This window comes from Lissotriton helveticus, chromosome 1_2 (genome assembly GCF_964261635.1).
Source record: "Lissotriton helveticus chromosome 1_2, aLisHel1.1, whole genome shotgun sequence".
Taxonomy (NCBI): domain Eukaryota; kingdom Metazoa; phylum Chordata; class Amphibia; order Caudata; family Salamandridae; genus Lissotriton; species Lissotriton helveticus.
In genome coordinates, this window is record NC_136058.1 from 334,361,011 (window position 1) to 334,433,099 (window position 72,089).

At 45.4% G+C, this 72,089-nt stretch overlaps 4 non-coding genes across 4 annotated transcripts; 2 read left to right on the plus strand and 2 right to left on the minus strand.

Annotated features, from left to right (window-relative positions):
* Nucleotides 1-13,733: 13,733 nt before the first annotated feature.
* Nucleotides 13,734-13,805, minus strand: TRNAD-GUC (transfer RNA aspartic acid (anticodon GUC)). The gene has a single exon. It is a non-coding gene; the product is annotated as a tRNA-Asp (tRNA).
* Nucleotides 13,806-14,309: 504 nt separating this feature from the next.
* On the minus strand, nt 14,310-14,395 carry TRNAY-GUA (transfer RNA tyrosine (anticodon GUA)). The gene is given in 2 exon segments: nt 14,310-14,345; nt 14,359-14,395. It is a non-coding gene; the product is annotated as a tRNA-Tyr (tRNA).
* Nucleotides 14,396-15,281: 886 nt separating this feature from the next.
* Nucleotides 15,282-15,353, plus strand: TRNAE-CUC (transfer RNA glutamic acid (anticodon CUC)). Its single transcript has one exon. It is a non-coding gene; the product is annotated as a tRNA-Glu (tRNA).
* A 15,135-nt stretch (nt 15,354-30,488) lies between these two features.
* Nucleotides 30,489-30,561, plus strand: TRNAT-UGU (transfer RNA threonine (anticodon UGU)). The gene has a single exon. It is a non-coding gene; the product is annotated as a tRNA-Thr (tRNA).
* The last annotated feature ends 41,528 nt before the right edge of the window (nt 30,562-72,089 follow it).

Sequence of the window (72,089 nt, forward strand, 5' to 3'; positions counted from 1 at the left end):
TTCCAAACATTCCTCAGTATAAAATGAAAGCAGAAACTATTGAAGGTGTTATACCTGTAATTGACAAATTCATAAAACAGGGTGTTCTAAAAGAAATTGAGAGTAGTCCATGTAATTCACCGATTATGGGTATTAAAAAGCCAAACGTTACTTTCAGGATTGTTCAAGACCTGAGAAAGGTTAATCAGATAGTTGTTCCATGTTGCCCTGTCGTTCCAAACCCAGCAGTAATTTTATATCAGATTCCGCATGATGCAGAATGGTATACGGTCATTGATCTTTGTAACGCATTCTTTACTGTTCCATTGCATCCAGATAGCCAGCAAATTTTTGCGTTCAGGTTCCAGGATCGCATCCTAGCATGGTGTCGTATCCCTCAAGGGTATACAGAAAGTCCATCTATTTTTAATCAGTTGCTAAAGAAATCCTTGGAGAATCTAGATTTACCTGGTAAGTCAACATTAGTCCAATACATAGATGACTTGTTAGTGGCTGCAAAAACACGAGATAACTGTGTGACAGATACCATTACATTGTTAAATCATCCGGCAGATGAGGGACATAACGTGTCCCCTGCAAAATTACTGTTTTGCAAACAAGACGTAAAATACCTTGGTCACAGAATTGCAAAAGGAATCAGGCAGGTAACAATTGAAAGAATCAAAATGATTCAGGGAATGCAACCTCCAAAAACACAGAGACAGGTCAGAATGTTTTTAGGAATGGTTGGTTATTGTCGCCAATGGATTAGTGGATTTTCTGTAATTGCAAAACCACTGCAGAGACTGACAAAATCAGACATAAAAGACCCGATTACTCTAACAGAAACTGAGTTAGAAGCTTTTGAGCAGTTAACAAAGAGTTTGTGTGAAGCACCTGCATTCGGTATGCCAGATTATGAGGAAGAATTTGAGCTGTATTGCAGTTAAAGGGAAGGTTGTGCATTATCAGTTCTAATTCAAAGACATGGCAAACTGAGAAAGCCAATTGCATATTTCTCAGCAGTTCTTGATCCTGTTGCAAAAGCATTACCAGGCTGCTTAAAGGCAGTAGCTGCAACAAGTGTAAGCCTTGAGCAGAGTGAGAGAATCATAATAGGGTTTCCTGTAAAAGTCTATGTACCCCATTCTGTTGAAATTCTTCTTACCAGAAGCAAAACACAGCATTTGACAAGTAACAGGTTAACTAAATATGAAAAGACTATTCTGGGATCAGATAACGTCTCGATAGCAAGGTGTGGGAATCTAAATCCTTCCCCATTGTTGCCTGATGGTACTGTAACAGAAATCAGGAATGAGAATGACATTGATCACGAATGCTTGGATCTTTTAGAATATTGTACCAAACCCAGGCAGGACATTAAGGACGTTCCATTGTCAGAGTCAGATTGTATTTACTTTGTTGATGGATCATGCTTGAGAACGGAAGAGGGTTTTCTGAGAGCAGCATATTCCGTCTGCACAGTTGCAGATGTAGTTGAAGCTTCTTGTCTTGAAGGAATTCGTTCAGCTCAAGTAGCAGAATTAATTGCTTTGATTCGTGCTTGTGAAAGAGCAAAAGGAATAAGAATTACCATAGTGACTGATAGTCAGTATGGATATGGTGTAGTCCATGACTATGGCCAACTCTGGTCTCAAAGAGGTTTTTTAACTTCTGCGGGATCACCAATAAGAAATGCAAAATTGATCAAAAGATTGATCGATGGCATTCAGCTACCAGAGAAAATTGCTGTCGTGAAATGTACAGCACATAAAAAGGACAATGATTACATAACCAAAGGAAATGCTTATGCAGATGAGATTGCTAAACATTGTGCAATAAACAGTTATTCAATCAATCGGGAAAAAGACAATGAGCATGATTTAAATTCACTTATGCTAACATCTGTAGTTGAGACATAGCAAGGAGTTAAGGTATTACAAGATGAGGCAGATGATGAGGAGAAACACTCTTGGTTAAGAGCAGGTTGTAGACAGCGAGAGGAAGATGAGATTTGGATTTATAAAGATGACAGACCAGTTTTGCCAAATAGCATGATTGCTGACATGGCTAGAATGTATCATGGTCCAGGACACATAGGAAGAGATTCTATGATCAGGTTATTTAGGCAGACATGGTTTAACCCACAATTCAGAATAATTGCAGAATCTTTTTGTCAGAGATGCTTAGTCTGTCAACAAATGAACCCAAACAGAAAAACAGTTGGGAGCATGGGAACCATAGGACGGGAGGGTGATCCTTTCACCAGATTGCAAATAGATTTCATTGACATGCCACCCCATAACAAGTTGAGATATGTTCTTGTGATAGTCTGTATGTTTTCAAGATGGGTGGAAGTGTTCCCAACACGTCACAATGATTCAGTTACTGTAGCAAAATTACTTTTAAGGGAGATCATACCTAGGTACGGTTTTCCAGTGACTGTGGAAACTGATCGTGGAACACATTTTGAAAGCAGACTATTACAAATGGTTTGTGAAGCATTAAATATTAAACAAAAGCTGTATTGTGCCTACAGACCAGAAGCATCAGGTGTGGTTGAGCAAGTAAAGGTAGGGAGGACGGTGGCAGTGTCTCCCCGACCCGCTGACGCTTGGTTGGAGAGCAATAGACTTACGCTGCAAATGTGAATTTTACAAGTGATTTTAAAACTGTAAAATTGAATTGTATTTTAAATAGTGTTGTGTTCCTAAAATTGTGTATAGTCATTGCTGATTGCTAGCAGCGCTATACGCAACAATATATAATTGGTATTTACAATCTTACCTAACCTGTGCTCGATCTCTTGTCCTGCCCGCCGACGCGGCAACCAGTGCCGTTTGAGCGGAGGGCGGGTCAGGCAGAGCCAGGTCACTTCCGCGAGCACAGAGCGGTTAGCGCTCTAGTCTGCTGCACATTGGGAGGTATTTAGGCAGCGAGGAGCAGGCGGCATTTGCGGTAGGGAGGACGGTGGCAGTGTCTCCCCGACCCGCTGACGCTTGGTTGGAGAGCAATAGACTTACGCTGCAAATGTGAATTTTACAAGTTATTTTAAAACTGTAAAATTGAATTGTATTTTAAATAGTGTTGTGTTCCTAAAATTGTGTATAGTCATTGCTGATTGCTAGCAGCGCTATACGCAACAATATATAATTGGTATTTACAATCTTACCTAACCTGTGCTCGATCTCTTGTCCTGCCCGCCCCGGTCCGACGCAGCAACCAGTGCCGTTTGAGCGGAGGGCGGGTCAGGCAGAGCCAGGTCACTTCCGCGAGCACAGAGCGGTTAGCGCTCTAGTCTGCTGCACATTGGGAGGTATTTAGGCAGCGAGGAGCAGGCGGCATTTGCGGTAGGGAGGACGGTGGCAGTGTCTCCCCGACCCGCTGACGCTTGGTTGGAGAGCAATAGACTTACGCTGCAAATGTGAATTTTACAAGTGATTTTAAAACTGTAAAATTGAATTGTATTTTAAATAGTGTTGTGTTCCTAAAATTGTGTATAGTCATTGCTGATTGCTAGCAGCGCTATACGCAACAATATATAATTGGTATTTACAATCTTACCTAACCTGTGCTCGATCTCTTGTCCTGCCCGCCCCGGTCCGACGCGGCAACCAGTGCCGTTTGAGCGGAGGGCGGGTCAGGCAGAGCCAGGTCACTTTCCGCGAGCACAGAGCGGTTAGCGCTCTAGTCTGCTGCACATTGGGAGGTATTTAGCCCCCTCGTCACAGCAAGCGCGCAGCGGTCGCGCGCAGCGAAGCGCCTGAGACACGCCAGAGAGAAGCCCGTCTGCGCCCGTCCGCGACAGGACGTGGCTAAGGGCTATGGCACTCCCGACTGGTGATACTATAGGTACCAGGCGGGTATATCTCTCTCACACTTTACGCCACTTACGCCCTAAGTTGTTTTCAACTAATTGTTCCCCATTATCCCATTGTTGCCATGAGGGCCCTTTCTCGTGTAGGTCTTGCCATACACAATTTTTAACGCATTGTGTTTCCTACCAACATGGTTTTGACAACATCACGACTACTCAGAACTACGGGGGTAGCTACCTATTGTGTAATATAAGATCTTTAGTTAAACATTCAGCAGAGGTTTGGGATCTCATTTCTACCTATAAGCCAGATATATGTTTCCTAACCGAAACGTGGCTTAAACCTCACACCACCCCCGCTATTACTCTTGGTATACCAATGGGCTATAAGCTTGTCAGACAGGATAGACCTAAAAAAACTGGTGGCGGGATAGCAATCGTATTCAAAGACGATATCTCTGTCTCTGTCTTAGACCAATGTTGTACCACTGACTTTGAGATGATGATATTCAGGATTGATTCATCCATTAAATGTAGTAGGAAAGGAGCCTTGGTTTACCGTCCACCTGGCCCTCTGAAAAATATGCCCACGCTGCTAGTAGAAGCAATTGCATTACATATTAGCACAGACAAAGACTTCCTACTACTGGGGGATTTTAATATTCACAGTGAGGAAGAAAATAATAAGGAGGTACAAGCTTTTATGACTGATATCTCTCTTCTGGGACTTAAACAATATAATAGTGGACCCACACATCAAGCGGGGCATACTTTGGACATGATTATTGCCAACTTTCCTGGCATCAAATGCAACATACCCAAACAATATCCTTGGACAGATCATTTCTTGCTTGAGTTTTTCATGCCTATAAGTACTCCGCGACCCACTGTACATGCCCATATTCCATCTAAACGAAGGCAGTGGCATAAAATTACTAACATCACCTTTGAGCGGAAATACCGCTCCCCCTCTGTCGTATGTACGGAGGATATTAATAGCGCACTCTTGAAGTGGGACTTAGCTATTGGTGATGTAGTAGAACAACTTGCCCCGATAAAGACCTTTAAAACTAGTCCTACTAAGAAACATGAAGTCTGGTATTCGGAAGATCTACGCAGTTTAAAACGCACAGCTAGGAAATTTGAGAAGACATGGAGAACCTCTCATCTGGAAGGAGACAAGGTTAACTATAGGATGGCTCTTCAAACCTATCACAAAGCCATACGATCTGCTCGCAAGCATTATATCACCGCTCAGTTAGAGGCTGCTGGTAATGACTCAAAGACCTTGTACCAGATTGTCAATACTTTCCTGAAGCCCGTTGCTTGCGAAAGTGCAGACATGGCTTCACAACATCTTTGTGACAGCATATCAAGTTTCTTCTCCGATACAATTGACGCCATTTACAGGAAAATTGAGACTACAAATATTGATGATAGTAGTCAAGATCACTCTACTTTGGTGCATAGGTCAGCCACTAAAGCTATAATGTCTCATTCCTTTAATGAATTCCCAGAAATCTCACTGAGTGAGGTCCTAAGTCTAATTACGGAAATAAAAAGCGGAAGCCCGGCAGACCGGCTCCCAGCCAGACTTATGGGTCCACTAGGGAGCTTACTGGGTCCTGATGTCCAGAGGCTAGTAAACCTCTCATTGACATCTGGAGTAGTCCCACAATGCTGGAAAAAAGCTCTTGTCAGACCGATCAGGAAGAATTCTTCAATTCCATGGACCAATTTGTCTAATCTTAGACCTATTTCCCTTCTACCATTCTTGGGGAAAATCACCGAAAAGCATTCAAATAAACATCTATCCACCTATTTGGAACAATCTGGCTGCCTCGATCCATCTCAGTCAGGTTTAGGCCAAAATACAGCACCGAGACGGCCTTGCTGTCGATAACAGACGATCTTCGGCTGTACCAGGACAAAGGTTATTCTGTGATCCTGGTACTGCTAGATTTATCGGCAGCGTTCGATACTATCTCTCACAACATCCTTATCGAACGCCTGTCTGAGAGTGGAATCGGTGGTATGGCACTGGAATGGATCAGAAGCTTTCTCTCCAACCGCACCCAATCTGTCACCATGGGTGATTTTAGGTCGGAGGAGGTTAACATCACCAAGGGGGTCCCGCAGGGCTCATGTTTGAGCCCTACTTTGTTTAACTCCTATGTGGCCCCTTTGGCAGATGTAACCAGAGCTTACGGATTCCATCCAGTATCATATGCTGATGATACGCAGCTGCTCTTCCCTTTTAAACATCTTACACCGGAGATAATACAATCTTTCTCCGATGGAATGAAGGCAGTTGCAAGGTGGATGTCCTCCAATTTCCTCCAATGCAATGTTGGAAAAACTGAGGTAATGCTTTTTGGTGATGTAAAGGTCCAATGGTCTCCTGACTGGTGGCCCCCCGATCTGGGACCAGTTCCTGAGCCCAAAGCAGTGATCAAGAATCTGGGAGTCAGATTTGAACCGGAGCTGACTATGAAACATCATGTCTCCATTACTGTAGGAATGTGTTTCCACGTAATAGGTCTCCTCCGGAGGATTTTTCCTTTCCTCCCTGATCTTTATAGGAGAACTCTGGTTCAAGCTCTGATTATCAGTCGTCTTGACTACTGCAATGGCCTCATGGCAGGAGCTAATGAAGAGGTTCTCAACCGCCTGCAGGTGGTTCAAAATACAGCTGCAAGGTTGGTGCTTAATGCACCTCCTAGGTCTCCTTCTAGACCTTTACTACAGACACTACACTGGTTGCCAGTTCGGCAACGAGTGAAGTTTAAGATCGGCTGTATAATCCATAAAGGCCTCAATGACTTGGGACCAGAGTATTTGGCAAAAAAATTTGTTCCATACGCTCCTATCCGCACTCTTAGGTCTGGTGAACAGCTTTTGCTAAATATTCCTAAAATCACTAAAGCTAGACAAGGAGGCAGGGCTCTGTCCGTGGTGGGCCCAAGTTTTTGGAACTCCCTCCCGCTTTCTTTAAAACAATGTAGGAATCATCTTGAATTCAGGAAAAGTCTGAAAACCTTTTTGTTCAGCCTATGCTAAGCATCTATCCTCCGGTTTTCAGATTAGTTCCCTGGTTATAATGCATATTTTCTGTGGATATTTGTCTAAGCTCCTCTATCCCTGGTGTCAAAAGCGCGGAGATACTCCTTCAGGAGTTTATTCATAGCGCTATACAAACCTATAAATAATAATAATAAATAATAATAAATGGTACTATCAAGAATAGAATAGCAAAGATGTGTTTAGCTACAGGAGTAAAGTGGACAGATGCACTTCCACTTGTTTTGATGTCTTTGAGAAGTACTCCAGATAAAAAACAGGATTAAGTCCTCATGATATTGTCATGGGAAGAGTCATGAGACAAGCATTTGTACCAGTTGGAAAGTTAATGAGTATAAATGATAGCGTCATTTTGGAATACTGTAAGAATCTTTCTGACGTCGTGACTTCTGTGTTCCATCAGGTGGGAACTGATGTAATTGCAAGAGACAAAGAAAAAGCTCATGATCTGTTAACAGGTGACTGGGTAAGGACAAAAATACACCGGAGAAGAAATTGTTTAGTACCCAGGTGGCAGAGAGCAAGACAGGTGATTCTTGTCACAACAAATGCAGTAAAGTGCAAAGGATTGAAAAGGTGGATCCACGCTAGTCACATCATTCGTGTGCCAACACCTGAAAATCCTGACGAAGGTGACACTACAACTGATTCAGATTCTGAAGAAGAACCTGAAAGAAATCCAGATCCTGAAGATCGACAGGAAGGTCGACATCTGGAGAGTTCAATTGCGAATGAAGCATTGAATGAAAATAATGAAGAAATCGTGATACTAGACTCTGAAGATGATGAAGTCGTCTTAGAAAAGAAAGCTGAAAAAGAGTCTGAACAAGAAGAGAATCAGGATCAGGACGGTATTGTAAAGCAGATTGGAAGCTCTGGAGGAAGGAATGAAAATTCTGAAACTGGGAAGTTGAAGGTAATTGAAGAAGAAGACGAATTACCAAGTACCAGCTATTAGGATAAAGTTCCTAACAGAGTGAAGCTGCCGAGTAAAGAAGTACCTGAGTCCAGAATTAAAATTTCTGACAGTGAAACTGATGAAAGTGATGAAGATTCTCAAATAAGAAATTTCAGAAAAAGAGCTTGGAGAGCAGAGTGTAACACATCTGAACCAAAGAAGAAATTGACAAGAAAAGGTGATAACTGGCCTAATGAAAATGAGGGATTAAAATTCAAATTGGTGAACAGATCAAAAGAGCAGGTGAACGAAGTCTCTAGTCAGAAAAGTTGAGAAAAATCCAGCAGGAAAGAAAATAGAAGTAATTAGTAATAGAGCAAAGAGAATTGTAAAGCCTAATCAGAAATACAAGTCTCCTGAATGGACATACATAATCATCCCACCTGTGCTGGAGGTGAATAAAGCAGTGAGGAAGATTTAGACGACACTAGTGGAAATGATTGAAGTAATCTCTGTAAATTTTGAGGATTTGTTTTTGGCGTAAGGCTGAAGAAATTGTGTTAGGTGACATAAGGTCGAAGAAATTGTGATAGCTGGGAAAACACATTGATGTAAGACGCAAGGTCGAAGAAAAGCTGTTAGAAAGTAGGGTTTTTCTTTAAAAAAAAAAATCAGAAATAGGGGGGTGTTAGAAATATTAATTTAGAAATATTTAGAAATGTTTGATTTTTGTTTTCTTTGGAAGGCTTTTATTCTGAGTAAAAGATGACTTTTGTTAACAATAACTCAAGATGTTCGATACTAAGGAGACGTTGCAAAATGTCTTTGATCTGTGTGGTTTTATTAATCCTGGTCTGGTTAATTTTAGCTGTCATTTTCCCTTTTGGAATTGACAAGGAGACGTATAAAGCTAATATGACAAGTAAAGCTATGACTAAACAAGATAAACATGAAGCAGCAGGCAAAACTAATAGAGTTATTGATCACAAGCCAGAGATCCACCAAGATAGATCTGTTGGTGATTTTTCTAGTAATACTTTCTCAAGACTTCTTTCGGAATATGTTAGAATGATGGAAGTCAAAGATTGCTACATTTGTGTGAAATTACCTGCTTCTGTTTCTGAGGGGGTGACTTATAATATGCTTCCCCTTACTTATGGCATCACTTGCAGTGTAATAGCTAGTTTGTTTTATCAAACTGGTCGTTTAGAGTACTATTATTCTAATTACGATGAAATCTTTGCAAACTTGAAAATTGATAAAAGCTTGAAAAAGCATAAACAAGCTAAACAGATGAGGGAATTTTTCATTGTGACTAAGGAACTCACCTATGAGTACGCTTTTAGAAACAATTTAACTTGTAAGTTGAGAACTGAAGAAAAATCTTTCTTGAATTTAGTTGAAGAGAGAAGAGCAATTTATAAAAGAAATGAAATGCTGAAACAAACCAAATCTACGTTTTGGCAAATTGAGGACGAGAAACTTAATGGTAAAACATCAGAGAATGTTGCTATTCACATAGATAAACTTGTTAGTGGTAAGCTTTGCATTAGAAGAGACAATACGCTTTTTGATAATTACTTTGTGGGTGCTAGTCAATGCGAGGATACTTATCAAATCTTGGGTAGATGGGGATTTAAAGGTGGCAAAGATCCAATATTCCCTGGAATTTATTTTGTATGTGGGGACAAAGCCTATTACAATCTCCCTGATCACTGGTATGGGACTTGTTTTGTTGGTTTAGTTTTTCCAAAAATTTTTCATGTTGACAGAAATGCAGAGGGTTCATTTGAGATCAGTAATCATCTGAATAGATTCAAAAGAGAAAGTTTCTCAGAAATTTTGGGAGATATTTTTGAGGCAGTAATACCTTTGGTGGGTATAACCCTGAATGCAGTCAAAATCAGAAAATTATCCACGATTGTTGACAGGCTGTCTACTGATACTGCCAGTGGATTTCAGCTAGTGGATACTGAACTTATTGCCATAAGATCTATGGTAATGCAGAACCGTCTTGCTTTAGACATTCTGCTAGCAAAAGAGGGAGGAGTCTGTGGAATTTTACATGTTCAACATTGTTGCACATATATCCCAGACAAGAGCCAGAATATTGAGATGTATATCAAAAACATTTCAGAGATACATTCAGAAATTGTACCCTTAGAAGATGAGGATTTTTCAGAACGTTTGAGCAAAAGATTTGCAGCAATCAAAACCTGTTTTCAAGAGATTGGTAGTTCAAATCTAGGCAAAGTATTGACACCTTTACTAGTCATAGTCTTTGTGATACTTTTGTTGAAAATCAGTTGCATGTTACACAAGAGTAAGAAGTATTTAAGGGAAAAGAAAAGGATTTATAAACTTAGAAAGGAACAGGAGAGAGAGATTGAGATGGAAGAGTTTCGTAGAACTCGATATGAGAGTTGCAGACAAACAGCTGAGTCAAGGGTTTAGAAATACTAACATTGTGATTCAAAACATGTTTAAAAGGTTAACATTTTTGCTGAAAATTTTTGGGTGTAGTTTGGTGATTTTGAAATCACCAGATGAGGGAGTTGATGGAGCGAGGTGCAGAACAAAATTTTGTTCAAACTTGCAAAGTCAAACTTCCATAATGATAATTGTACTAATGAATTTGTGTGTGAAAAATACTAATCAACCTAGATTAAAATGCATACACGACACAAGGGACTAATAAATGTGCTCTTTGTTGCATTTGCAAGTACGTTGAAAAATAATAAACTAACCTTGTCTATTGACTTTGTCAGAATTAAATGCGGCAGTTTAACTAATGGCATGTGCTTATTTTGTGTGCTTATGTTATGTCTTTTCGTCTTTATGTGGCATAAGTTCGTGGAGAAATGAAAAGCTGCTTTGTGTGCTTTCAGATAGTTAACATAAATTAATGGGATAATAATTAGCAAAGGGGGTGGGTAACAGAAGGGTTTTCAATACTCTAATTAATTGATGTCTTGTGTTTCTTTGAATACTAGTTCTCCGTGAGAGAGGCCTAAGGCCTGAGGCCTAGCGTTTTAAAAGATGGCGTTGTCGAGTCCTGTCCTTAGAGAGCAAGAGCCCTGCGTGGAAAGTTTTATCACGTTGAAAATATTTGCAAGCTCAATTGAGAATTGTATTATACTTGTTCATGGAAGGACCAAAACCAAGGACAGGAACCGGCAAAGTCTGCCAAGTTAAGGAAGTCACAGCCTGTGAATGTAAAATGTTTCGATTTAAGGAAGCTGCGTGACTTGAAAATAAGGGACAATGGACTCTAAAGAAAAAGTCTGATTTAGGCTTCAGGAAAAAGGATGACACCATATGGGCTGACATTTGTCAGCCAATCCGAACTCTGGACAGTCAAGAAAAGTATACTTTTTCAGTGAGATTAGCTAGTTAGAAAGGTATAAAAACCTAGCCCCAAAACGGGAGGGGGCTGCTTGTTTCCCGAATCCTGAAAGGCGCGTCGTGCTGACGGACATTTGGCGCACGTAAGGATAATAGGCCTTAATGACTTTAACTTTTAGATGAAGTGAGATTAAGATAGGGAAATAGAATTTAGGGGTTATGAAACTTGTTTATTTACTTTAATTCATGCTGAATGGTGATGCATTGAAATGTCGGTCTAACATGCCTTTCCTCAATAAAATGCTGCTTTATTGCTAATAAATAAAGATTCATACTTTAAAATGCTCTTTCTTTGAATAATAAAGCTAATAAATTAGATTTTGAAATTACAAGCTGGACTTGTTTATTCATGATCTAGTTACCATCAGTTGATCCATTTACCTTTGTGACTTAATTAAAATGTTTTGTGTTATAAATCCATGATAAAAATGATAAACTGCAGTTGTATATAAATGTGTAAATAGTTTATGAATAGTTTTGATTAATTAGGTCACATGATTCAGCTGCCCAAATTTTGTCTCTGTAGTTTATGGGCCTTGTGAGAGTTATATGATTAATGGTGAGTATCATGGTGTTGGGTAGTGTTGTTGAGACAGATTTTCTATAGGGGCGCTGCATCAGTCTCAACCTCACTAACTTCAAAACATTCCAGATGGTGTGCCTAGCCAAACAAGGGCTACACTGGCTTTCGCCAAGACAAGACTATACACCGGCTTGGCTTACGCTAGAAAGAGCAATCCTAAAAGGTCTTGACCCCCTACCCCTACTCACAGCCAATAGACACCCCGAAGATAACAACACCATACTCAAAAACACCAAGAACGCCCTTCTTAAAGTGGACAAAAGAATGGAGAATAGCATAAAAAACACAAAGTGGGAATCCATTTGGTTCAACGCAAAAATAAAATACAATGACAAGATACTAAATATGAACTCCTGGTATGAACGGGGCATCTCCACCCCCAACCAACTAGAAAAACTCAGCGCTCCACTCACATTCGACACCCTAAAACACCTCCACAACCTACCAGACATAGAATTCTACAGTTTTCTAAAAATAAAGGTGGCAATCACCAAGGCAGATCTGAACAAAGAAGTACCAATAATCCTGCAATACTCGGCTAACCTACATAAAGTTGGCCACCAAAAGTCGCACCTTTACAAACTGCTAAGCCCAACTTCAACAAAACTAAACGCCAAGACACTAGAGTACTGGTTAGGCCCAAAAATAGGTGCTTCAGCGACAGGGAAAAAATTCACCTGAGGAACTCAGTAAGCTCAAACAAAGTCACCCCAATCCTAGCAGAGACGAAATACTGGCTCCTCCACAAAGCATACTGGACTCCGGCCAGACTAGCGGCCGTAGGGATCCGAGACAACGACCTATGCTGGAACTGTCACGAACAAAAAGGAGACCTAGCTCACCTTATCTTTCACTGCTCCAAAGTCAAAACATTCTGGAACAAAATAAGAGACTTCATAAACAACATAATGGGATTCCCACTGCAAACAGATTTTGTAGGGGTAGTCGCTGCCTTCATGACTCATGAAACTCAGTCCAAGAATGACAGCGAGCTAATAGACATCCTACTCACAGCCGCAGTCAAAACAATCCTGGCAAACTGGAAAGACACGGGGAAAGCATCCTTCAAAAGCTGGTTTAACTGGATCACCTTCCTTAGAGGAGCAGACAACATAACATCAAAACACACACCCAACTCTACCACGAAGGGAGAGATGTGGCACACCCTGGACAACTATCTGGTCTCACACAAACCACCATAGCCAATTACAGAGACCGGGCCTCTCACGCACTCCCCTCACATACATAAGGTGAACTCCAATAGAATGGCACTCAGCAAGCAGCGCCAACCACCCTGTCCGCTACTCTGTCTCTCTTTTCTGACTTTTCTCTTCCTCCCTATGAGGGCAATACAAACACGGCCAAGTCGTAGTAAGCCTAACCAATGACAATGTCTATCAGCCGATTGCGTGAACAAGCTGGACAGCGTGACGCCAATTGTAACCCCGCCGGCGTACACTTACACCAATATTGCCTTCACCATATCTGTACTGTACAAAACTCTTCTAATAAAATCTTTTGAATTAAAAAAAAACACAAAAAAAACAATTCCTCATTCAGAGCCCGAACAATCATTTCATTTATGTAGTGTGGAAAAAAAATAGTAGCATAAATGCATTTTATATATCATGTGGTACTTTGATTTGTAAGTGAATAATAACCCTTCGTGCACGTTACTTTTTTTTTCAATAAAGTACACAGAAGCTTAAAATGAAAAGGCAGAAATCATTCCCAAAAAGTGTCTGACTTAAAAATTGCCTGTGATTGATTTTAAAAGTTATGAGACTGCATTAGTAAATCTTTTACTTGAAGGAAATTATGTCTTGAATGAAAAGCGTCAGCAGTCAATAGCAGGGGTGTCACATTCTAGATTACATTTAAAATAGACGTTCATAAAGATTTAAAATAAAAATATATATATAGACGGTATACTTTAAAAATATAGGCTGACCATAAAAATAAAATATTTCCTCCCCGTCGGGGAATTGAACCCCGGTCTCCCGCGTGACAGGCGGGGATACTGACCACTATACTAACGAGGATTACTCGAGATGGCAACTGAACAGCTCGTTGTCGAGGTTTTACGCGCCCTGCCCTGCAAGTGACTGATGCGTCTCATTTCCAGCTCCTCGACACCAACGCAGGGGGGCACGGGCTGAACAAACACACACTCCTCCCTCCGACCACACACACATACACACTCCCCCCTCACACCTCACAGCAGCCCTCTCGCCTCCCAGCAGACGCTCTCAGCAGCATCCCCTGATGCCAGAGTCGCCACAACCAGCTCCCAGGGCTGCTCCAGACGGGGCCCCGGCCCGGCTCTTCAGCCCAGGGGGGCCTGGCTCTGTCTGATGATGGGAGATTGCGGCGGGGGCTGCACACAGGGAGGGAGACCCTCCCCCGCCCCTTCCCCTCCCCCCAGGAGAGAGCTGGGCTGTAAAGGTGAAGAGAGGAGGCAGGAAAAGCCCCGGCGTGCGAGGGTCTGAGAAAGAGGCGCTTTCTATTGTAAAGCAGAAGGAAAAAAAAACTGGAGTATGCAAAAGTCCTTCGAGCCGGATTTGAACCAGCGACCTAAGGATGACAGACACTCCACTACAGTCCTCCGCTCTACCAACTGAGCTATCGAAGGCTCTGCTGGGTAGTGATGACAAGGCGCTATATCACATGAGGAGTGGGCACGGAGCCCAGACATCCAGCTGGCATTCTGGTTGTAAACACCAACTCAAGGGCTTGAGAAAACAGCCAACCCTCCAACGGAGACTTTCCTTTCCACAGCAGCCCCTCCCCCCCCCTCGCACCCTCGAAAGGGCTGAAAAGAAACAATCTGTGCTTTCATCCAGTCTCTGCTGGAGGAGCCCCGTGCTCGCCCCCCCCTCCCCCCTCGGAAGAGGCTCATGTCCTCCACGTGCTCGGCCCCCGCACCCCCGGAAGAGGCTCATGTCCTCACGGGCGGGGCCCTTGCAGTGTTTCTTTCATGTCCATTCTTGCACCCCCACTTTCACTGTGTATTTCACCCTCCTAGCGCTCTCGCTGTCGCTCGTCTTCACGGCGCTGCTTTTGATTTAACAAATGCATAAGCTTCATAATAAAAAGATTTGAGGCAGAAATGAGCTTTAAGTGTCTGTAATGGGCGCACTTTTCTTTCATAAGATGTGAATTGTAATAAAAAGACGCGAGCCCTGATTACTGGGGGTGCTCTGGTTATTCGCGCATTCTCCTTTAACACGTGTGATCTGTCTGAAACATCTGCGACCCGTGGATATTTCTCTCTCAGCTCCTCTGATGGGCGGCATTGGCTTCTGCTCGGGTATTCTGAGCGCAGCATCCGTGCCCGCTGGGTTTATTCGTCTTCTTCCTTCTTTACTGTGCAGGGGCTGCGCGTGTGCTGAGTGTTTATGTAACTCTGTGGTTCAGGCAGCAAGACGGTAAAATCTATATTAAAACTACCAGTGCCTGATGATTCACACTGCCGTGACTCTGCAGGTATTTATTGTTACTGTGCACTTTTACTACGCTCCCTGGTGGTCTAGTGATTAGGATTCGGCGCTCTCACCGCCGCCGCCCGGGTTCGATTCCCGGTCAGGGAAGATCATTTTTTTCCTCACACTTCACGCTTTTTAAAGCATATGATAAATTAATGCAGGTGCAGGGACATGTTGTATAGGAGCGTAATCTTTAGAATCTTTTTGTTTTATTTAACAGAACATTCGATTATACTTTATCTTTTCAGCCGAAAGGCAGCCTTTCCAGACCGGCTCTGGGGAGCTGCACCTGCGGCGAGGTTACCACAGGTGTCTGTTGTGTGCAGCCACTGACCACGGATACATTTGTAGACTTTTGGTTGATCCCTCGTCAATGCCATGAACTGTGTGATCCTGGACACATTGTTTCCGTGTTTTCTCAGAACTAGGAGTTCATAAAACTAGTGGTGACTTCGAGGTGAGGAGATGTATTTATACCTGTAGAAGTGGGGACATTTACAGTTTAAGCTCTTGTTTCTCTGATGCACGTCTGTGAAGGCTAAAATTGTCACCTTATTTTTAAACCTACACCTTAGGATAGGTTATGAAGTCTGGGCTATGTTAACACAGGAAAATAATGGAAAAAACATGAACTGGAATATTTATAATCTGACGACTGTGGCCATTAAGCCCAGGCTGGTCACACAGTATGTTTTAAATGTTTTGCATATGCTGTTTGCTTAATTGTATTCAGTGGAGCCTATTTCTGAATTACACTGCACGGGAATGACTAGTCTTTGAAGAGAGGAAGCTTATACTTTTTCCATTCATTCTCTTTTGCAACTGATCTGACATCCGTTTCGTTTCATCAACTTTTATTCGATTATCAATTTGAATAATCATGAAAAGTACATACTAAAAATTTGAACACATGAGTAAGATAAAATGAGTCAAAATAGAAGAGACATTTAAGTAGAAAAATAGGTTTTACAGTTCTGTATAGTACTGGTTTAACTAGAGACCTTACGACGTATTGTTAAGACTGCTTTAAGGAAAGTCACTATGAGCTTAGCTTCATGTAATGATTTTAGAGATTGCAAGTAAAGAAATGCTGGAAAGGATTGTCTATATCCACTGGTTCGGAGAATCGGGATAATCCACGTTTTCCTTGGTAGGTGATAATATTTGCAAAAAAGGACAACGTGGATCGTAGATTGTGAGGAGATTCCGTCACAGGGGCAGTTCATCAAGTTGCGCGACCAGTTATGCATTTCCGGAAATGAAACTAAGCGAAAGAAAATATTAAAGCGTAGTCTTGTTAATAAAAACTTTTCATGATTAGATAAAAAATACGTCAGATAGGGCTGTATGCATTTTCCAGACTGTTGGGCACAGATTTTTTCGTTTAGTGATCTCTGCCTGATTCCGTAGATCCCTCAAATGGCCCATACACATTAACTTTAACTGTTTCCTAGAAATGTCTTCCACTGAGGGAGGTTCTTCAAAGTAGGACTCGCAGTCCAGATCTTTAAAAAAGTTACATATATAGGTTAGCCACGGGATTTTACGCCAGTTTGTAAGCGCTAAACAGTCAGTGATGAGGGAGCGAGTTAGGTGACATTCGGGGTTGCACCATATTCTATGCCACAGTAAGATAGGCTGGCATCGGACGGTGTCAATAATATATTCCATGCCGAGCTCTCGGTGTGAGGCTAGTATCGGGGAGCTTTGAGGGAGGGCTAAAATGTATTTTATAAAAGCGTTTTCAGTGACCTGTAGCTGGTCGATACGTCCATGACCCCAGATTCCTGCTCCATAGGTGGCCACACTATGGCATTTTGCATAGTATATGGTCAGGAGTTCGGGATGAGCTAGTTTCCCCAATTTCCTCGAGAAAGAGGTTAGTGCCGATGTTGCACGACGGAAGTGGAGATTCCTGGCTTCAATTGCCTTTCGCCAATTCATTGCATCGTCCACTAGGATTCCCAGGTATGGGTAAACTGGGGTTTTTTCCAGTTTGTTGTTATCAACCATTATTGGTTTGGGGTTTTTGATCCTGGGACCGATATGCATTGTGAAAGTTTTCTTGATGTTTATTTTGAGACCAAGTGAATCCATGAATGCTGCATATTTATTGATTTGTGTCTGGAGTTGGTTTAAAGTCCGTGCTAAAATGACTGAATCGTCAGCATACAACAATGTGGGTATCGGGCGATGGTTTATCTGGGGGAGGTCCTGGCTCCCTTCCAACATAGCCTGTTCAAGCCCATTTGTATAAAGGTTGAACAGGAAGGGAGCCAGTACACATCCCTGTCTTACTCCCTTCATTATTTGGAATGGACGGGACAATTCGCCGCTGGTACTGAATCTTACTCGGCCTTCAGCATTTGAGTAGAGTTCTCGTAGAAAAGTTATTATCGGGGGATCCACGCCAAGGTCGCTTAGTATTTGCCAGAGTTTCGCATGCTGGACGCAGTCAAATGCCGCGCTTAAGTCGACATAGACGAGGAAGATGTTTCCTCCTTTGGCGTGGACGTATTTACCAGCCAGGAGAACAAGATTGAGGGCCTGCTCCACGGTCCCGAGCCCCCTCTGGAAACCATATTGCAGGTCGGTTATGATGTTATTCTCCTGGGCCCAAGATTGTAATCGGTTCAGGAGTACTCGACCTGCAATCTTACCCATGGAGTCCAGAAGGGAGATTGGTCTGTAGCAAGCGGGATCGTTGCGGTCGCCTTTTTTAAAAATGGGTAAGAGGATTGAAGTTGACCATGAGTGAAAAAGGCCGATCGAAGCTGCTGCTGACATAACCCGGGTAATTATCTGCGACCAAAAGTCTACGTCGTGGAGAAACAAGTCCATTGGAACACCGTCAGGGCCGGGGGCCTTGCCTGTTTTGGAAGCCCTAATTGCTTTTGTAATTTCATTACGATGGAAGTATATTTTAATCGGATAGATGTCATTTCTCGTTGGCTGGACCTCGTATGTTGGATTATCTGCTGCGGAATCTGAGGGTGTTCCAAAAAATTTTGCAAAGGGAGAAACCCAGTCTTCCTCGGTTATTGCCACATCAAGATGTTCGGTGTCTGTGCTATTGGCCAAGAAAGGAGATCTTATAATTTGCCAGAATGCGGTGCTGTCTTTTCTTCGGACACTATCGTGTAATCGTAGCCAAAGATCTTGTTTGATTTGTTTTTTGCGGTCTTGCCTTGCAGAGTTGTATATTTTTCTCAGGTAAGAGATTTCATGGGGATCTCTCGTAGGTTTACGCAGGGCTTCTTTAAGAGATGAAAGTGCCTTCCGACAAGCGGTGTCGAACCATCTCGTGGTAGGGGACTTAATCCTATTTTTTAAATTGACAAATAGCTCATTCCTTATTGTTTCCTGAATTCTTAGGAAACAACTGACGATTATTTGCGGTGGTGCCTCCATAGACATACATTTGGATAGCCATTGTTCAGTTTTTCCAAGGACCCTCTGTGTCACCTCTTCCGGGTCAATCTTGGCCCATTTAACTGTATACCCATTCAGTTTGTTCATGGACAGTGTTTGCTGGTTAAGGGAGCTCAGCTTTACAGGGTGAGCTCTTGCCCGTTTGATGTTAATTTTTATACTGAGCGGGTAGTGGTCACTTATTGGGTTTGACCCGATTTCAAAGTTCGCTAGTTGCCCTTTGAGTGAGTTAGAGGCTATTATGTAATCTATGGTTGTGGAGTAACCTCGCCCATGAAAGGTAGGTAAGAAATCCTGCTGCGGGTCAACCAGTTCGTTCACGTGATCCATATCTAAGGAGAATAGGATATCGTTAAGTTTATTTCCACATATCGAGTGGGCGAAGTGAGGTATAGGGTTACCAAGTTCATTTTGGAGACCACAGTTTCCATTTTTGTGGTTTTGTGGAAAAGTAAATTTTGCCATGTTCTGTGTCCCTACGTGTCATCCATCATATGTTATGTGTGCATGATTAAATATGCCTATGCATTCCCCATGTTCGATTAATGACGCAATTACAGTTGTGTCCACCTCTAGTATGCCAGTTTCCAGTCCTCGTGAATACTACGAATATCAGGCCTATGTAAAGCTACGTTGCCACGTTTCTCAGTGTGCACGTTATTCTATTATAAAGTCCCCGTTTCTAGGCCTCAAAAGGGCCTGGACACCAGATTCAGCTCCTGTCTCCTGAAGCCTCGCTGAGGAGGGATACAGCCCCCACCTGTATCCTCGACCCTTCACTTACTTCCTGCCTCGCAGTGCCCGGTCCAGCCTGGCTCAGTCTCTGAGTCTGCCAAGAATATGTTATAGTTCCAGTTATCAGTTCAGTCCTCCTTCTCTGCATTCCTAAGCTACTGAACTGTATCAATAGTTTCCGTCATTGTCTAGCCTTCACGTCTCCACGTTAGAGAAATACTGCATTCAATGGTCATTTAATATTCTTCATCACGTACTACATGTAGAATAATACATGGTCCAGTCTTAGAATCAAGTTAGCCTTTCCTCTCCTGACTTATAGTTTATATCAACATGTTCTCTAAACATCAGATACTAGATACTGTTTAGGTACATGTCGCCCTGACTCTCCAGACTTCAGTCTCTGCTCCTAGCACAGAGTTCATAGCCCCCAGCTTCTCCTAGTGATACGTCATTGCCAGTTTGCGCGCACCATCAGGTTAGAGGTCCCGGCTCCCCAGGTAGCCCCCTCCATGGTTTCCGCCCCATTCATGACATATCCTGTTACGTTTGCATCACATGTCTATGTATACGCCCAGTTACACCTACTTTCGCCCTTATCTTTCGCGACTGCTACGCGTCACGCCTTCTGCTCCACCCACTGCTACGCCTACTGCAATGTAATGCTATGTGTTTGCGTTATGTATATATGCTCATGTATTGTTATTAAAAGTCAGCGCGCTCATCCCAGATCCAGCCCCAGCAGCTGCTGGGCCCTGTCATCCTATTCCTATGCAGGTTGACCTGTTCCTGTCCTTATGCTGTAATAAACCTGCAGAACTCCTACTACCTCGAATCTTGACTCTTATTTATTGAGCTATCTGTTATGATATATGTCTAGTCAAAAAGAGAGGTATTATTTATTTATTTACCACATAATGGCGCCCGAATAGGGACTTGCCCTTTCCCCACGCGTCGGTGAAGCCACGCCGACCCCCTGACCCTCTGCAGTCGTGACGGAACTCTTCTGCGCAGTGGCAGATATTTCTGCTCAAGTATCCCTCAGGCCCACGGAGGAGACGGAGGAGGCGGTCCAGCATCCAGACGAGACGGTGGAGGAACGCGGCGAGTCCCGACCAGAGCCCAAGCCAAGAGTCCAAGGTCCGAGGTATCCGGAGGTCCACCCGTAACTGAGGTCCGAAGTCCGAAGTTCGTCGTCCGTCGTCGTAGCAGTCCAGTCCAGTCCGAGGCCTTCCGTTCTTGCTGCCCGGTGAGTACCGTTACTGGGGTGGTATCTAGACAGGGTCAATCTAATTGACTCTGGTCTGTGGGTTGGTGGTACACAGTCCCACAAACGAAGTGTCCACTTCGGTGGATGCGGGTCCTGACGTGTCTCTTTTATGAGACCGGTAAGTTTCGTACTGTTTCAGCAGTGCATCTAGTTTCTGTTCTAGTCAGTTTCTGTTCTCGAGAAAATTTATGTGTTCTGTTCTCAGTATTTCCAGGTAGTATTCTGTTCGAACTGTTATTTTTAAATGTTTTTCATGTATTTTAATGTCGTGGTATGAATGGGGAATAAGTATCGTGTTCATTGTGTATTGTATTGTGTCTAGATTACAGTTCAGTCATGCCCATATTTTCCAAGTTACGTCAGTTAAAAACTAGAAAGGGTCTGCTGGAAGCAGCAGTTCCCGTCCCGCCCAGGGACAGTCCAGGTCACTTTATGTATCAGAAACATGGCATAAGCGCCATATTGTATCTAGATTTATGGGTAGAGTATACCAAACAGTTAGAAGAAAAGTATAGATGGCCCGTATCGGGTACATGGGATGCCGAATGCATCATGCGAGTAGAAGAAGCATTATGGAAAAAGAAAGCCAGACAGTCACAGAAAGATGCCATCGAGTTATGGCGCAAAGAAGCTCATAAAAGAACTGAAAAAGAAATCAGAAAGTCAGAATTAAGTAGAGAATCCTTAGAGCGAGCCCAAGAAAAAGAATTAATCGAGATAGGTGAACAAGTCAAAACTGAACAGAGAGACAGACAGAGGAATGCCCTTATTAAGGGTATGTATCCTCTTCTTGCCGAGGGCTTGCCAAAAGCGACCCCGGAGGCATCCAGTAATTTCCCGCCACCATTAGTTCCGACCAAGCTACGTCACAAACCGACCGCAGCTGATATTTTTATTTCGTCCTATCTGGACGACACAGTCCCTGAATATGCAGATCCTGTTCGCGCTCCGCCAGTCCCTGTAAATCAGGCACATCCTGCTCCTCCAGACACCGGGGCACCCCATGCAGTACCTGCTACGGTACCCCCGGTCCAGCCAGCATTTCAATTTCCCGCTCCGCCACGAAGAACATCAGTCGACGATTCTAGTCTAGGGGCCGCAGGAGGAGGTCCTCCTCAAACCCCGCCGCCACGCAAGCGTTTATCAGCACTCGAATTACATGCTCAAGCATCACAGCGTACTCCCAAGAGTAATAAGTCTGTTGCAGAAATCAGGCAAGCCCTTGGCGAATGTGCCTATGACCCAGTCCCAGGCGAGAATAATATGGTTTTATATTCAGTACGCGTAAGGAGGGTGACCGAGTATCTAGTCACCCTACCCAATATGAAAGAAGATCTAGACAGAATATATCGTTTCATCCGTACAGGGGATGATCCAGAAAGTATTAGTGATGCCATGTCTCAAAGGAAAGCTGAGATCCAGCGTATGATATTAAAGTTTTTAATTAACTGTCTAATAAGAGAACAAGATTACCCGTCTAAAGATCCGGCCGAAATGAAAACCCTGACAAAGTGGAGTGATAATATAGCCGAGGGTAAGCACAATACCATTAGTGCCATGGAGAGTATGTACAAGAAAATCCGTAGAGAAATAATAAAGATACACGAACAACGTAAAGCAGCACAAGTAAGCGAGAAAGAAAGTAATTCTGATACTGAAGAGGTAGAGGACGAGAATCCCGCCAGAATAGCGTATGTAGGAAAATCTAGATTTCCAGATCGCCATTTACGCCTAGAACACAAGCCAATTTTCCATCATTCAGCACCAGAACAAGGTTCCCTAGAACAAGTGTTCCAAGCTACCGATCACATTCTGAAATCACGAATCGGTTACAGTGAGTTAAGTACCATGCATGAACAGGAACTAGCCCGATCAGCAGTCCGATGGATTACTGATCCTACCACTTTTCCAGACGAAATAGTGGCACAAATGTTTCTGAAATTGCCCCCAGCCGAGCAGCGACTGGTGGGTATGTATATGATCCAGCACCTCATTACTCTGTATGAGGGTCAGCACTCTGATCCAGGTCCGTTACACGATATCCTGAACGAGTTACTCCAGTATAGATGGAGAGGTCTAGGTACCGACTTAATTAGTGTCATTCTAGAACAGCGCCACAAATATAGAACGTTTCTGAACCCGCATTTTGTTCATGTCTCACCCCCAGAAAGTAAACCATTTTACATGGAAAGACAGAACCCGTTACGAGAAGTGCATCCAGTTAAGACAGAGGACGGTGAAATGCAACGAGTGTTTGTTTACACCCCGATTACAAAGATGGAACTCCTCGAAATGAAGAAATTAATTCCCTGTCATGACAAAGATCCAGCAGGGTTCCATAGAGAATTAAAAGACATGCTCCGTATGGGAGAATACACTTACCCAGATATCATTAAAATGTTAAAGGTCCTGTTGCCCGCAGGGGTGTATGAAAAGCTAAAGGAAAAAGAATGGGAGGTGGGAGAGAAAAAGATCGATTGGGCAGTTCTAGAAGCTGAAGACAAGGCACGAGTACCAGGTACCGGTCTAGGAGAGAAATGTAAAGAATTACCAGAATTATTGATTCAAGTTTTACCCAGATTATTGACAACTAGAAAAGAAGACTGGGATGCAATCTCAGCCTGTAAACAGAAACAAGAAGAAGATATTAGTGATTTTTATTCTAGGTTTGAAAAATGTTTTAGCATCAATAGTGGCCTCAAGACAAGTAGTGAGTCATACCCTCACCTTTTTGTTACTAAATTAGTCGAGAATTCAAGCCCACAAATTAAAAATCGAGTTTTGAAAGTCTAAAGTACCTGGCAAGCTAATACTCCGTCCCAGATGTTGCAGATGCTTCAGTACCACCAGAATAGAATCAGGGAAGAGCAAGAACACGAGAGAAAACGTATGAAAGACACGAAAATGAAAGTACTAGTTGCACAATCTGTTCCTCAAGACAGTCAGAAGAGGGGTCCGAATCAAGCCAGTCATCCTGCAGCTCCCGTTAAAGGGAACTGCAATTATTGTAAACAGCCAGGTCATTTTATAAATGAGTGTGCAGTTCTGAAACACAACATAGCTACTGGTAAGACTAAGGAAAGACCACGTCCGTCTAGACAAGAGCAAGTTTCACAGACTCCTCAGCCACAGAATGCACAACAGACAGTTACCGCACCGCAGCCTATCGCTGCAACACAGCATGTTACATCGCAGATGTACCAGTATGCACAGTCTGAGTATCCAGAGTACCAGCAGTATTCATGAAACAGCCTAGAGAGGGAGGTAGGCTTGCCTCTCATCGAGATACCTGTAGATCAAGAAGGTCCCTATGTTCACAGTCAAGTATTAGGGAAAGACAGAAAGTTTTTGATTGATACAGGGGCAAGTAGGACCACAATTAGTCACGCCGAAGTTCCAGGGGCTCCGCTCTCAGGCTCAAGAAATGTTTCCCTTGGATTTTCAGGAAAACCTATCGTAAATGAGATTTCAAAGCCAGTTACTCTAGAAGTAGGTCCATTGTCCCGCACTACTGATCTGTTACTTACTAAGTCATGTCCAGAAAACCTATTAGGCATTAAGACACTGAAAGAGTTGGGTGCAGTTATATGCTGTTCCCCAGAGGGAATACGATTGTTCCTACGTGACTTCAAGGGTCACTATATATTACGAGATTTTGATTCGAGACTGTCTAATGTTCCGCAGCACTTATGGGCGCAAGGTCCAACTGATGTAGGTTACATGCAAATCACACCCTATCGTGTGACTCTCAAACCAGGTGTAGTGTTACCACGAATCAGACAGTACAGATTGCCACCTGAGGCTGTAGCAGCCTTATCCAAAATTATTGACGAGCTCATGGCTCAAGGAGTGGTTGTAAAAACTGACTCCAATGTATGTAATTCTCCGATCATTCCAGTCATGAAACGTACTGATCCAAATGCACCCCCAGTATATCGATTAGTGATTGACCTACGAGAGCTTAATAAATGTATTATTCCGCAGTACCCAGTTGTCCCAGACATCTCTTCCCTATTAACAGCCATTGATTCCGAAGCCACGTTCTTCACTGTCATAGACCTCAAGAACGCATTTTTCAGTGTTCCTATTCATCCAGACAGCCAGTTTCTTTTCGGATTTTGTTTAAATGGAAGGAGCTATATGTTCACACGCGCTCCTCAAGGTTTCACAGAAAGTCCTAGTATTTACAGTCAAGCACTTAAGAGACAACTTGATAATGTTCACATGCCAACTGACACTGCCCTGCTCCAGTATGTCGATGACCTACTGATCACAGCCCGTTCTGAACGTGATTGCGAGCGAGCGTCACTAACGGTTCTGTATTTTCTGGCCGAGATGGGGCACAAGGTGTCCCCTTCAAAGCTTCAATTCTGTGTCCAGCAAGTGGTATACTTAGGACACTTACTGTCCAAGAGGGGTAGGCAGTTGACACCAGACCGTATCCAGTTAATAGCGAGTCTTCCTCAGCCCAAGACCCAGAAGGAGGTACGTGCTTTTATCGGCCTTACTTCTTATTGTAGACAATGGATTCCCCAGTATGCATTTCTAGCCAAACCACTGATACAGTTAACGACACAGGAGGCAGCCGTATCGACTGTCCTCCCTTGGACATCTGAACATACACTTAGTTTCAACGAGTTAAAGAAAGCTTTATGCCAAGCTCCAGTTCTAGCCACACCGAACTACAGTAAGCCTTTTACACTTTTCGTCACAGAACGCGAAGGTACAGCATTATCTGTTCTCACACAAGATCAAGCAGGACAAAACAAGCCATGTGCTTATTTTTCGAGCACATTAGATCCAGTCGCCCAGGCGCTGCCTGCGTGCCTCAAGTCAGTTGCAGCCACAGCACTAGCTATCAGACAAAGTGATTCCATAGTCTTAGGACATTCCTTGACAGTACAAGTTCCACATTCCGTGGAAGTTCTTTTAAACCGAACACAGACTCAACACTTGACAATTGCACGTTTAACAGGTTATGAATTGACACTGTTCCAGCCACACATAGAAATCAGACGCTGCAACATTTTAAATCCTGCTACACTGTTACCATCAGTTACTTCGAATCCTGACCCACATGACTGTGTGGAAGTAGTTAACATTATGACAAAGCCAAGACAAGATCTGACAGATACTCCGTTACCAGACCCCGACCTGACACTTTATGTGGATGGTTCATGCCTAAGAACAAGTACAGGAGAACTAGTCGCCGCGTATGCAGTGACTACTGACACTGACGTTATTAAAGCACACCGTATTGACACTCTGTCCGCTCAAGCAGCAGAGCTAGTTGCTCTGACACAAGCCTGCATACACGCCAAGAACCTGAAAGTTAATATTTACACAGATTCACGCTACGCATTTGGAGTCGTACACGACTTTGGAGTGCTCTGGCAGGAGAGAGGTTTCATGACTTCTCATGGAACCAAGATTCAGCATGGTCTCCTTATTCAAGCTCTATTAGATGCAATACATTTACCGACATCCATTGCTATCATGAAATGCAAAGCACATACGAAAGTTACTGACATTATTTCTCAGGGTAACGATCTAGCAGATCGCACAGCCAAACTTACAGCACAGACTCCAGACTTTCAAGTTAATCCGACACAGACACATACTCCAGATCCGACTACATGCATGACAGTTAAGGACCCTACTCAAGATGTCATAGATATCCAGTTACATGCTACTCCCGATGAAATCAAGAAATGGTCCGAACAAGGAGGGGTCCAGACAGATCAAGGATGGTTAACGAAGGGTAGAGCCACATGGTTTCTCCCCGACTCTATGGTTCAAGTCATTATTAATACCGCACATAGTCCAGCACATTTAGGAGAAAAAGCTATGTTAGATAGTATCCAGAACATTTGGTTCAACAAGCATTTACGAGCTGCAGCTAAGCAGAAAGTCCGTACCTGTATGATATGTTGTCAGTTTAATCCAGGTAAAAGTGTCCCGGTGGAACAAGGTGGTTTCCAGCCCCCTGACCACCCTTTTGAAGTCCTCCAGATGGATTATATTCAGATGGAGCGATGTCGAGGTTTCAAGTATGTCCTTGTAGTTGTATGCGCTTTGTCCAGGTGGACAGAAGCATATCCAGTCCCAGATTACACAGCCGCGACCACTGCCAAGCAGTTGGTTCGTGAGTTCTTCCCCCGTTATGGACTCCCTAGGGTCGTGTATTCTGATAACGGCCAGCCATTCTCATCTGAACTCATGAAGCATGTTTCCCTTTTGCTAGGGTACCAGTGGAAGTTCCATTGTGTACGCCATCCTGAAGCAGCCGGTCTCGTTGAGAGACATAATCAGACTCTGAAAATCCGAGTCGCCAAAATATGCAAAGAAAAAGGTGTGGACTGGCTAGTAGCTCTGCCAGTCGCTTTATTTTATATGCGCATGGTCGCACATTCCAGATCAGGTCTGTCTCCGTATGAGGTCGTTTTCGGCCGCCCCCCAAATATGTGGGGTACTCCTAGACCCCGAAGTATTACCGATGTTTCAAGTAATATGCTGACAGATTACCTAGCTTCCTTGATGTCTGCCCTCAACTCATGTCGTTCACAGGTTGCCGCCGCATTTCCAGACAATACCGAGGTGGCACCGCATGAAATCGTTCCAGGATCCATGGTGATGGTCCGCAACTTTGACAGATCAAGTCCGCTGGAGCCTCGATGGAAAGAGCCCCGACAGGTCCTCCTCACTACCCGTACAGCCGTGAAGTTGGAAGGACGCAAAGGCTGGGTACACCTTTCTCATGTCAAACTTTTTAATGGACTGAAACCCGTCTTGAAAAACATTTCCCAGGATTTGAAGGATTGCCAAAATATTGTTCTCAAGGACTGTCCCGCAAATGACATTGTTACAACCCCTCCCCTGTTAGAGAAAACTCCACAGCAGGAGTATAAACAGAAACTACGGTCTAGTAAATTAAGTCAGTCAGTTTGATTGTCTAAGTCCTCCCCTAGGTGAAACGGTTAGACTGTTTCTGACATGTATAAAATAGACCCCCATAGTGAGAGAGTTAGTCAACACTCAATCCGATGTATCATTTTTCTATGTTTTATATTGTTTTCCAGCCTTATGATTTCCTGCACCAGTTATGCATTTTACCTATGTTTCCCAGTTTCACATGTAAATAAGTCTGCTAATGCTACAGTAGAGCACACGTTTAGTGATCTGCCCCCTCATGAACTGTCCTACCGCCTCGCTATGCGTAATAACTCATTTATCCGCATGTTACATTACTCACACCAGACCAGCAATGCCACTAATTGTTGGGTGTGTGGTCGACTCCCCCCTTTCCAGACCCCGAAGGGAGTTCTGCCACTTTTTCCTTATCCATTTTCACATAACGGTTCGTGTGGAGCATGGTCCACGTTAACGTCATCCTCAACAGATATGTCTTTTCTTAACAGTACATGTTTTCCAGACAAGCAAGGTCTCCCTCACAGAACAGGTTTAGATCTAGAAAATGAAGTGTATAATTTAGGTAATTATTCGTCGAATTTTATGGTCCTGAATGTTCAGTCTGTTACTACTCCAGACTTACCTGCTATTTCAGTACTACCAGTCAAAGGCGAATTATGTGTCCGAAATAATGGTTCCGTACATGTAGGACATAGTGATTGTACTACTATTGTCAAGTATAGTGATAGTGGGAAATCTATCTTCAAAGCTTCACGTCATTCATATTTCATTTGTGGTCAAACCGCATATGTTCGTCTGCCCCTCGATTGGGAGGGAACCTGTTACATTGCCTTCCTACTGCCACCCGTTTTCCTAGCCCCACCTGATTATCATAGAAATACACATCTAGTACACATTAGACATAGAAGGGAGTCCCCAATTGTCGATTATACTGAAACTACTCTAGAACAATATACCGATTTCAATAAAGGTTTCTTCTTCTTTATAGGCCCTGTCCAGAATAGTAAGTTAATCCGTAGATTAACCAGAACCCTTGAAGCTGTAGTAAATGAGACTGCCTCTGCTCTAGGTAACTTAACTGAAGAGCAATCTGCTATGAGATTTGTCGTTTTACAGAATCGTCTCGTCCTTGACGTCATACTGGCCGATAGGGGCGGGGCCTGTAGAGTCATCGGATCTAGTTGCTGCATTTTCATTCCAAATAACGCGCCGTCTGTTTATTCAGCTATAACCAGACTCCATAAAATTGCCCATCTGATACACCAAGATCCAGGCACCTGGACATGGTCCGGTTGGTTCTGGAATATAATTTCCGCATGGGGATGGAAAATATTGTCCTTTCTAGGTATTGCAGTAGCGATCATATTCAGCTGCTGCCTCTGTATACAATGTGGCCCTGCGATTTGCGGCATTTGTGCTACCTCTTGTATTCCTAGTCCCAAGCCCCGTTCTAAATCCCGTTCTAAGAGAATTCGAGATGAGCAAATGATACTGTATGAAATGATAGATGGTATCATGAATATTGATGTTTCCTGATGGAAACGTAGTGACAAGGAGGGAATGTGGAAAAGTAAATTTTGCCATGTTCTGTGTCCCTACGTGTCATCCATCATATGTTATGTGTGCATGATTAAATATGCCTATGCATTCCCCATGTTCGATTAATGACGCAATTACAGTTGTGTCCACCTCTAGTATGCCAGTTTCCAGTCCTCGTGAATACTACGAATATCAGGCCTATGTAAAGCTACGTTGCCACGTTTCTCAGTGTGCACGTTATTCTATTATAAAGTCCCCGTTTCTAGGCCTCAAAAGGGCCTGGACACCAGATTCAGCTCCTGTCTCCTGAAGCCTCGCTGAGGAGGGATACAGCCCCCACCTGTATCCTCGACCCTTCACTTACTTCCTGCCTCGCAGTGCCCGGTCCAGCCTGGCTCAGTCTCTGAGTCTGCCAAGAATATGTTATAGTTCCAGTTATCAGTTCAGTCCTCCTTCTCTGCATTCCTAAGCTACTGAACTGTATCAATAGTTTCCGTCATTGTCTAGCCTTCACGTCTCCACGTTAGAGAAATACTGCATTCAATGGTCATTTAATATTCTTCATCACGTACTACATGTAGAATAATACATGGTCCAGTCTTAGAATCAAGTTAGCCTTTCCTCTCCTGACTTATAGTTTATATCAACATGTTCTCTAAACATCAGATACTAGATACTGTTTAGGTACATGTCGCCCTGACTCTCCAGACTTCAGTCTCTGCTCCTAGCACAGAGTTCATAGCCCCCAGCTTCTCCTAGTGATACGTCATTGCCAGTTTGCGCGCACCATCAGGTTAGAGGTCCCGGCTCCCCAGGTAGCCCCCTCCATGGTTTCCGCCCCATTCATGACATATCCTGTTACGTTTGCATCACATGTCTATGTATACGCCCAGTTACACCTACTTTCGCCCTTATCTTTCGCGACTGCTACGCGTCACGCCTTCTGCTCCACCCACTGCTACGCCTACTGCAATGTAATGCTATGTGTTTGCGTTATGTATATATGCTCATGTATTGTTATTAAAAGTCAGCGCGCTCATCCCAGATCCAGCCCCAGCAGCTGCTGGGCCCTGTCATCCTATTCCTATGCAGGTTGACCTGTTCCTGTCCTTATGCTGTAATAAACCTGCAGAACTCCTACTACCTCGAATCTTGACTCTTATTTATTGAGCTATCTGTTATGATATATGTCTAGTCAAAAAGAGAGGTATTATTTATTTATTTACCACAGTTTGGGCACAAAGGGAAGTTGATGTGACATCCACATATCGTCACCCCAGGTGAACACCTTTTTATTATTGGGAAAATATACCTCATTGTGACTATTGGTATAGGGCTCCATAGCTCAGTGGTTAGAGCACTGGTCATGTAAACCAGGGGTCGCGAGTTCAATTCTCGCTGGAGCCTATACATTTTTTTATTTGAGTAAAAAAGTTTTCAATCACTTAAATATTCTAACCAAAAAAAGCATTCTGCCTCCAACATTAAACCTCCAAGTGAGGGACTTTAGAACAAAGTAGTTCTTCCTTTGCAACGAATGAACAACGTGAAACAAATATTCCCTTCCAGGTCCATCTGTACAGAGCTGGTCTCCCTGGAGACAGAAGCTTATGACGTCATGGTTCTTGTTTTGGAATGTGAACTGTCTGAGCAGGCTTGTTGAGTTGAGCATCTTGTTAGCTGTCGGCTTCAATGGACGGGAGGCGGGCGATAATTATAATGTAGTAAAGCACCGTGTGGCAGCGCACTGTCATTTATAGACAGCACGTTTTCCATTGAAATGGCTAATTAGTTTGCATGACCACACAGTTTTACTGATAAAACGTAAGAGCACACAAATTATATTGTGTAGAAATCGAGTTTCAGTGAATATTTATTATTTGCGCATCACGTCTTGATTTCTTCTGATCCTACTAAAATCTTTATTACCATCACATTTCAGAATTATAACAAAAATGTGCTTCATCTTGTTTCCTGGCTGCTGAAGTGCACAGTTCATTTCCATGTATTTCCATGTTGTTGTGAGTTAGGATAAAATGGCATCTCCCAGCTTTCCTTTTACACTTTGTGTAGCCACCAGGGTTTTTAAGGTAATTTACTTTCTTCTCCAGACTGCAAAGTGAGAGGAGTTCGTAAACACCAGTCTCCATGTTAAAAAAATAAGCGGAGAAGATATAGATTGTCCTTTGGCGCTCGGCAAATGGGACAGAAATATCCGGAATTTAAAGCCATCGTTATGTATTGGCTGGACTTTGGCCACCCACCAGAGGCTGTGACCCACAGTCTGAGAAACACTGTTCTACTGTCTTGTTCTCACTGATCAGTTTAACTTGCATTTCTTTTCTTCATTTAATGTGTGTACATTAATTTATATGCAGTTACTTCAAAATAATTACACAATTTTGTTTTCTTTTACACACACCTTTGCCTCCCCCGCCCACATGCCCCCCCTCAAATAACTGGCCCGCCCCCATTGTACTTAGGATCCCAGTTACTATTTTTAGGTTTCGACCTAGTGCCCCGCCCAGGGCGAAAACTTTTGTCCACAGTATGGATGTTCGGCCCGCCTCTGTATCCCATTGGCTAGCTCCATAAATGGACGCTAGCCATCGGCAAACAGAGGCGTCCGTCATCCTGCGAGGCGACTCGTGGGCGTTCCTGTGATCTTTTTCTCATCCTGCCCCTTTTTGCTCGTCATGCGGCCGTGGGCGGGGTTTATTTATTTTTTGTCCTCGATGTTTGTTTTGGCCATTCCGAGGCCGACCGCAGACGGAGGAAGTCCAGGTCCAGGTGAGTACTGGCCGTTCCCGCCGCCCCCCCCCACCCCCTCCCGCTGTCCGTGAACCCGTCCCCCCTCCCTGAGCCCGTGTGTAAATGCGTCGGAAATGCTTGTTTTTCATTCGACTAACAGTGAAAAACCGGGCGAGGGTAGATTTTTAATTTGAAGGAACTATGCGCCCAAGAAACATCTTCCACTAAATGCTTGTCTTAAACAATCTTCTTTGACCTACTTCATTAATATATAGATCTTACCCCTCAATAAAAATTGTCGGTCCTCTAAGAAGGTGCAAAGAAAGAAAAGACCAACCCTGCACTTTTGCTGTAAACTCCACTTTCCATCGCTTTATTTACTTGCAGCACCCCCCTCCTAGCACCCTCCCCCGCCCTCCCGAGTTCTTCTCTTTATGATGCAAACTGAGCCACTGGAGCAGCGCTCTGCAGCTGTATAAACCGAGGGAATGCATGTGATACCGACCACGAGAGGTGCCAAAATGCAAGCTGTAGGTCACTGAGGGTGTAAAGAAAGTAAACTTCATAGTGAATAACCCGAGCACTTATGTCGTGTAGCCACAAACTCTTGCGAACACGTTGTTTGGATTAATAATCCCGCCACCTGCAGACACAGCGTTTCTAAGGAGGTCTAATTGCCGCCAAATCATTATCTATAGTTTAGTCACTGCTCGCGGGCGGGTTGCTCTTAGCAAATTTAAGGTCAAATATTTCTCGACATTTTAGCCTAGTTTAAGTACATGAAGGCACGTGTAAACAAGAGATTGGGTTTCAGTGTTTTCTGTTCTTGGCATTTAGTGTTTTAGCTGTATGGGGTAACCGTAACCCAAAACAAAAGCTAGGCGTATCTTGGTACTGTACATTTGTTCCTCTAGCCAACTTCCAGCCAGGCTTTATCTGCGAGTGCAGTGTCTGCTCTGGGGTCCCCTCACACTTAATTTTGCAGCTCCACTACATTTAGCATCCCAAGGCTTACTGGGAGCTAATGTTTTTGACTGGTAGGGGGTGGCGTTATTCCCCAAAGTCAGCGAACTTGCTGTCGCCCTCTCTGCCACGCGTTAGCCTGCTCCTTCCCAGGGAGTTCCTTATATTTCCGGGGCCCACTGTATGTTCTATTTGGTCTCTTCGGACCAGGGCTCCCTATTGTTGCTTCCTTGGCGCGCACTCTTGGCCCTTCACCCACGCCTATTTTGCCTTCTTCCCAGTGGAGCGGCTCCAACGGCGAAGAAGCTTTGTTATGCGCACCATTAACAGCGGGCCTTTACCAGGCTACGTCTGCACCCCCACCCCTACCGCACTTGTATCTTCTGCGCAGGCTGCTACTTCATGCATCTGTGGCGTGGCATGTGAGGGGCACAGTATGGCACGGGCGCCTGCTTCCTCCGACAGTTCTTCAGGGCCGCGTAGCATGCCCGTCAATGTTCCTTTTTAGACCCTCATTATATAATAATGGTCACTGACTGCACCCTTGGCGGAAGCTGAACATGAGGAAGAGGGAGATTTCCAAGTCAGGTTAAGGGCCATCTGTCCTTTGAATCGCAAAGCACAGACTGTTTGTTGTTTCAGTGGCGTGCAAAGAGTACAAACAAGCATTGGCAATGGCAACAGGTCCGACCTTAAAGGAATGTGGTATGGTAATGTGAAGCATTACCAGTAGATAGCATAGGAATAGATATGTATTGTTAGGAACAAAGAACGGTAGAATAATATTGGTGTAGGTTAATAGGTCAGGTGACACTTGCACTGTCAAGCTACTGTCAACATAAGCACACTCCAGGCAGTCCCCTCTCCTCGGTATTTGATAAAATTGAGTGCAGATTGTGAGTGCAGAGTGCAAAGTGAGTGTGCAGAGTAGTGAGTGCAGAGTGAGTGAGCAGAGTAGTGAGTGAGCAGAGTAGTGAGTGAGCAGAGTAGTGAGTGCTGAGTGTGAGTGCAGAGTGCAGAGTGGCTAGGGAGTGCTAGGGAGTACCTAGTGACTAGGGAGTGCTAGGGAGTACAGAGTGACTAGGGAGTGCTAGGGAGTACAGAGTGACTGGGAAGTGCTAGGGAGTGCAGAGTGACTAGGGAGTGCTAGGGAGTACAGAGTGACTATGGAGTGACTAGGGAGTGCTAGGGAATGCAGAGTGACTGCAGAGTGCTAGGGAGAGCTAGGGAGTGCTAGGGAGTGCAGAGTGACTGCAGAGTGCTAGGGAGAGCTAGGGAGTGCTGGGGAGTGCAGAGTGACTAGGGAGTGCTAGGGAGTGCAGAGTGCTAGGGAGTGCAGAGTGACTAGGGAGGGCTAGGGAGTGCAGAGTGACTAGGGACTGCTATGGAGTGCTAGGGACTGCAGAGTGACTGCAGAGATTAAGCTAATGGCAATGTTAATGACAATGCCATTTATTTATCTGTTTTCAAAACCAACACATAAATACAAATTTTGTCATTTACAATGCCAATAGCTCTAACTTTTCCAAAGGCGAAACCATTGCATTGTAAATGCTTGTTTTAATGTACTTCGACTTGTGCTTGTTTGACGCTTTCGGGTGTCGCTTCTGATCACCTTGATGAGGGGGTCTCAGTCCAGATTCCTTCACCTGCTGCCCTCGTGCCCTCGGATCCAGTTTATACGGTAGTGAAAAGGCGCACACAAAACCTTTCCAGAGTGAGGCACCCTTTCACCTATCCATACAGGTTACGGGTTCGCATTAAGGAAACCAGTATGGAAATGAAGGAATGCAGAAAAAATGTGCATTTAATCTTAGACAAAGAATCATAAATGTTAAAAGTTTGAATCTCTCTCTCCTTCCTGTTAAACGTGCATTGAAAAGTAGACTAAGTTATTATAAAATGTCCCTTTTGAAAGCAAGAAATTTGTATTGAAAATAATGTTTGACATCAAAAAATAATAAACTTTTCTAAAAGTAAAGGACACCTGGATTTGTACCGGGGACCTCTTGATCTGCAGTCAAATGCTCTACCACTGAGCTGTATCCCCAGCTGAGCCGTTCAGAAACGTAAAATATTACATTTCTGTTTCTTCTTCCTGATGAGCCTTAGAGGTTTTGCTTCAAGGCACGCTGTGAACTGAATGTTCCAGTTTTGTGTGCGAGCACACTGCCTTCTGTGACATTTACTTTGTTTTATTTTTAACGCGTAGGAGCGCCTAGTCGCCGCTATAATGGCGGAAGGGAGTGTGGTGAGGGTGGTATGTCACCCCCCCCAATCCTCCAGGGCAGGGGCGATGAGTTCTAGCCTTGGGGGTCTGAGGCTGCTGATGAGCGCGCGGGAGGTGGGTGCTGGAGCCCCCTCCACAGACCCGCTCACCCCACCAGTGAACCAAGCCCCCCGCAGGTACAGGGGGGGGCTCGGCAGAGGGCTGATGCGGGGGTGATAGAGCCCCACAGCAGGGGCGGGGGCTGGGGGGGGAGATTCCTGGGGGCGGGGTGAGGGGCAGAAGAAGGGGCATTTTAGAAGGACATCGCATCTGTAACTTCACCCTTCTCGGCAGCAGGGGGCGCTGCAGGGACACACACCATCAGAAGTAGAAAAGAACCAGGGGCCCAAGGGTATCTGAGTCCCCCCCTCTCCCACCTGTGAGAAGGGAGGGGGCACTGGCAAAGGGAAGGGAAAGAGTTAATAGTCTCGAGTTGGAAAAATCTTATTTAGAGGTAAAAGGAAGCTAATCTCACAGTAAGGGTTACATGGGGCCAGTTCTTCAGAAGCCCACGCCCACTTCCTCGACCACCAGGGGGGCCAGGTTCAAATGCCCTGTGTTCGGGAAGGGTTGTTAGAGATACAAACATCTGTAGTGATGGGTGTATTCTTGCCACTTCTGAAGATGTATGAGCGTATTGTACTTGTAATTGCATTTATATAGTGCTTGCTACTCCTGACGAGGCTTTGAAGCGCTTTACACCCGGCATTGCGCTGCTCCGGTATCCAAGATCAATGGTTAGTCTTGTGCGCTCAAACAAACCATTCCATGAGGTCACTCCAGCTTCTTTATGGTGGACTAAATGTATAGGGGTTAGATGTGGTCGATGTCATCACATGGGGAGAGCAGAGAGATATCCAGAGAGCGTGCAAGGGTGCAACAGAGGGCACTGCCTGAGCTCTCTCCGCTCGTTATGACAAGGAGCAGGGGCACAACTAGACCCGAACTATGGAGGGGCGCGGGGGGGGCTGGGATATCACTCCCAGCCAGGGCTGGCCCTAAAACTTGTCGCACACAATGCAACAGTCTTTTTTGGCACCCTCCCCTTTTCCATGGATTTCCTCACTACCACTCACCAACCATGCACCTCATCTCTCTATAGCACCTTCCTCCCTATCATTTCATTTTTAGGCCTCGCCTAAGCCAGTGCATGCGCTACTCTGGCGAGACATTTAGTAACTGGGTTTTGAAAGTGCTACCCAGAGGCCGGACACCAGCTGGCTATCATGCGTACAAGCGCGTGCGCGATGTGCACAGCTTCCACAGAGCGTGTCCTCCGATCACTTTCACCATGATCCCTTTCACGGCCACGTGCCCTTACTTTTACGGCTGTGTGGCCAATGCTTGTTTAATTGAGACATACATCCTGGCAGAAAGCTGTCTCGGCGCTCGGCTTCCACCACTGGGCACGCGGGCCTTTGCCCGGGTGTCTGTGGCTTCTGACAGTTCGTGTTGGAGCTCCATGGCAACGGGGTCCACGCGCGCCGCCATGCCCAGGTCTCAGGGGCTCGCGCTGCGTGAAGACACAGGCAGCTGCTGATCAGCATTCGGCACCAGCAGGCCTTCGGAGACACGCCATGGAGGCAGTGGTTTTTGATCACGGAAACGCAGCTTTGATTCCAAATATGTTTAGACACGTCCTGTGTTGAAAGCATAATATTGGGTACACAGGATAGAAGTTTTTGGTAGAGGGGCATGTTATGAGCTGTTGAAGCCTCTTGAAACAAGACCTGGGTGAGCACCATGAGTACACAGGTTTATGTAAATCACACCTGACTGTGTCACCGCTATAATTTTGTCATTCTAGGTATGCCTCTTCTGGCTGCAGGCCCACACGTATATTGTGTAATGCGGAATGATTGTTTTCAGAGAACGTATTCTGACATGACTGACAGGATCTGTAATCAACCGTGGGAGGTAGCCATAATTCGAAGTAAAATTGACATGAGGAGAGTACAGGATGTTACTCACGTCCACACGCTATGGGCACCTAAGTGTACTCGGCTACATATAAACATTATGAGTGGTCGGTAAACATGTAAACTATTGTCTGGATGTATACTTATATATGTGTTGGTCGGACGCATTTGACCTTTGATATTCTGCTTTTTTAGGCAGCGCTTTGATTCTTGAGTCAGCGCGTGCACTGTCCTAGGCAGCGCTTGTATTGGTCCACTCAAGCGGGACGAGAACCAATTGGAATGCTCCATCAACTGAGGAGACAGCCTGCCAAGTTAGCGGGGTAGATTTAACTTTTTACAGCGTCCTCTATAACACATCCGGGCAAATCGGCCTGGACCAATTAGGGTCGGCCTAGGGTTTGGAGGTGTGTTTTCTGCGCGCAGGAAACGTGTACACTGCCATTTACTGTTTCCGGTTGCGAGACTAGGAACCAATGGGCGTACTTTGGATGTAAGCTCTCTACATGGTCCGCTCTGATAAAAAGCATGTTTCTACATCGCGGACGGTGTAGCAGCCGGCGCGGGTGGAGACCTGTTTTGATTGGTGGAATTAGTGTGCGGGAGTGATCCAATAGGAGAGTAGACAGCAAGTGTGTCTCTCTCTGGTCCGCCACGTATCTTTATGTCCTTGCAGGCTCTGCTGACACACCACCTCCCCCTCGGCTCAGTTTAAGCCAGAGGCAACGACGGAGAGGTAGGTGGTCAGATAGGGTTGCTGTGGGTGAGATTTTCTTCCTTTCTTTAGGGGTTGAAAGCGCTGCAGTGGCCTTTGGCAAAACGTTTAGAAAGTTAATGCTTTCGTCGTGTGTGAGGAGTCTGTGATCCAGGAGTACACACTCTCTCCTTTAGCATGCTAGAGTTTTGTACATAGTTTTTTACATACTCTCTACCCTAGATAGGACTAATTGAGGCTAACCTTGAGCTTGTGGTGAGATACATGACTGCTTGCTCAGTTGCTAGTTTTTTTAACAAATTAAGGCCAACCTTGAGCTTGTGGAGAGATACATGACTGCTTGCTAAGTGGTTAGGTTATGCGACAGATGACACAGATTTTACACCTTTGGCTATGTGTGTCACCTATAAGAAACAAAACAGTTTTTTGAATAAGCATCAGGGATACACACCGCCATTTAGGTTATATATAATCCCAATGGGTGTGAGAAAACTCTCAGATATGTACTAGGTTAACACATTCTCACGACCAGAGAATGGTCATGGCCAACAACTGCCTGAGTCTGATGGTGTTCTGGTAAATAACTGCATATATGATGAACATATTTTTACTTTTATCTTGCATATATTTCTTTTAGTGCGTGGCCTCCTTTAGCCTGAGCTGTCGCCAGGTGAGGTGAGGCTCCTGATCCCACAAAGTTGGGTAAGTGAAAATACTATGAACAGTGTGAATATTCCATACGTGTGTGATTGTCACTGTATGGGACTTCAGTTACGCTTTACATTTTGTTTTGTGCAATATTATCTTATGTTTCTTTTTTTCTAACAGGAGGGGATACACCACCCATGAAAAGATTATTCTTTCTTTTTTCACACGTTACTAAGTAAGTGTTGCAGTAGTGATACGTAGGTCCTGACGAAAGCCTTTACAGGCTGAAACATGTTGACCAGATAACATCTCGGATAAATAGCTAATCATCTTTCTTGCTATTGTCACTCTGTTTTTAACCATACCATCTTGACGGGCACACCCAATAAAGTTTTCTTGTTGACGTCAAGATAGGCATTTTTACAATCACTTGGATCATCTTCCTTTTTTCACATCTTTGAGCACTGCAACTAAGCCCTTTTCAGCCACTTGTGCTGTCATTTGTTTAGGTTGAAGGTTCAACCTTTGGGTCCTATGCTAGCCTCAGTATTCACTGAAGGCAGTGCTGGTTGGATACCAACTATCTACATTTGAAAATCCCAAATGACGAGCCTCCACTATTGAGTGGGCTGATGGGTACTTTTCACATCTTTTGTATCCTTCTATCTATCCTGTTACTCCAGCCTTGGTTGTGGAATACCTTTGAGATTCCCCTAGTGTGTCTGGATTGCATGAAAGACCTATAACACCTTCCGTGTATTGAATATGTTTAGTTGGGGGACAAGGTGCATGTAGGTCTATAACAATAATTCCCCTTGGGCCCTACTCTACTCTGTAGTTTTGTGCCACCCATACAGGAGCCTTGGCCCACCCAAACAGGAGCCTTGGCCCTCAGCAGTGAGGGCTGGAAGGCAGGCGCGCAACGCGCATGTCGTGTGTGTCAGCCGGGCCGAGACAGCTTTCCCGGGCGCGCACACACAGACAGATTTAGAGATTATCGCAGCCCCACACCCGAGTACTTCACAGGTCTTTAGAGACCATTAACATGCTAACAAGGCTTTGTTTACTTTTTTCACCCCTTCATCTCGGCACAGCGAAAGGTGACAAATCCTTTCTTTGACACTGGTAACCTTTGGTAACCTTTGCCTATTGTCCTGCTGCGTTGATATTTCTTTTTCTATGCAGCTCAGGTGAAAAGAAGTTTATTTATTCTTAGTCACCTTTCCTAACCCCTGCAGTGGCTTATCACATCAGACTGTGACACAAAGTTTGAGTAATGGAGCAGGTAAGAGAATGTGTTACTACATTTTTTCTTTTTAAAATCTGCACAGGCCCAGCAGGACACATACTTCGTGTGAGCTTCATTTAAACAGTTTTTACCTTTATCATGGCCGAGGCAGGACAGCAATAAGACAATACAAAATGCCCAGATAACGCTGGTGATTAATGATCCTTCTGGAGAGCAATAATTTGTTTGTTAGTAGTTTTTAAATGCAGATGAACTGTATTGTATCTGGATAGCTCAGTGGGTTACTGCCTTTGTCGCAGAGATCCTTGTGTTACTTGGAGTTCAGAAGTTACAATCGTATCATAGGACAGTGACCTATGAACTGTCATCTAAGAGCTGTCTACAAACATGAATGGTATAGTTAGAACTTCGCTTTTTTTGTTTTGTGATATAGTTAGAACTTCCCCAGTCTTTCATTATTCTAAAGTTGCTAAAATGAGTATGTTTGGACAGATATACATTTTTATCAGTAAAGCTGACCCCCATGGAATAGTCTTTAAATCCTAAGGTTGTGTTTCCCCATACCAAACCCTTTTAAAATATACTGCCCACCAGTATGGATGACATGTGATTCATACACCTTGTAATCCTCATTAGCTTATGTGACATTCCCTATAGACTGATTTACATACTTTTATGATTCATTGTCTCTGTATAATGTGTGTGTGATGTAAAGTACTGACACACACTACACTGATATGAGTAGCGCTATACAACAAATGAAATGCATATGAGAGAGGGGCTACGTAAAAAGGAGGGGCACTGTTGGAGGGTGGCAGTGAGGGAATCCGAGGAGGAGGTAGTGGGAGGGGCTAAGGAGCGATGAGGGGCACTGGTGGAGGATGACAGTGAGAGAATCCGAGGAAGAGGTCATGGGGTGGAGGGGGAGCTAGGGAGAGATGAGGGGCACTTGTGTAGGGTGGTAGTGAGGGAGTTAGACGAGGAGGTCTTGAGTGGGAGGGGCTACAAAGAGATAAGGGGTACTGGTCTCCAAGGAGGAGGTCATGAGGGGGAGGGGCTATGGGGATATGAGGGGCACTTGTGGCGTGAGGTAGTGAGGAAATGTGAGGAGGAGGTCAATAGGGGGGTCATGGCGGGATGACAGGTACTGTTGGAAGGTGGTAGTAAAGATATTTATGGAGAAAGAGGTTATTGGTGTGGCACCAAAAAAGGCTTTCGCATCAGCGATAAAGCCGGCCCTGTCATGGCCTTTCTGTTTTTGTTTATTTAATTAGCAGTCGGGTCATAAGGGCTACTGTGGAACATACTTAGTGCGTGCTAATTACATTTACTGCTATATTCAATGTTTTTAGTTTGAAGGTGATTTTTCTAATGTTTTTACCGGGCAAAATGAAAGTGGAGCCCGATGGTGCCTGATATGGGGCTGGGGCCCAAGGTCAGCTGTGACATAAGGTGCACTGGAGAGGAGTAGTGGATATTCAAGCCTGTAAGGGAGTGTGTTGCAGAGTCTGGGGTCAGGTGGAGGTAGTAATGAAGAGGGATTCTCCCTGAAGGCTCGCACAGCGGGAGCCCGAGAAGTGTCATTTGCCTGATACCCCCACCTCAGAAACCTCCTCTTCCCATCAAAGGAACATTACAAGGAAAAATCACTTTTTGAGAGTAATAACATTTAGAAAGAGATTTGGAAAAGAGTGAGTTTTACTGGGCCTTGCAAGAGTAAGAAGAGATAAATGAGGGCCCTGAAGCAGGCCTGCCCAGAAATATATGCGACAAATTGAGTCCCAGTGGCTCACCCAAATGTACCCTTGGCCCACCCAAATAAAAATTCCTGGAGCCGGGCCTGCTTGAAAACATCCTGCATGCTTTTGGGGAATTTGCTGTTTGACTGCTTTACTGCATAACAGATTTGCACAGTTTCTGTGATAGTTGTAAATTTACCGATGAACGAGGTTACAGGTCCGAGACACAGAGCTTGAACATAGCGGGAAATGAAGTGGTTACCGAGTAAATTGAGATCAGGGAACGTAGATGAAGTGATTATTTGGAGAAGGAATAAAGAAAACATTGGCGTGGGGAGGGGGGGGGGGTCACTTCTAACTCCACCACTTTTTAATGCATTTTAAAATTGTGCTGCACCCTCTGTTCTGAAGACTGCTGAACGATTGAAGAGGTTTAGAGTTTTTGTCTCGCCTTATTCCTTGGATGCCTTGTATTCTCTGTTGCAGGCTTGAAGTAATTCCATACTGTATTTCCTATGATGGACTACCTATCATGTAGTATGACTGCATTTCAAGAACATTTCTTAGTTGTTCTTTATTTCCAAGCATGTTGCTACAAGGAGTGCGTTTGATACCTGTTTGCTCAATACGCCCAGTGAGAATTTTCTTCAAGATGTAGAGGACACTGGGCTTTAAATGACATTGCCAACAACCCTGCTTTGAGGGAAATATATTAATAAGGTCATGGATTACTGGGCCAAAGATGCCTGGTGTCAGTTTTGAAATTTTAGCTAGGCACTATCCATGCAGGGAGAGACTAGGGGGCCCATTAGGATGGCGGGCGGACTTTGCCCGCCCGCCATCCTTGCGGTAGTAGGGACCGCCCGCCATAAGGGCGGGGGTCCCGTTGGCAGCATTAGGATGCGACCGCCACAGTGGCGGGCGCATCCCGCATTCCTACCATTGTGGCGGGCGGTGTACTTAGCACCGCCCGCCACAATGGCTGGAAAGCATGCTGTGCACTTCCATGCACAGCATGGTAGGCACCGTGTGGTGGCTGCCATGCTGTTCATGGAACTGCTGGGGGGCACCATTGGTACCCCCCCATGTGCACCCCCCACGCCCCCGGAGTCCCTGGGGTCCCGCAGCGGGCTCCCGCAGGGATTCTCCGCAATGCCGCCACGGAAAGGCATCCACAATTGCCCATCATAATATGGCTGGTGGTGTCTGATAGACACCGCCACCATATTATTCCTTTTCCGCCCCGGCCGCAAGGCGACTGGGGTGGAAAAGCGGCAGACGGTCTTTCCGTCCGCCGAGGTCCCCCGCCATACTAATATGGCGGGGGGGAAAACAAATGCGGATGTCGGGCGGATTGCCCCCGCCAGGCTGGCAGTGGCTACCGCCAGCCTGGCGGGGGGAATCCGCCGACATCATAATCGGCCCCTATGTAGGGTGATGCAACTGTCTAGTTTTAACATTATGGCCAGTGTGATTGGAATTCGAAAGTTAGATGAGTTTTACTAATCTTGGATATTCATCAGTCTTAGTTTGAGAATTTTCTTAGTGAAGAAAAGCGTATTCTCTTATTACCCCAGCCTTTTCTTTTAAGCCGGGTCTTTGTTGCACATATGATATTGAAGGCTATGGATTACTTAAGAGGTTACTTTGAACATGTTAGAAGTTGAAGCTAGTCTTGTTGCCGCACAGGGAGTCGAACAAAAAGTAGATGCTGGTTATCTAGTGTCCTGCTCCCTGTATATGTATTGTCCCAAGTATGCAGGCTCTTATAATCTAAATCTGTGTCTACACTAGCTCACAATTTATAAGTGACTAGACCTGCATATGCACTACAACTAAATAAACATTACCGTAGCTATAAATAAAGTGATGAAGGAAATATTGACTCTTCTGTCTCTTGAGTTCATGATGGAGGAACATCTTGTTCTTCAATTTGATGCAGTTTTTTTTAAGTAACAGAATTCATTTTGGATGAATCGGATTAAAAATGTGGTTTGATATTTTGTATTACTTCGGGTACGGCTGACGCATTACAATACTGTACTGGCTCCATGAACTGATAAGAGGAGGCTTTGTTTTTACTCTTATTTCAGCTTGAGATAGGCAGGATGTCCTGTGGGAGCATGGAAATGTGTCTTTTCATGCACTCAGTATACAGAAATAGATAACTCCACCAAGCCAGGTAAAGGAGTACTCAACCCAGTAACTTGGTATCTGCCCTTAATGGACAAGAATGAATCGAACAAAGCTTAGGAGAAATATCAAGGCAGGAATAAAGGCGATAGGAGAGACGGCAGAGCAAATGGGTCTCATTCAGATGTCTCACCATCTTCAAAGTGGCGCGTCTCTGCAGTTTTCTGTTTATCTCATTCAGATTATTACATTTTTACTCATCAACATCACCCCCTAATCATTGTATCCTTTATCGCACGGTTTTCTTCACAACTTCATATTTTCAAACAACAGCTGTCTAACCCCGACAAGCATCCTGCTGTACCACGTTTTGTACCACCATTCACTATCACTTCATTGACACTGAAGGAGCAAGGTGGAAACAAAAATGTTTGTATACCCCTTGTGAAAGTAACTTTCCATAACTATAATATGTACTAAACGTGTGGTTTTGAAATTAACCAACATAGAATAGAATGCACACACACAAATACACGTGGGATATTAATTTGCATGAAATAGCCAAGCATAATTTACTAATTCGTCATATATCGTGTCATAAAAGGTACGCATTTGATAAAATTGAATTGAAAATTGCATGAATGTGCTTTTTGTCTGTTTATTTGTGACATAAATCATGAAGATTGGTAAGTAAAATCACGCATATGTGTTGCTTAAAGCTAGGTAAATACTAACTGGGAGATTATTAGAAGGGGGAGGTAAACAGAAAGGCTTTATTTCGTAAATTTACGTTTATTTGTGTTTGTTTCTGTAATAGTTCCTAAATTGAGGCCTGTGTGACCAAAACAAAATGGAAGCTGACTGTGATTCCGAGGTGGCGGTCTCAGTATGCATGCACCAACTGGAAGGGCGAGCTGCCTGTGCCTGAGCAGTATGGGTCAAGGACAGCTTGTCCCGCTACATGGAGAAGTGTGGCTCACTGGTTAGAGGAGGCAGACCTGGAAGCAGAGGTCGGCCGGGACCAGGGTTCAATTCCCGGCTCGGCGGGGTCTTGAGTCCTAAAAATGTCCATGGACTCGACAATTCTCGCTCCGGTGCCTACTCGATTCACGGGTTCACACTCTGCAACTCTAGGCAATAGCTTGCTTAATCTCCACAACAACCCCTCGCGGCGGGATGCCTGGCTTTCACCTTGCGGATACCCTGCTGGGGTTATCTCACAGGGGAATACCAGGACGGGTTCCCTAAGCAAGCGCTTAGAAACCGCTTGGTGATTTGCGCTTTATAAATTCCTGTACATTTACATGGAGTACATGCCAAGTTTGTTGAAGTCAGCAAGTTAACTTGTCGGAATGGGACACCGGATAACAATTTGAAGGACACTTCGAAGGAAGTAAAATTTGAACAATAGCACCACTATTTTTTAGTCATAATGATGTCTCTGCATAAATTGAACAGTAAAGCGATGAGGTGATGCTCATCCAACTCTAAATTGACCAATCACGGACATTCTAGGACATAAGAGTTACAAAGTTATATAGATAAGTTAGTGAAAAAGGGTATAAAAGAGGACTTTTGGGACTTTGAAAAGAGCTTGCTTATCGACTTAACCTTTGCACCCCGAGATGCTGTCGATCTGCGCAATTTTTCTTATAGCGCAGGGACTATTAGAATTAAAACTGCAGGTGTAAATAATGTATACATTTTAAGTTTAGGCACTCCGCTATAGCACCGTGGCTCTCCTTTTGCCCTCACTGAATCCTTGGAGCAGAATAAATGTGTGAACGAAGGAATAGTAGAAGTTATGGGCCCATTTGTGAGAAATTAGTGAATAACTCCGTAAGGTTAAGGTGATGGTTTATGAAGAATTTTTGGAGCCGTGCTGCACCAACACCATTTCACTTAAGTACTTTTATTAAACTGCCAGGGCCTGGCAAACACCTGTGATCCACTCATGCTGTCAGGAATCACACGTGTCTCTCTCCTGCCTTGCGCTTTCCATGACCAGGTATCAGTTACACATACATTACTCATCTGGCTTCATTACAGTATCAACGTGGGAGCCGAATCCTCTTGGTGTCCGATTACAGAAATATGATTCAACTCTTCCTCCTCAACTCCAAAAGATTCTCAATTAACACTCAACCCTTACTAAGGCCCTTGTTCTCTGGTATACTGAGCACCTTATGAAGGCCTCATTCACACCCAAGCCAATCACAAAGAAAGATGTAGGCACAATCAATTCTTTAATCACTAAACGCAATTTACAGGGATCAGCATCGCTTATGACCTGTATGGGCACAGGTAGAAGAACACCATGTATATTCAGCAAAAGTGTGAATCTCTGCAGACAGATCTCTATATCTTACTGCACAATCCCAACTTATTGTGACCAGCAAAGGAAACATGTGACATCTTAATAGGAACGCAACTCTAACTTTGTAGTCACCACAAGATCTAGGATTTCCACATTAATTTTCAGGAAAACAATCCTACACCTCAGTTCTCAATCCTTAATGTTCCCATAGTTATTCTTCCGAATGGATGAAATAGGTGAATTCCATGTGTTTTGGTTTGTTCATTCAGAATTACACAAATACTACCAGGTCTCAGTAAACCGAAAACATCTCTCTGGCATGGAGAAGCCAGCAAGTAATGGCTATCCATGATTTAGGGAACTATTTTAATAATACCATGTTTAGATTTAATGGCAGCACAGGAAAAGCATCGGACAGATTAAAACTATCTGCACTGGGCAGTCAAATGTCATCTTAAGGACTGTTTCTTCTAAAAACCAACCTAAATATAGACTTCAAACTATAAGAGAGGAGGGTCTTTACCCTCCTCTACCACCCTCTAGTGTGAAGGACTCAGCATTCTGGGTTCTCACTATAACTGAGAAAAAAAGACATGAGAAACATCCTTAACCCACAGTCCTTTAGTTTATTTATTTAGAGTTTTATAAAGCGCGAACTAGACCCAAAGATATCAGGTATCAGAGCACATTACATGAGCACCAGTTGCATTACAGACGAAAACATTCATTTTTGTTAGGCACTTGGAGATTAAGTGATTTGCCCAGAATCACAGGATATTGAGGGTCAATGCAGAGACTCGAACCCGAGTCCCCGGCTTCGAGGGCCACCGCTCTAGCCATAAGGCTACATCCTCTCTCCTCTCAGTTTCCAACTAATTGCTCTTAATTGTTAGTTGAGTGGTATGGTGGAGAGGCTTTGAGGGAGGCAAGCCCGCAAGATGCAATCCCTTACTCAATGGTGCCAATTCTGGAAACCTTTTAGAAACATAAGCAGGAAACAAGCATTGGCATAGCCAATAGGTCTTACATTTGGGACCTTATAAGTCTTTAGCCATGCAGCAGTTGGTGTTGTTGCAGCAAGGATATTCTGCTGCATAACTAAACACTTATAGGGTCCAAAAAGCGAGACCTATTGGCTATACCAATGCTTGTTTATAGTGCTACTCATAGTTTACTCACTCAGTTCTGTGATCTGCATGGCACACATTCTTTATAGCAGACACATTAACCCTCTGCGCTGTGTGGGTGGCAGGAGCGCCCATGTGAGTGCACGGTGAGCGATGTAACAGTTTGAGAGTAGGGTAAGAGGAGTGACTACAGGGGGAGTGAGGTGACCATTTGAATTTGGGTACGGATGTAGGTGCAGAGTGGGATAAATGAATGCATGGTTAGTGATGGGACTATTTGAGTGTGATTTCAGAATGAGCAGTGAGGGGGACAGGTGAGTGAAGTGTTACATGAGTGAGGGTGAGTAGTGTGCTCGTGTGACTGCAGCGTGAGCTACAGGGTGAACAGCGCAAGTGCATTGTGAGTGCAGTGAGATCTCTGTGAGTGCCGGGTGAGCGGGTAAATGGTGTGAGTGCATGGTGATCAGTGTGAGTGCATTGTGCCGAAACGCGCGTCAAACGCAAGAAATTATTACTTGTGTGCCACACTGTCTTTTTCTCATAAACATTGAAATTGTTGTCATTGCATTTATCTGAAATGTAAAAAAGTTGCAATTTTTAATGTACACCAGTTTCTTTGAAGTATGAATGAAGATGAATGATTGAGTGTGTATGGGACCATGTCTTTTTAATTAAATGAATTTTCTTACACAATCATCAAATAAAAATGATGTCTGTTTTGTAAAACATACTCAGATATAGTTGTTTCTCCTTTCAACCATGTTGGTTGTTATTAATTGTTGAAATTATATTTATGTTTATAATTGTGTTGCCTTAAGTCTGTACACTAGATTGATTAGTCCCTGGCATAAGAGACAGTACCCTTTTAGCAGGGGGCCTCTCTCTTTGCAATATATAAGTTGGTGCATGCACCACTTACTTAAGATATAGGTTTACTGTAGCTAAGGGCCACTGTACTTAAAACCTATAAGTGACCCCTATTGCAGGCGTTTACAGTCCTGAGGGCCGGGTGCTTGGTTCTAAGTGAGAGGGTGCCCCTGCATGAGCAGGGCACCCCTGCAGCCTACGGAGTCCATTCTCCCGGGTTGTCGGTGAAGCAGCCATATACCATATATAGAGGGGCATTATGCGACCATGTGATGACCAACTCTAAAACGGCTGAAACAAACTCAATCGTGTTTGGCGTCAAACATGTTGGAATCATACCTAGGGCTCCCAGTTTTATGGTATTTATTTTTTGGCCATTTCCGTCTGTATTTATCCATATTTATTTTTTGGGTATTTTTTCTGTATTTATTCACATTTATTTTTGCCACGCGCAAAAGACGCCGCTACAGATAGTATTTTTCCGCATTTATTTAAATTGACAAAGCACACCTGCGCCTGGTTGTTATTGGTCAACACAATACATTCATCTGAAAACTTTGCCATTGTAGTACAAGCACATGTGCATTTCAAGAGACTTTGCAGACACAGGCTCTTTCTGGTTTGTTAATGAAATGAAGACCACTCAAAACCCGTTCAATATTTGCTGATGACACTGGAATGGCCATGAGATTCAAAGAAGGATTACACAGTGTTGGCCATTCTTGCTTCTGAGAACGCCAGTATGTCATTGCACTGATGTCTTTTTGTGGGATAGGGTGCGTTACATTTTTCTTGAATTGAAACAAAAATTAAAATACAACTTTCTAGTTCCAAGATGTAATTGGCTTCTAATAGAATTTACTCCATAGTAGTTCTCGAGAGGTACACATAATGTAAATAGGTCAGTGGGTTACTGCTCTTGTCCGAGAGACCCTATTGTTACTTGCAGTTAATAAGTAAAAATATTAATATAGAACAGTGAGCTATTAACTGTCATGTAAGAGCTGCATGCAAATTGCAAGGTATAAGTTAGAGCGTTATGGTTTTTCTCCCAGTCTTTGATTATCCTACTGTGGTAAAAAAGGGTTCATTTGGGTGGAAATCAATTCTGATTATTAAAGAGACTCCCCAACCATGGTAGTACGTTTTAAATTCTGAGTTTGTTTCTCCAGACCAATCCCTATTAAACTATGCTGCCTACTAATATGGTTGTCATGTGACTCCTACACCTTGTAGTCCTTTGTTGCAAACTAGGATATTTTGCCTTTCATGTTTGAGCAACTTTTGTGGAAAAAGGGAGGAGAATTGCTGATGACAGAAACTCCATGGCTGGGAGACAAATGTCAATAACTCATATTAGCCTGAAAAATATTTCATTCTGGGTGCTTTGTCTTTTTTTACTCTGTGGTGCAGGTAATACTGGCTTCCCCAACTCACTGTTTGTCTGCCCGAATCTAAGCATAAAGCGTTTTGTGGGTTATTCTGTTCGATTTGGCTTAAAAGACAGGGGAGACGCAGAGTGATTGTCAGATTATGAGAACTCGCTCATTAATGCACATTTTGAGGAACTTACAGATAAAAGGCCTAATATACTAACCCTATGCACGTGCCCACAGAAGCACCCACAATATCTCATAGGGGAACTGTTGCAACTTGGCACTTGGTATCTTCCACTCTCCCCTGTTTTCCCCCCCTCCCTTCTCCTGCCCACTTGGTATGACCTGTAGCTGTCTCTGTAGGCAGCTTTAGAATGTGATGAGTTTTGGTCCTGTCAAGCTGGGAGCACCTTTAGTGATTGATACTGAATAAAGTTCATGGAAATTAATCCACGTGTGGACATTCTTCACTACATTTGTGGCGACGAGGGTAACGGAGCTGAGCCAGGGTCAGTGGGGTGCTCTCCCCTGGAATAAGTTAAGCTTGGACATGGATAACGTGATGAAGAATTGAGCTAATGAGCTGCGTCGGGCGTTCTTGTGTGAAAAAGAAACAGAAGAGGAGTAAGTCCCGAGTGGATGAATTTTAGAGTAAGCAAAAGTTCATCAGGTGAGCAGCTGAAGCCAATGAGGAAGGCTGAGCGGAGCGGGAGACGAAATTGCAGTTAATTGTTCCCACTGCGTGGTGAAGTGTTATTGAAAGCCTTAGTGAAGTAGTTGAGAAATCGGCTCTGTAGGAGAAGATCCGTGAAATTAGTGGAAGAAGCATTCTGAGAGGTGATCTACATCGGGCGTTCTTATTAAGAGTGAGTTTGTGAGGAGAAGTAAGACCCGAGTTGAAGAGCTGTGACAGAGACGAAAGCTCGTGTGGTGAGCAGTTGCAACTGACGAGGTAATATAAACCAGTTAAAGAAGGGGAAAAGAAAACAAGACGGATTGAAGCATCGGAAATTAAAGCGGCGTGAAGTGAGAAGGGAGCTGACCTCAATTGATCTTCTAGTAAGAGGTTTTACAGTCACCACCTCCCTGCGCATCAGCCCCAGATAGACCCCCCAAGTGAAGGGGAGAAAGATAATCGGGTGTCGGGCCGGGCACCGTGGATTCCTATCACCCACTCAAAGTAAAGCCTTTGGTATCAGCGCGCTGGTGCAAAGTCGTGTGTCATTTCAGGCACAGGGAAGGTGTATGCTGAGCTTGAAGGCGAGAACGGCTCCTGAAAGGAATCAAAGAAAAAAAAAACAGTAAAGGATACGCGCTGCGCTCTGCGCTTTGAGGAACTCTATACTAATGGCGCGGAGGCGAAAGTAAATATTGACTCTCTGTCAGGTCACCGGCGTTAGGCGGCGTGTTTGCCTTGAGGTCGCCTTTCATCGAGCAACACTCAGCCTGACACCATTCTCGCTCCTGAGCTATAAGAAGAGAGCAATGGACATTCTGTGAGGAGAAGCTCTCTAAGCTAATCCGAGTTGTGAGTTTTGAAGGAGGCGGATGTCTGTAAAGTGAGCAGCTGGAATCCATAAGAGAGTTTAGCGGATGAGGAACGGAAGTATTATAAAATTGTTCTCACCGCATTGGGAAGTTAACCTCATGAACATAGGAGGAAAGGAAGGTAATTTAACCCCGGTATAAGTGAAAGACCCTACTTGAGGTGAGAATCCCTGCCTGTCAGCACGTCGCTATTATTCCTGGCAGTGCGTCACCACAATGCAGCGGGAAGCTGATCTGAGTTGAGGAGGAAGTAGCGACCTTGGAAAACACCCCGGAGGGTGCCTCAGGCGGAGCCCGAGCAGGCGCAGGTGCGGGGAATTCCTGGGTGTGTGAAAAGGAAAGTCGAAGAAGTGAAGATTTGTCATCGCGGGAGGAAGCGTCAAGAAGAGGTGAGAGGAGATAAGTAAAAAAGTGCCAAAGGCAAGCTGTCACACGTCTCCAGCCGTGAGCTGCACTGAGGAGACAGATTGTTCGGCGTTTCACCCAGAGACATATTCTGGCAGAAAACATCCCAAGTTTAGCAGTTGTTTGCGGTACTATTTCCCCCGATGAAGTTGAGGTACGATATTGTGAAACGTTGGCTTTCACGAGAGGAAGATATGTGTTAAGAAAAGAAAGGTCGTAAAGTGAAGTTTAAGTGAAATATTTACAAACGTCCTTGAAGTATAAAATAACGCTGTTTATTATGAGATTTACTGAGGAACTGGGGGAGTTCTCGGGGGGTGAAGCGTGAGATAGAAAGATTGCTCAACCGGGCACTGAGACTGTTTCCTGACTTACGGAGGTGTGCTCCTAGGATATTGAGCGTGAGGAGCATCCGAGTGTGGGTTTTGTAATAACAATCCTCTTTCTCAGTAGAGTAAAGCCGTGAAGTTTTACAGGCGCCAGTGTCACCCCTACAGCCTGTAAATGGTACAGACGCCACATTGTACTGCCACCCAGTGGGCTATTCTGCCCAATGCACTCACGTTAACAAACCTGCAGTGGGGAATAAGGAATAAGGTCTGAGACATTTAAAAGACGTCAAGAGGAAAAAAAATTATACATAAACAAAGGGGTTTACTTATAATCACATGAGCACGTTTGTGAGAGTATTATTCAAAGAGAAAATTCGGCGAGGCTGAAGGAGGCAGTAGAGCTTGTCAGGAAAGACTGCATTCCTGTTTCATTGGGAACAAAGGAGGAGGAGGAACCCGCTACTCGCAGGCCTGAAAGTGCGATCTTACCGAGCGGAACTTTCCCTATCAGCACATTCCTTTTAAACATCTTGGGCAAAGGAGCACACAACGAGGCACTCTCGTTCCGACATCTGTGGCGGGAGGTGAACATTGCACCTTCATGAGCTATCATAGATACAACAGCACGGGCAACATGGAGTGGGGCCAGAAGTACAATTTTCCGCCACCCGTGCCGTTTATGGAGGAGGATGAGCAAAATGTCGCTGGTTGGAGTGTGTGGAAAGAGTATTTTGAGAATTACATTTCAATTTTTGAGGAAGAGGCAGTATCCTTTGTACCTAAGGAAAAGGCTGAAATGTTGCTTTACAGCTTAGGAACTGGGGGACGGAAGAAGTACCGAGAAATGGAAAAGGCATTCATGATAGGTACGATCAGGAATATTTATGAGGACATATTGAGTGCATTGGATGAATATTATGTACATGACTCGTTGGAAAAAATACAAAGCGAAGAAGTAAAGAAGAAAAGGAGGGGTGGCCACGAGGAAGTTAATCTAAGTAAAATAAACCTGGGGTGTACCATCTGTATAGGCGGAGTGATGACAGATGTGATAACAGATTCTGGTTCCCGTCATAGTATGATGAGCAAGAGGGAATGGAACCGAAAATTAGTTAAAATATATGGAAACGTATTGAAAGAGGCAAACATTTCCCCAAAGTCTAATACAGGAGAGGACATTAAAGTAATAGGATACCAAGTCATGGATTTAATGTACATGGGAAATCAGTCCAGGTGCACCATTTACATAACAGAAAGTGGACCCACCATGCTGGGGTGGAAGGATCAAATGAAACTGAGAATATCACACAAAGGAAGAAGAAGAGAACAAATGAGGGAGCAGGCACAGAAACAAAACATGAGTGTAACAAAGGGAGGTGCGTCGAAGACCTCCACGCCGCTCCCCAAGGGTGCTGAAGTTTTTGAAGGGGCTGCTAGTATTAAAGTACAAAGGGAAATTACTACCATAAGCAACTTGAAAGGAAAACGAGAATCTTACCGATGTATGGTGGATGAGAGAGAAATACGTAAGAAACAAGAGTGCAAAAGTACAGAAAGTTTAGTAGGAGAAGAAGAAGTATTCGAAAGGAAGGGAGAACACACTAGGGCAATAGAAATTAAGCGTAAAAAGACTAAATGTAAGGGTAATCCATTCAATAGCAAAGAGATGGGGCTAATGACCACGCCATCTAAACTCGAGACTAAAGTGAGAGAGGAGTATGAGGTCAATAGTCAAAAGGAAAGAGAAGTGGCCTCAAGTTTGAAGAGGGAGAAGAAAGGAGAATACCCTCAAAGGCCCTACAGTGAGACGGTGGGGAGAGAGAGCAAGGTAATGCAAAGAACTATACTAAAAGATTTCCAGCCGAATGTCCAGTCAGGACTGAAGGGTTCACGCTATGATGATAGGGGCAAGCATAAGTTTCAAGATCTAGAAAACACCTCTGAGTTCTCCAAGGGAAGATGCAGGATGAAACAGGAGGACGGAACTAGGGCAGTGGTGGATCAGGTCGTTCAGTGCGAGCTATTCGAAAAGGAAGTCAAGAGAGTATTGGATGCTGGTAGTGGCCAAGGGAGGAAGGACAAAAGAGCGCCGAGACCAGTCACCGTTGATGTTACTGCAATAGAGACATAGGGTGCCAGAAGGTACTGCCGGGCTCTGCCCGGGTTCAAGTTACTACTTAAAGAAGCAATATGAGCGTCACCTCCTGGAACATCCCTCTAGTGGGGGATGGAAGGACTTGTAGGAGTAGTGCAGAACTCTATTGCGTTAATGTCCATCAATTAGAATGCATAGAGAAGGGGGGGAGGAGTCTGAGGACGCGCCATAGGGAGGGGAAGTTCCTGCAACCCCCACTGTGACACCCACCTGCTTACCCCATTGCGTCACAAGCCAGTATATCGCGCGGAACCTAGTGGTTTCGGGTTCCCTGCCCCGACCTGGCCCCCTCTCCTCCGCAAGTTCCTGGTAGAGGTTGTTAAAATTTCTCCTCTACAGTTACCTTTTACAGTTCCACCCCGTTGGGACAGCCTTTGCAGGCGCTGGGTTTAGGTGCCTCCCCTTTCTTCATTTCTCATTTCTCGGTTTCTTCTCCTCTGTTGTTCCTCCCACCGAGCCCTTTTCCCTCTTTCCTATATTCCTCTTTTATTTCCCCTTGCCTCACCTTTCACCCTTCTCTCCTCTTCGCCTAACCCGCTCTCCCTGCTGTCCTATCTTTTCTCCTCTTGTCTCCCTAGGGGGGATGATGTGTTGCAACTTGGCACTTGGTATCTTCCACTCTCCCCTGTTTCCCCCCCTCCCTTCTCCTGCCCACTTGGTATGACCTGTAGCTGTCTCTGTAGGCAGCTTTAGAATGTGATGAGTTTTGGTCCTGTCAAGCTGGGAGCACCTTTAGTGATTGATACTGAATAAAGTTCATGGAAATTAATCCACGTGTGGACATTCTTCACTACAGGAACCTCAACTGGAACTGAAATATTTTGCAAGCAGGCAGCCTAAGTAACATAACGTCTATTTGTGAAGTGGGCCAACCCAGATTTAAACCTGTAACCACGAGAACAACATGCCCCTACAGTGGACACATTAGTCCACCAAGCCACCAGACCTAACAAGTACGATTGAAAAGCACCCCTCCTACTCAAGTTTAGATGCACATTCCAAGAACTATTAAAGTGTGTGAAAAATAGGGCAGCATGAGGGCCCAGAATGAGTTTATGATGGTAGGAAGTTAGAGAGACAGTAGCTGTAAGGTTTCAGTGTGGTGCTCTGATAGGATTTCACCTCTCTCTGTACACTCAGGTTTAGTTCTTCTTTTTCTCAGCTCCAGCCTCCCACCCCCCCCCCGTTCTCTTTTCTAGTGCTGTTCTTGTCCACTATGCTCCATTCTTGTGCTACCTCCTTGCTGTGTCCCTCTTGCTCTCTCTCCGTTTTGCAGTCTCTCTTGTTATCTCTGTTAACTTCCTCCCTGTAATCTCTACTGATTTACAACTTAGTACTCGCACTACAGTCAAGTATAAAATACAGCTTTAGCATAGGCTTGGAGAACAATCGAGGGAAGGGACGTCACGTAATGCTTAATTTTGTTTAATGTCAGTTTGACTAGAAATGTATAAATGTAGTTGTGCATTTATCAGAACTACCGAATCGAAGAACACAATTCATTCTCATCCCTGGCTGCAGCATGAGGACGTTTAAACCTTCAAAAGCAGGTCTCTCTGAGGGGGAAACAAAACATAAAGGTGAATATTATAGGCTGCAATTCTCAGGCACATTTACTTAAATACTGGCTTTATTCTCTTCCCAAACCAACTTTATGCCCGATGGTCACTTAGCCACTCCTAGTGGATTTTGGTGAAGCTCGCAGAGTGCAAGGAATGGATGGCCTTCACAGTGTGCACAATAAAACTAAAGAAAAGCATGCACACGAAAATATGCGTCAGCTCTACAAATGTAATCGGATTAAAGGCAATGGAAGTGACGTTAAACTATCCAGTGCACGCTGCTCCCCGCTAACTCCCAGTTATTCAACAGAGGTGTCGTGTTGTGCAAACTGATGCACCCCAGCTGGGCCGGCCTTCAGCATGGACGAGCTGGGCCCAGGCCGCGGGCGCCAATATTCTGATTGGCGCATGGTGCTGTGTGGATTAAGGTCATGCTAACAGCGGCACTTCCGTCGTCTTGCTCTAGCCTTGTCAGTGTCACTAAGAGCTCGTTTCTGTCTCCTTTGCCAGTAAGTGGTTTTAATCCTACACTATCATAGTGTGGACAATGTTTTTAACACTGCATTAACCCCTTGCCCTCCCTCACCGTCTCACCCCTGCTAACACACATTAGCAAAACCATTCTCAGCATAAGGCAGCTAATGAGCTAAGCAATTGGTGCTCTGGGTGCGCTAAGGGAGGTCTGGGGATGTTTTTATTCAGGGTGCAGTCCCTGCTCAGCCAAGGAGTGACCTGTGACCGCCAAAGGGACCCCCTGCTGCCTCTAATGTTGGTACTATCTTAAAGGCCGGCTCTGAGCCCCTAAGCAGAAGCCCCCATCCCGCCCCCCACCCCCCAGTTCGTTAACCCTCGGGCTAACTAGGCAGCAATCAATCAATCATGGCATGGCGTGACAGCGCTGCCTTTCCCTCCACCCCGAAACAGTTTCTATTGAAGTTTGTACATGTAATCAAAAATCGAAGCACTGCACTGTAAAGACGACAACAACTCCCCCCCCCCCCACATGACGGCGGAGGATACGATCCCCTGCTGCTGCCTTACCTTGCCAGTAGAAACTGCGGCAGGCTGGCACAGAGCTAACTAACATAAGTGGCGGAGCCCTGGAGATGCTGAACAAAAGAGGAGGGCCGGTGCAGGAACAGAAGCTGATGGTGGCAACAGGAAGGCGTCTTAAAGGCTGGTGGTCAGTGTAGTGTCCTAGCCTGAACACGGTCTAGTGTTTAGAGTGTCTGTATTACACTTAGTGCCAATATCGGCACCACTCACCAGCCCGCTCGCAGTAACATACATTTTGGCAGAAATAAGCAGACAAGACAACTTTTTTGTTGGAGAAAAGTAGCTGCAGGTTTATTAGCATATACACAATGCCAACACGGTGGGTTATCTTACAGGCGATCCAAAAGGCAAGCCGCCCCTCGCGACCTACCACCTGATGGGCCAATTTGCAACGTGGCCTTAGCCAATCGTTGCTTAGCGGTTATGGGAGGAGATAGCCCCTCCCACTTCCGGTGAACCATTGGTCCACCCTCCTGCTCACGCCCCCCCCTACGAGGGGCGGAGCGTTCAAGCAACCCCCGGTTGTACAGGTTTCCAACCGCCCGTAGGATAGCGGGGCGCCGTCGTACCCCCAGGGTCCACCGCACAGACTTCCTGGGGATATTAGGCCTCAGCATCCTTTGTGCTCCTGAAGAGGGTACTCCCGGGTACCTTTCCGCCTCTGGATCGCCCTGTAACTCCTCCTGCAACAAAAATGAGACAATATTAGAAAACATTACCCCCCCACCCTGAGAACGCCGGGTATGCGGTAGGGAGGGAAACGGCGTCAGGGTGAGGGGACAGCAGACAAAGAGGCCGCTCGGTGGGCGGGGGAGGAATATATACTCTCCCCCACCCACCACAGGAAGGACGTGACGCGTGGGACCCCCCGGGTCCTAAAGAGCTGGGCTGCCCCGTGTGCCTTCCTGTGGCACTACGGTGGCCGCCCTCTTATCTGTGTCCCCTGCGGGGACGTGTCGGTCGGCCTGCATAGTGCCAATATCGGCACCACTCACCAGCCCGCTCACAGTAACATACATTTTGGCAGAAATAAGCAGACAAGACAACTTTTTTGTTGGAGAAAAGTAGCTGCAGGTTTATTAGCATATACACAATGCCAACACGGTGGGTTATCTTACAGGCGATCCAAAAGGCAAGCCGCCCCTCGCGACCTACCACCTGATGGGCCAATTTGCAACGTGGCCTTAGCCAATCGTTGCTTAGCGGTTATGGGAGGAGATAGCCCCTCCCACTTCCGGTGAACCATTGGTCCACCCTCCTGCTCACGCCCCCCCCCTACGAGGGGCGGAGCGTTCAAGCAACCCCCGGTTGTACAGGTTTCCAACCGCCCGTAGGATAGCGGGGCGCCGTCGTACCCCCAGGGTCCACCGCACAGACTTACTGGGGATATTAGGCCTCAGCATCCTTTGTGCTCCTGAAGAGGGTACTCCCGGGTACCTTTCCGCCTCTGGATCGCCCTGTAACTCCTCCACAGACCTGGGTGTGGCGACCGTCGCAGCCAGGGCCCCCCACCAAGGCCGGCATTCCTCCTAGCTGTTCCTTACTTGCTATTACTAGGGTCTCCTCCCTATTCAGAAAAACAGGTCCATACCCACGTGGACCGCTGACCCAAAAGTCAAGCAACACCAAGGGAGTTTGGCTTGGGCTTATAGCCCACATGTAAAAGGCAAAATCACTGCCCAAGATATTTACGCATGGCGCAGCAAACCACGTGCGAGCCAGCTGCCTTACTGTTCCATACAGGGCATCATGCCACTGGAGCTCGGGATAAGAAATCAGACAACAGAGCTCCTCTGTCACTACCGTGTGGCAATTCCCCTAGTGTTCTTCCTCTAAAGTGCCTGCTAGCCCCATAGCCCAGACAAATTAACGACACTTCTCCAAAGCTCCCCGGCGACGCAGCCTGGTGTCACAACAAGGCGGAGGGAAAGAGAGTGCGTTGCCTGTGGATGGTACTGAAAACCTCCAGGAAGGGCCAACAGGTGCGGTCTACCCTGCTTGCTGACCCTACGACCGGACACCAAATCCCGGTCCCTGCTAACCCCCCGTGTGAGCCTAGATACTTCCACCGAGACGGTGTCGGGCTACCAGGATATGTGTCTCTGCCCCTTTAAATTATATACAGCACAGGACCTCCTGTGTGTTGGCTCCAGCGCATCCCGAAAAGTAGCGTTTACTGACTAGCGCCTTGCCTAAAGAGATGGAGACATGTCTGACCACTGAAAATTACCTGTCCCCCACTGGTGGCGAGACCCACCGTAAGATCGTTGTGGTCGTTCTATCAAGTGCCATAGAACACTGCAGTGACCAGCGCAATCCCTAGTAAAGGACCTAGGTGCACGCACAAGGTGTCACGGCCAGCATAAGGTGGATTGAGCGCGTAGAGTCCTGATCATGATACACTGCAAGGCTTTGCAACGGGTCAACCTATGCTGCTTACTGAGCAAGCGCCTGGTCACAGGAACCTGGACCCTGCTAACCCCTTGAGACCCTTTTATCTACACCGGGTGGAGTCGAATAAATATAGAGTGTCTCCAGGTTCCCAATATGTGGGTAGGAGTATCCGCTGGAACCCGTCTGAGAAAGTGTAAATACCGTTACACACACCTCAGTCCAAAACACCCTTGCCTAATCTTCAGAGGCACCTAGAGCCCGCTATCCCCGCCCCGCGTGGCAAGTGAAAACTGGCCCATACCCCCAGACTGGGAATTGAACCCTATCACCCCCACAGGCTCTAGCTAAAGATGGCCGCCCATGACCTGGCAAGGATCGACATTTGCCCAAGTGGTCCCCTTGTGCTTGGCCTTAGTTGGCCCCTATGATGCGCCTAACAGGCAGCCTATACAACTGTAAACCATGCTGTGCAACTAGGGGAACAAACACTTCCTCCTCGTACCCTCTGGTAAGCGAACACTGCACGAGGAATCCCAACTTTCGTACCTGAAAACAACTAAATAGATCCGGTCTGGGTAGAACGCTTACCCAAGCACCTAGCCAGGGGCCCACCCTGCGAGACAACCCCTGTTGTTCAACTTTAGCCTGTGGAATTTGCCTGCCCCTTGCGGACCCGAAAACAGCTAAAGCAATCGCCTACCTGGCCGCATGTGGACCACCAAGTGTCCCACGAAAAGAACAAGTGGCGGCAAAACAAAGTATCAGCTTGAACGACAGTGGAGTCAGAGCTGATAGGTCTTCGTGGGATCAGACTGGGGGAGGTATGAGTGCCATAGCCTCCCTAAATTTCTACAAAAGGAGCACTACGCTTCCAACAGCCCATCTGTTGACATTGCCAATGCCAGGGGCCCTCCCTGCGAGACAACCCCTGCAGAGGGACTTAGACTGAGGAAAATCCTGTCCCTTGCTGACCCTTCTCGGAAAGACAGCTAAGGCAAACGCCTACCTGGGCTATACCGCTTGCACAGGCAAAAGTGCTGAGAAGTGCTTGTTGATTGGCCGATAAGACAAAGCCTCCCTATCCTTACGTAGAAAAGGGGAGCGCTAACATACAACAAAGCCATCTCATGGTAGAGTCAATGCTTCATGGTGCAAAGAGAACTAAGCCACAGTAATAGCTTTCTTGCAGTGCAACAAGAAATAGTCGTCCCCCATCCATAGCTCACAGGAGTAACTGCTATGTGTGACATTGCCCTCAAGACCGTGCACTAAGAGTGCCATACAAAGACCAGTATAACACTTTCGTGCCAGCCAACGAACAAGAGGCTGAGTAAGACCCAAATCAGTAAATACACCAATGACTAACAAGAGACTCTGAAAGGCCAAGGAAAAGGCTGCATTATGACAGAAATTCCCAAGCTAAACGTGAGCCTGTGTGAAACAATGACATAAATATGCTACTACGGGAGTCAAAGTGCCAGTCAAAGCTGCTTAGTTGCACAAGAAAACAAGGTGTACAATAAGGCTTCCATGCATAGTCAACCAAGAACTAGCCACCCTTTATCAGAGGTACCCGGGCACATAAGTTCTTCCCCTGCAGTTTATACAAAGACTGCAAAACACTGGCAGGCCAAAAGCAGAGAAAATCGTGAGTGCCCTCAGCCCATGTGGGACCCGGGTGGATGTCATGACATCAAATTAAAATAAATGGCGTGTCCAGGTACCATATTGCCCAGCTAGTTACAGGAATTCAGAATATCTGAATTGAACAGATCCTAATTAATAACACCATATTACTAGCTGCCCATAGAAACGTAAGCACTCCTACGATCCCTATCAAGAGGAGGCATGAGCGCTGCCTGCTAGAATCATGTGCATGCGGCAGATTGTCACAAAATCATGTAACTAACTTCCTTCATGTTAGTAAAGCATGCCCCAACACACTAAAGGTGAAAGCTTTTACCCTGGCAACGTTGTGAGGCTTCCTGGTGCATCCGGTCGAGAGCAATAAAATATTTATATATACGCAAGATACGCCCACACTCTGCCACTGCATACCAAGAGAACACCCCAAAATGGTGCCTAGGAAATAGACAAGGTGCCCAGACTCTTCAGTCATATTACCGAAGAAGACATCCCCATATTTCCCGGGAACTACCTGCTCTGTAACATACACCAGTTTCCTGATCATGATTACTTCTAAGGGGCGTAACCTGCGTGCGCCGCGCTGACAACAGGGACGGTAAAGACTCCTGTGGAGAGACTGGGGGTCCCAGACCCTAGCTCACTGACCCCCCCCCTAGTGTGCTATGCCCAATATACCCGCTGGTAGTTCAGGTGTCCAACCATGAGAGTCGGGCAGTTTTCCAGTGTAGTTCCTGCCTGTAATACGTAAACATACGTTAGTATCCCTGCCCCCCCTAATACCAATACATAATTCAGCATGAAGGAAGGGGCAAAAAAAAAAAAAAAAAAAAAAAAATGCCCGCCCACGCCAAGCCTGTTAACCTGGTGCGAGAACTGGTTTGTCCGAATAACTTCCCGGAAGGAGATGGGTGGGGCAAACACTTGCGTACTTCCAGCGCCCGGGCAGAAGAGATCCAACATAACTCGTCCCATTGACATTCTACGAGTGACACCTTCCCATCCAAGGCCTTCACACTGCTCCCCCTTTAAAAAACACTATCAACACAATACATGCCCTCTAATATCAGCCGGAAGACCTCTGATAAATGAAGTTCTATTCTACATGACTGTGGAAGGGCTCTTCCCAGTGTCTTGTGATATGACGGTGCCGGTTGTTGCAACAGACCCTTCTACCTATTTAGGTACTCTATAATAGCATGCACCCGGACTTCAATATTGTAACACACTGTTAGCTACCACTTACATCGTGCTAGCTTCCTGTACTCGCACCAGTGCCACAACGGCTCACGTGACTTACGTTCTTGTGATAGACATTCTGTCATGTAAGTATTCTATACCTCCTACCTGTACCAGGTAAGCAAAAGCAACTTGCCCTCATGACACTTTTACTCTTGTTCATGGAGTAGCTTCCCTTGCATTACATGTGTCCACCCTAGTCACTTTGCTACATGTAACTATTGTTCGCTCATAAAGTGTACACCTAAAGTGCTCCCACATATCAATTCTGTCCCTATCGTGAAGCACCAAGACACAATAGAGTCTCCGCTGCACAACTAAATATGCAGAAACAATGCATGTGTAACAAAAACGCTTTCACTCGCCTCTTGCTATAAGCAACAAAACTATTTGTACCTTTTACAGAACTCATGTAGTCCAAAGTCCTATGTAATCCAACTGACTCTTATGTAATGCTCTCTAATGCAACTGACTCTTATGTAATGCTCTCTGATACCTACGGTAAAAGTTTGCGCTATACCAATGGCATCTGAAAAGCGTAGCACAGCTCGTCCCCACCGCCAGAAGGTAGCTGAAAACCAGGCTGACACAATAATAATGTTGGCGTTAACATAGATATTGCCTCCGGAACTTGGACAATTGCCAGCCTAGCCTACATAGCCATCCTTGTTAACATCAGACTGTAAGTCACAGAAAGCGGCATACACTAGGAATTTCTAACGCTGCCACACCAGTTGACGGAGGGGGCGAGAGTGGGTAGCAGTTGCTCGTTATGAGTTAAATAAGTAACATAAATAATACATGTTGCTGCTGCACTCCGCTCATGGGTCCCAGCATATCCCTCGAGATTGCTCTTTAGATGTGGCTTCACGAGGTATTCTCGAAGAAGTTCTGCCAAGCTCACTGAAGACCCAGTGGGCCCCAACGTGGAGAGCAGCAGAGTCGGCATCTGAAACCTAGACATCGACATGGTAGTGTAACAAACCCTTCCATAAGCAAATTTCAAATAGTTACAGCCCCTCCATGCCTGCCTAAATTAGGGACCCCAAAAGTGCCACCAGCCGGTGAATGCTGACAAGTTACCAGCAGGCAAAAGTTGATAAAACGCTCCACGTGCCAACAGGCCAATGATGTGATACGGGTGCCCAGGCAATTGTAACACAAATACGGTGCCTGGAGTACGCCCTGGCCACAAGCGGGCAATCTAAAAACGGGCGCCATGGTTACAAAATACTTAGTGCCGGAGAGGAGGCGAGGCCTAAGTTGGGCGCCATTTCAAAATGTTCAATTCCAAAAAGGAGGCGGGGCCCTCACCCAAGTGGGCGCCATTTAAAATTCAGGTGGCCCCATGAGAGAGGTGGGGGCCCGGAACATGTGGCACCCTATTAAAACATGCCCGTTCCTGAACCCGGGAGATAGCTCTGCTGACCCAAATCGCAAGTGGCTCCATGAACAGCCCCCCCCTAGATTGTGCCTGCCCGATACTATACACAGTATCACACACCCACACTAACTCCGTGAGTCTGCAGTCAGAAGCACATGTTGACAAACTACCTCATAGATTCTGACAGGAATGTCCCCCACAACCAGAAACAAGGATGCATAAAGGCCTGGCACCGGGCACCATATCCCCTTTGCGCCAGACACCTCGAGGTGACGCGCCCAAGACAATGGCCGCACCAGGAGGCCTTAACCATATGCGCCGTACAAAATGGCCGGCCCCCAGACGCCATTAACCACGTGCGTCGGACCTCTGGTAACAAACGGCCCTGAAAATGGCCGCCCTGGGTGACAATACCACTCTGAGCCGGAAATCAGACAAATAGGCCACATCAAATGGCCGCACCAGTAATAATCAACTTGCCCCCGACAACCTCCTAACCAGCCCACCAGCTCAACAATGTGTGACAGCGCTTGCCAGACAACAGTAAGTGCGCAAACAACGCGCCACGTGGCGACGCACAGCCACCGCAAGCAGAAAGAAGAATGCATGCAGCGCCATCGCGCAGAACAATCTTCGCGGACGACCCCACGACATGGCGCCTCCAAGGAGCCGATCCGCAAAACGATCGCCCATCAAGTGCCGACCCGCGACAGATCCGTGGCGCCTCCCAGGAGCCGATCCGCAGAATGATCGCCCATCAAGTGCTGACCCACAACGGGTCCCCAGGAACTGTTGTAGCGCAAAGTCCGACAGGACGACCGAAAGCAACCTGCCAGGCATCGGCAGAAGTGGACCACCAACCGCTCCAGGACGTTCAACCATGAACAGGTCTACAAACATGGACCCCCGAACGTCACCAACAACCATCAAGAAAAGAAAGCATCAAGAAAAGAAGGTTCGCGACACCAACTCTGGCTGCTGAGGAAGTAGGAGAAAGTGTCCCCGACGGGGACAAGACCAGGGGTACATATGCAGAGTGCGCGCACTGCATGGAGGACCCGGGTCAGGAGTGAAGACACAAGATCGGTCCAAGTGATGTCGCGATGCAGGAGGAAGAAAAGGAGAGACCCGAGTGGCACGTCTGCCACCGCGAAAAGGAAGGAAGAAAAGAAGAGATCTGAGTGGCACGTCTGCCACCGCGAAAAGGAAGGAAGAAAAGAAGAGATCTGAGTGGCACGTCTGCCACTGCGAAAAGGAAGGAAGAAAAGGAGAGATCTGAGTGGCACGTTTGCCACCGTGAAAAGGAAGAAAGGATATCCATGTGGCCTGTTGCCACAGTTAAGAGTAGAAGGAGAAGTCAGTGCGAAGCAACATCCCCACAGCGAACTAACTAAGGAAAGAGAGAGGAGTGCAGGAAGACCACTCACGCTCCCGAAGAGAAGGAAGGTGACAAGTGCCAGGACAACGGTGCGAGGAACACGAGGCCGGAAGAACACCAGTGGCAAAGAAGACCAGCTGACAGATGATGTTTCCGCACACCCAGGATCTGCGGAGAGGAGCAAGCGAGACCGTTGGTGACATCCACCTTTGGGGTCACACGGACACTGGACACATGCCAGCCGTGGTGACTCAGGGGCAGAGGCCTCCGGGACGCAGTCCCCGCGACGAGAGACGGTCCTCCGACGCCCATCCGAAAGGTCCGGGGAGGGCGAAGACATCGCAAGCAAAGACAGAAACCAACAGCTACCTTGGGACGAGGCTGCGGAATCTGAGGTGAGACACATCGTCTCTTCCATACCCCCACTGACGGCGGCGCAGGAACCACTGATGTGGACACATCCAGCCCAGCGCGAATCCGAGAAAGAGGACCTCAAGGATATCCCGTGGCAGGGGAACACCGACGAGAGGGGTCATCCTAGTGAGAGGGATGCCTTGCAACGGATCTGCCTTTTGCCAAGTAGGACACAGACTACAAATAAAGCTAAGGCCAAGACCGGAAATCGTGCATCATTCCCCGGCGAACCACAAGAACTCTAACTGCACCCGTCGCCATGGAAGTGAGCAAAAGAAGGGCTGTGAGGACAATTTGGTTGCAGAGTCGTCAACAGACTGTTTCCATTGAGCACCACAAACCGGTGCCACTGTGAACTGATGTTCCCCGCAACAGATTGAACATCATCTGTGATTCCAAGCAGCGGCGGATAGAAAGACACTGCGGAAGCTGAACACTTTACTGCATCCTGATACATGTTATTTTCCCCTCAGGTTGATTTCTGAATGTGGGTCTTTGCAATTAAAAAATGGGAGGGATGTAGTGTCCTAGCCTGAACACGGTCTAGTGTTTAGAGTGTCTGTATTACACTTTACACCCACCCACCACAGACGTCATGGTGTCACATGACGCTGGCAATAAAAGGGGCCGAGCGCACGTGCTCGAGGCGATTCCTACTACCCTCATCTGGTGTCTGCGTCCGTCATTGCTGCTCCTAATATGCGGGCCTAGGGCCCTCCACCTCTAACTTTACAGTCAGTAGTGCAGGGAAAGAAGAAACACAGTCAGGTGAGCCCCCCAAATAAAGGCCAAAAGTTAAGAGGGAGAGGCCTGAGATGTTGGCACGCCCACACACTGAGGCTTGGAGCAGACGAGGATTGCCTCAGGGGATCGGTCGTCCTTGAAAGACCCTCAGCCAATATGTCCACATGAGGGCGCTAAAAGACCCTGATTGGAAGGGATTTAAATTAATTTCAGCGTGCAAAGGAAACTGCATGCAGCGGCAGCGCTGCAACATTTGCTAGTGTTTTGCCGTTTCTATATATAAATACAGACAAAGGAAATATAGATTTCCGTCTGTATTTATATGTAAATATCCGTAAAAACGGAAAACCGAGAGCCCTAATCATACCCCACACCGGTACCCAGTATGGGAGGTATGATTCCACCCCTAAGAAGCAAGCTTTGTGGGGTCCCAGGTGTTCCTGGTACCAGCCTTCTAGTCCCAGACAGCACAAAATGGTTGCTGCCGACCAGAGACACATTTCTGCATCTCTTGCTACTGAGCCAAGCTCGACCAGGGGAAGGCAGTACAATAGGCATCCTGTCACTGGGAGGTTTGACCATCTCCCAGGCAGAATTTAGTGTATTAAAGCTGGGTGGGTGCGCTTGCGAGCGACTGAAAGTCTGCATGAGGGGCACATTTGGTGTCCTGGTGCATAGCACAGTTCAAACCAGTCCTGGCTCCCACTCTGGCATGAAAATGGACAAAGGACATGGGAGTAACCTCTCCTCTGTCCAGACCCTCCAGGATTTCGCGATTTCGCGGTTTGCCGCGAAATCGGCACTTTTGTAAAAATGCCGCGATTTTTACAAAAGTGCCCGCAAAATCGGCACTTTTGTAGAAATCGCGGCATTTTTACAAAAGCCGCTATATCCTGGGGGGTCTGCCTGAAGAAGTCAATTTGTTATTGGGAGTGTGACATGCACTGAGCTGCAACGTGTCTCCTAGCATGGGTCATGTGTCAATTTGCATGAAGTGACAACAGCTTTCTAAGTACCCGCGTGCCATCCAGCATCTCTTCTGTAACCTGAGAACTTGGCACTCAGCTGTAGACAAAGGAGTCATCATTACCGTAGCTGGTGGACCAACACCTCCCCCCCACCCACACCCAGGAGGCTGCTATTGCTGAAGTTGGATGAACACTTAACCAGCCCGGTCATGCAGTTTTCTTCAGCAATGAGATCCAAGTGGTGGGCCTCTGCCACAACTCTGCTCACACTCTAAACTTGTGCGACTGCGAAGGGCACACAACACCCACCCACAACTTTGCTAAGGCATATTCGCGCAGACTTTCCAGAGTGTCTTGCGCTAGTACTGCACGTTGAAGGGAGTCAGAGTTTACTTTATCAGTGCTTTCATTTTAAAAGAAGTATTGGGTGCCGACACGAACTCTATTGCAAGACACAAACTGACCTGTCATGAGTTTAGCTGCATAAACCGGGTAATAAACTCTCACCTTGCCAATTCTAGCCCTAGGTTTTCCTGCATTAGGTTGGTAGCTGCAGCCACAGAGATAGATTGATGTAGAACTGCTAAGAAATACATTTGAAGAATGAAAATTAGGACACTTGCATCAAATTTGAATAATGGCACTTTGGTAAATCTACAAAAGGTAGTGACAAGAGCCTGTGTTTGGGGGAGGGGAGCGAAGAGAAGATGCATGGTGAGTGCTACAACAATCTGACTCGGAAAACCGCTGTCGTCATATTGGAATAGATTGTATAGAGGCATTGGGCGCTCACCAACTCATGTGTTGGTAGACTGGGAACTGCCATGTTAAAATCACGTAGTGCACCAGACGTAGTGGCTGCAGTACTAGCTGGAAAAAACTCCTGTACAGTGAGGAGGTGTTGTTGCAACAACAGGGGAAGGATGGGACGGGGAGCAGGATACAATAAAATATGGACAGGAAAGAAATATTCCTTCCTAGTTGTAGATTTGCTGTGTACCTGCAGCAGCCCATAATTGAGAAGCACACGCTCGAGGGAAACAAAGTGTCTACATTGTAAATAAACCAAATATACACAGCTTCATGTTGTTAAATAACTAAAAAAAACTAAGATATCTGTGTTTGTTATAGGAAAAATGGCCACATACCATGCCGCAAAATTGCCGCTAAATTTCCATATTTGTGCCGCTAAATTTCCATTTTTGTGCCGCTAAATTTGCTAATCCATGCCGCTATATCCTGGGGGGTCTGTCTGTCCAGACTCTCTCCTGGGAGGGCCCACTTAATCTTTCCAACCCTCTCCCATGGGTACTTAAGGGCTTATCTGACTGTAGGGCCCTAGATTCAACGTGGACAAGATTCTGAACCAGAAACCACTGCACTACGACCATCTAGGCACTCTGGACTTTGCTGGACTTCGTTTGGGCCTGACTTTGTCTCCCTCTCAGTCTGCTGCATCGTCTGTACCCATGCACCATACTGGATCCGTGCAGGACCTGTGGTCATGCCCCTGCATTTTCTTTCCTGCTCCAGCAGCATATTTTCTGCCAAGGCTCTCTCATTCTTTTTTATCCCTGCCTGTAGTCTCATTTTGGCCAACTGCAGCTTGAGCTCCCTTTCTTGAAATCAGAGTGGCCTATTCCAGTGGGCTGCTGTATATCAGGGACGGCAAGCCAGTAACCTGTTAGCCACGTCCACGGTCTCTAGTGCCAAGGAATGGGGTTGAGGCCAATCTGTTAACAACCTCTGTTATAGCATGTCTTGCCTGTCGGGATCCGGGTTATGAAGCTCACTCTGATTTCAGGACCGCTCTGCGGCGCAAATATTTCAAACACCTCCTTTAAGCTGTTACAGCATTTATTAGGTTGACACTGACCCAGCATCCAACTGCACAGACCGTGGCTGCGGCTGTCTGCATCCTTTACTCTCCTTGACCTTGGCCTGGACTTCTACTTGGTCTTCGTCTGAAACAAACCTCCTTCAAGTCACTCTGACCTGAATAGGCAAAATGTGTACAGGCATACCATTGTTAATGTCCTGATGATGATCCTATATCTTTTGTAAGGATAGAAATGCCGTTGACTTCTTGTACGCCATATACAGCTCTTTATTTAATACTTCTTATGTGTAATGGTGTCTCCACTATAATTTGTTTGTCCTACCAAAATGTGTCTCATACAAACAATTTACTCTGCCTAAGCCAGTGGTTCCCAAACTTTTTTGACCTGTGGCTCCCTTGACCTAATCGGCAGTTGGCCGTGGCTCCCCACCGTTTTCGTACCGGTGGGCAGGTGGGAGGGGATGTAAGCCCGACCTCGGGAGTACTTCCTGTTGTCTTCCATAAATTAATTGGGATGCAACGAAGAATTAAGGTATTCTAATCATATTTGTAACAAAACAAAAATATAACAGTTGTTTAATAAAAACTTGTTAAGTGAGAAACGATACATATTCTGTTAATGTGTTGTGTAGGGCTTTGTATGTGTTTGTAAAATGTTTAAATTGGCTGCGTTTATAAATAGGGAGCCAGTGAAGCTTCTTGAGGTGCAGTGTGATGTGGGTGCTGCGTGGGAAGTTGAGTTCGAGTCTTGCAGCAGTGTTCTGGATGGTCTGGAGTCTGTGAAGGAGTTGTTTGGAGATTCCGGCACAGAGATTGCTGCAGTGGTCCAGCCTGCTGGTGATGAGTGCTTGCATGAAGGTCCATCTGGTGTTCTGAGGCAACCATTTGAAGCTCTTTAGGTGCACGAGACAGAGGACAGCATGTCCTCAGCGATGAGGCAGCAGGGCCACGTGGAAGAATGACATGCACCAAGTAGGCCTCAGTTGGCCTCAGACAGAGGTAGCAGTCAAACAGAGGACAGTGTGTCCTCAAAATTGAGACTAAGGGCTTTGAGGGAGTATGACAAGAACCAAGGAGGCCACAGACAGAGGTAAGTGGGATCTCAGAGCTGAGGAAGCAGGGCCTTGTGGAAGCAAGACATGTGGAGAGGAGGCCTCAGACTTGAGGCTGCAGTCAAACAGAGGACAGTGTGTCCTCAGAGCTGAAGCAGCAGAGCCTCGTGGAAGTATAATGAATATCGAGGAGTCCTCAGGCAGATGTCAGTGGGTTCTCAGACCCGAGGCTGCATTCAGATGACAGTGTGTCTTCAGAGTAGAGGAGAGTGAGACAGCAAATTAACAGGGAGGGCCGAGCTAGAGGGGAGTCAAGAGTGGGCTCTAACAGCCTGCGCACAAGCTGAGGCTGAAAAATATTTGGCATATTAAATCAAGTAACAGACATCTTGTTAGAATAGGAGTACAATAGGAGCTGCTCAACCATAACATCCAAAACTTCTTCAACCAGGTAATTTCCAATAAATGCTAGGGGAGCCAAATGTGCATCTGTACGCTGTTAGGATCTGGGGGCTGGGGACATCATGCCCGCTTTCTGAGTCTTTAACGAGCTCCGTGGAGTCTGCCTTTTTACACTAAAAATAATGCGGGTGATACAGGTGTAAAACGGAGGTTGGGCAAAAGATCGGCAGGGCATTTGATGAATAATTAATGATAATCAAATGCCATGCTGATCTTCTGCCCCACCTCCGTTTTACACCCGTTATCACCTGCATTAGTTTTAGTGTAAAAGGACAGGCTCCATGGAGCTCGCTAAAGAAATTAGCTGCAATAAGCTTGATTTTCCTAATGTGAGCGCGGCGCCCCTGGCTACTCATGACGCCGCACCGGGGTGCCGCGGCGCACAGTTTGGGAAGCCTTCCCACTAAGTTGGATACAGGCTTGTACCCACTTTATTTGTTTCTTGCGGATTTTGTGTATATTTAAGGCTGGACAGCTGTAAAATATAGTACTGATTGGGTCTATATTTATTGTTTGCTCTCATTAATCCTTGTCTAGGGGCCACTGTCTTTAGAAATAATTGATTACCCAAGGTCCCTGACCAACCTTATTGGGTTCCCTTATTCTTCATAACATGAGTGAACAATACAATAGTTCCTATACCTGATGGTATAGTGTGGGACAGGGTTGATTATGATATATGTGGTCCAACCGAACTTTTGAAAATACTACATTTATTTAAAATATCCTTAAATGATATTGCTTCCAGTACATTTTCCAATGATTGAGATTATGCAACTGTAAAGAATATGTTGTCTGATTTAGAACAATCTGCTGCCTTTTCTACTAATGAAACGTTGGAAGACACATCAGATTTTGACACAATGTATTGCTATCAGCATTATGGTCATCATCTTTTGCACAAATCTGCTAATCCCAGAAATGTTTTCACATACCACGAATGGGAACATTGCCCAACACCGCCGAAAAGCAGTTCAAAAACATTTGCACAAAAATTCTCATATTTTTCAGGGTTTAATATGTCTGAGCCAGCCTCATATTATTATAAGGTTAAACCGACATCAGCACAGAAAAATATGTTGACAAACACCAAACAGATTTACTCAGCTACCTTTATTACCCAGTTGTCTGAACAAGGTTTCAACTTATGGAAAGACACAATAGACACAAAATCAGTCTTGGGTTCTAGAGACTGGCAAGTCCAGGGAACAGAAGTGCTAATTAGAGCGTGCCTCATTCCTCAGCAGATTAGGTTTCTGAATGATACTGTGCAACAAACTACCTGTCTTGGAATAGCGGAGAATAAGGATTTGAATGCACCTCGGATTCCAACACCATCACATACAGAGGTTAGCGTTACATCACAAGAAGGGATTACGCTAGATGACATCATGCAATACAATAGATCAGACCCCAATTGGCGGGGATGGTTGGGTTGGCCCACAGACACTAATAGCTGTCAGGAAAGATTCAAAGGTACAACCAAAGGGTTTGGTATCCACAGGCCAGACCCACGCTATGTACAAAGGGAACATCCAGGGCTAGTGATGTCATACAGTGTTGGGAAGTTGTGCCTCGATTGGCTAAACACCTCAACACTCACACAGGTGAAACAACACTTATCCTTACTTACAGAGGATGCGGACCTACATGATTTTTTATTGGGTCCCAGAAAGACACGTCAAAAACGCTTCTTATATGCTTTCTATAATGATAGCTGGAAAATCTCCCAACAAGAAGCTGCAGAGAGGTTACGAGAAATAGATAGCATTAACATAGATAAGCCTTAGCTGTAGTTGACAATGGAATGCCTACGTTAACTTCCAGGATATATTCACTGGGCAACATTGTATCTTCTTCTATTGATGTACTAGAACAAGATTTGTCCATACAACAGCACGGGCAATCACAGCTACGTTCTTTTATGTTATTGAGCTGGATGCTGCAATATTTGTGGGCAGGCTATGGGCCCTGGCGTTTTATCAATAGTACGTCTCTGTTTTCTGCATACAATCTGACAGAGAAACAGACAAAAATGCACAAAGGGGAGCAAAATATACAATGCTGCGTATTGAAAAGCGGGACAGATTAGCTTTTTCAGTGGCAGAATCACCGTCCACAGAATGGTTAATCCATGGCCTTATCACTTTACTGGTCACAACTTTCCAATCTCATTATGGCCTAGAACAACAGCAGGCAGGCAGGTAGATTTGGAGAAATGGGTAGGGAATTTATCAAGGAATCTTGGGAATTGCCATACAGATTTCGATGCTGGAGTGGGGATC